This window comes from Nothobranchius furzeri, chromosome 19, assembly GCF_043380555.1.
Source record: "Nothobranchius furzeri strain GRZ-AD chromosome 19, NfurGRZ-RIMD1, whole genome shotgun sequence".
Classification (NCBI taxonomy): domain Eukaryota; kingdom Metazoa; phylum Chordata; class Actinopteri; order Cyprinodontiformes; family Nothobranchiidae; genus Nothobranchius; species Nothobranchius furzeri.
The window spans coordinates 6,272,310-6,344,398 of record NC_091759.1 but is presented as its reverse complement, the minus strand read 5'-3'; the positions used below and the strand labels follow the sequence as shown (position 1 = coordinate 6,344,398).

The 72,089-nt window shown below is 30.1% G+C and overlaps 1 protein-coding gene across 1 annotated transcript; it reads right to left on the bottom strand.

The window, feature by feature from the left end:
• Positions 1-36,286: 36,286 nt before the first annotated feature.
• Positions 36,287-39,248, bottom strand: LOC139064213 (uncharacterized). Its single transcript, XM_070547264.1, has 3 exons — positions 38,557-39,248; positions 36,806-36,928; positions 36,287-36,708 (listed from the first exon to the last, which is right to left on the bottom strand). Exons 1-3 carry the CDS (start codon positions 39,152-39,154, stop codon positions 36,287-36,289), a joined length of 1,143 nt encoding a protein of 380 aa, XP_070403365.1. The 5' UTR covers positions 39,155-39,248.
• Positions 39,249-72,089: the final 32,841 nt, after the last annotated feature.

The following is a 72,089-nucleotide window of genomic DNA, read 5'->3' as shown; positions in this document are numbered from 1 at the left end:
GTGTCCTGAAAATGTATTAAAAAACATACTGTAGTATGTGTCCTGAAAAAGTATAAAAAAACAACATACTGTAGTATGTGTCCTGAAAAAGTATAAAAAACAACATACTATAGTATGTGTCATGAAAATGTATAGAAAGCCAAGCTATAGTATGTTTCCTGAAAATGTATTAAAAAACAACATACTACAGTATGTATCTTGAAAATGTAGAGAAAAACATACTGTAGTATTTGCCCTGAAAAAGTATAAAAAACAACATACTTTAGGATGTGTCCTGAAAATGTGTAAAAAAACATACTTTAGTATGTGTCCTGAAAATGTATTAAAAAACATACTGTAGTATGTGTCCTGAAAAAGTATAAAAAACAACGTACTATAGTATGTGTCATGAAAATGTATAAAAAGCCAAGTTATAGTATGTTTCCTGAAAATCTATAAAAAAACAACATACTATAGTATGTATCTTGAAAATGTAGAGAAAAAACATACTGTAGTATTTGCCCTGAAAAAGTATAAAAAACAACATACTTTAGTATGTGTCCTGAAAATGTGTAAAAAACATACTTTAGTATGTGTCCTGAAAATGTATTTAAAAACAAACTGTAGTATGTGTCCTGAAAATTTATAAAAAACAACGTACTATAGTATGTGTCATGAAAATGTATAAAACGCCAAGCTATAGTATGTTTCCTGAAAATGTAGAAAAAAAACCAACATACTATAGTATGTATCTTGAAAATGTAGAGAAAAACATACTGTAGTATTTGCCCTGAAAAAGTATAAAACACAACATACTTTAGTATGTGTCCTGAAAATGTGTAAAAAAACATACTTTAGTATGTGTCCTGAAAATGTATTAAAAAACATACTGTAGTATGTGTCCTGAAAAAGTATAAAAAACAACATACTATAGTATGTGTCATGAAAATGTGTAAAAAAACATACTTTAATATGTGTCCTGAAAATGTATTAAAAAACATACTGTAGTATGTGTCCTGAAAATTTATAAAAAACAACGTACTATAGTATGTGTCATGAAAATGTATAAAAAGCCAAGCTATAGTATGTATCTTGAAAATGTAGAGAAAAAACATACTGTAGTATTTGCCCTGAAAAAGTATAAAACACAACATACTTTAGTATGTGTCCTGAAAAAGTATAAAAAAACAACATACTGTAGTATGTGTCCTGAAAAAGTATAAAAAACAACATACTATAGTATGTGTCATGAAAATGTATAAAAAGCCAAGCTATAGTATGTTTCCTGAAAATGTATAAAAAAACCAACATACTATAGTATGTATCTTGAAAATGTAGAGAAAAAATATACTGTAGTATTTGCCCTGAAAAAGTATAAAAAACAACATAATTTAGTATGTGTCCTGAAAATGTGTAAAAAAACATACTTTAGTATGTGTCCTGAAAATGTATTAAAAAACATACTGTAGTATGTGTCCTGAAAATTTATAAAAAAAATAACGTACTATAGTATGTGTCATGAAAATGTATAAAAAGCCAAGCTATAGTATGTTTCCTGAAAATGTAGAAAAAAACCAACATACTATAGTATGTATCCTGAAAATGTAGAGAAAAAACATACTGTAGTATTTGCCCTGAAAAAGTATAAAACACAACATACTTTAGTATGTGTCCTGAAAATGTGTAAAAAAACATACTTTAGTATGTGTCCAGAAAATGTATTAAAAAACATACTGTAGTATGTGTCCTGAAAAAGTATAAAAAAACAACATACTGTAGTATGTGTCCTGAAAAAGTATAAAAAACAACATACTATAGTATGTGTCATGAAAATGTATAAAAAGCCAAGCTATAGTATGTTTCCTGAAAATGTATAAAAAAAACAACATACTATAGTATGTATCTTGAAAATGTAGAGAAAAAACATACTGTAGTATTTGCCCTGAAAAAGTATAAAACACAACATACTTTAGTATGTGTCCTGAAAATGTGTAAAAATACTATAGTATGTGTCTTGAAAATGTATTAAGTAACATACTGTGGTATGTGTCCTGAAAAAGTATAAAACACAACTTACTTTAGTATGTGTCCTGAAAATGTGTAAAAAACATACTTTAGTATGTGTCCTGAAACAGTATTAAAAAAACATACTTTAGTATGTGTCCTGAAAATGTGTAAAAAAATACTTTAGTATTTGTCCTGAAAATGTATTAAAAAACATACTGTAGTATGTGTCCTGAAAAAGTATAAATAACAACGTACTATAGTATGTGTCATGAAAATGTATAAAAAGCCAAGCTATAGTATGTTTCCTGAAAATGTAGAAAAAAAACAACATACTATAGTATGTATCTTGAAAATGTGGAGAAAAAACATACTGTAGTATTTGCCCTGAAAAAGTATAAAACACAACATACTTTAGTATGTGTCCTGAAAAAGTATAAAAAAACAACATACTGTAGTATGTGTCCTGAAAAAGTATAAAAAACAACATACTATAGTATGTGTCATGAAAATGTATAAAAAGCCAAGCTATAGTATGTTTCCTGAAAATGTAGAAAAAAAACAACATACTATAGTATGTATCTTGAAAATGTAGAGAAAAAACATACTGTAGTATTTGCCCTGAAAAAGTATAAAACACAACATACTTTAGTATGTGTCATGAAAATGTGTAAAAAAACATACTTTAGTATGTGTCCTGAAAATGTATTAAAAAACATACTGTAGTATGTGTCCTGAAAAAGTATAAAAAAACAACATACTGTAGTATGTGTCCTGAAAAAGTATAAAAAACAACGTACTATAGTATGTGTCATGAAAATGTATAAAAAGCCAAGCTATAGTATGTTTCCTGAAAATGTATAAAAAAACAACATACTATAGTATGTATCTTGAAAATGTAGAGAAAAAACATACTGTAGTATTTGCCCTGAAAAAGTATAAAAAACAACATACTTTAGTATGTGTCCTGAAAATGTGTAAAAAATACTTTAGTATGTGTCCTGAAAATGTATTAAAAACATACTGTAGTATGTGTCCTGAAAAAGTATAAAAAACAACGTACTATAGTATGTGTCATGAAAATGTATAAAAAGCCAAGCTATAGTATGTTTCCTGAAAATGTATTAAAAAAACCAACATACTATAGTATGTATCTTGAAAATGTAGAGAAAAAACATAGTGTAGTATTTGCCCTGAAAAAGTATAAAAAACAACATACTTTAGTATGTGTCCTGAAAATGTGTAAAAAAACATACTTTAGTATGTGTCCTGAAAATGTATTAAAAAACATACTGTAGTATGTGTCCTGAAAATTTATAAAAAAACAACGTACTATAGTATGTGTCATGAAAATGTATGAAAAGCCAAGCTATAGTATGTTTCCTGAAAATGTATAAAAAAAACAACATACTATAGTATGTATCTTGAAAATGTAGAGAAAAAACATACTGTAGTATTTGCCCTGAAAAAGTATAAAAAACAACATACTTTAGTATGTGTCCTGAAAATGTGTAAAAAAACATACTTTAGTATGTGTCCTGAAAATGTATTAAAAAACGTACTGTAGTATGTGTCCTGAAAATTTATAAAAAACAACGAACTATAGTATGTGTCATGAAATTGTATAAAAAGCCAAGCTATAGTATGTTTCCTGAAAATGTAGAAAAAAAACCAACATACTATAGTATGTATCTTGAAAATGTTGAGAAAAAAACATACTGTAGTATTTGCCCTGAAAAAGTATAAAACACAACATACTTTAGTATGTGTCCTGAAAATGTGTAAAAAAACATACTTTAGTATGTGTCCTGAAAATGTATTAAAAAACATACTGTAGTATGTGTCCTGAAAATGTGTAAAAAAACATACTTTAGTATGTTTCCTGAAAATGTATAAAAAAACAACATACTATAGTATGTATCTTGAAAATATAGAGAAAAAACATACTGTAGTATTTGCCCTGAAAAAGTATAAAACACAACATACTTTAGTATGTGTCCTGAAAATGTGTAAAAATACTATAGTATGTGTCCTGAAAAAGTATATAAAATAAACATACTATAGTATGTGTCTTGAAAATGTATTAAGTAACATACTGTGTTATGTGTCCTGAAAAAGTATAAAACACAACTTACTTTAGTATGTGTCCTGAAAATGTGTAAAAAAACATACTTTAGTATGTGTCCTGAAAATGTATTAAAAAACATACTGTAGTATGTGTCCTGAAAAAGTATAAAAAAACAACATACTGTAGTATGTGTCCTGAAAAAGTATAAAAAACAACATACTATAGTATGTGTCATGAAAATGTATAAAAAGCCAAGCTATAGTATGTTTCCTGAAAATGTATAAAAAAAACAACATACTATAGTATGTATCTTGAAAATGTAGAGAAAAAACATACTGTAGTATTTGCCCTGAAAAAGTATAAAAAACAACATACTTTAGTATGTGTCCTGAAAATGTGTAAAAAAACATACTTTAGTATGTGTCCTGAAAATGTATTAAAAAACATACTGTAGTATGTGTCCTGAAAATTTATAAAAAAAATAACGTACTATAGTATGTGTCATGAAAATGTATAAAAAGCCAAGCTATAGTATGTTTCCTGAAAATGTAGAAAAAAACCAACATACTATAGTATGTATCCTGAAAATGTAGAGAAAAAACATACTGTAGTATTTGCCCTGAAAAAGTAAAAAACACAACATACTTTAGTATGTGTCCTGAAAATGTGTAAAAAAAACATACTTTAGTATGTGTCCAGAAAATGTATTAAAAAACATACTGTAGTATGTGTCCTGAAAAAGTATAAAAAAACAACATACTGTAGTATGTGTCCTGAAAAAGTATAAAAAACAACATACTATAGTATGTGTCATGAAAATGTATAAAAAGCCAAGCTATAGTATGTTTCCTGAAAATGTATAAAAAAAAAAACATACTATAGTATGTATCTTGAAAATGTAGAGAAAAAACATACTGTAGTATTTGCCCTGAAAAAGTATAAAAAACAACATACTTTAGTATGTGTCCTGAAAATGTTTAAAAAATACTTTAGTATGTGTCCTGAAAATGTATTAAAAACATACTGTAGTATGTGTCCTGAAAAAGTATAAAAAACAACGTACTATAGTATGTGTCATGAAAATGTATAAAAAGCCAAGCTATAGTATGTTTCCTGAAAATGTATAAAAAAACCAACATACTATAGTATGTATCTTGAAAATGTAGAGAAAAAACATAGTGTAGTGTTTGCCCTGAAAAAGTATAAAAAACAACATACTTTAGTATGTGTCCTGAAAATGTGTAAAAAAACATACTTTAGTATGTGTCCTGAAAATGTATTAAAAAACATACTGTAGTATGTGTCCTGAAAATTTATAAAAAAAACAACGTACTATAGTATGTGTCATGAAAATGTATAAAAAGCCAAGCTATAGTATGTTTCCTGAAAATGTATAAAAAAACCAACATACTATAGTATGTATCTTGAAAATGTAGAGAAAAAACATACTGTAGTATTTGCCCTGAAAAAGTATAAAAAACAACATACTTTAGTATGTGTCCTGAAAATGTGTAAAAAAAACATACTTTAGTATGTGTCCTGAAAATGTATTAAAAAACATACTGTAGTATGTGTCCTGAAAATTTATAAAAAACAACGAACTATAGTATGTGTCATGAAATTGTATAAAAAGCCAAGCTATAGTATGTTTCCTGAAAATGTAGAAAAAAAAACAACATACTATAGTATGTATCTTGAAAATGTTGAGAAAAAAACATACTGTAGTATTTGCCCTGAAAAAGTATAAAACACAACATACTTTAGTATGTGTCCTGAAAATGTGTAAAAAAACATACTTTAGTATGTGTCCTGAAAATGTATTAAAAAACATACTGTAGTATGTGTCCTGAAAATGTGTAAAAAAACATAATTTAGTATGTTTCCTGAAAATGTATAAAAAAACAACATACTATAGTATGTATCTTGAAAATGTAGAGAAAAAACATACTGTAGTATTTGCCCTGAAAAAGTATAAAACACAACATACTTTAGTATGTGTCCTGAAAATGTGTAAAAATACTATAGTATGTGTCTTGAAAATGTATTAAGTAACATACTGTGGTATGTGTCCTGAAAAAGTATAAAACACAACTTACTTTAGTATGTGTCCTGAAAATGTGTAAAAAACATACTTTAGTATGTGTCCTGAAACAGTATTAAAAAAACATACTTTAGTATGTGTCCTGAAAATGTGTAAAAAAATACTTTAGTATTTGTCCTGAAAATGTATTAAAAAACATACTGTAGTATGTGTCCTGAAAAAGTATAAATAACAACGTACTATAGTATGTGTCATGAAAATGTATAAAAAGCCAAGCTATAGTATGTTTCCTGAAAATGTATAAAAAAACCAACATACTATAGTATGTATCTTGAAAATGTAGAGAAAAAACATACTGTAGTATTTGCCCTGAAAAAGTATAAAAAACAACATACTTTAGTATGTGTCCTGAAAATGTGTAAAAAAAACATACTTTAGTATGTGTCCTGAAAATGTATTAAAAAACATACTGTAGTATGTGTCCTGAAAATTTATAAAAAACAACGTACTATAGTATGTGTCATGAAAATGTATAAAACGTCAAGCTATAGTATGTTTCCTGAAAATGTAGAAAAAAAACAACATACTATAGTATGTATCTTGAAAATTTGGAGAAAAAACATACTGTAGTATTTGCCCTGAAAAAGTATAAAACACAACATACTTTAGTATGTGTCCTGAAAAAGTATAAAAAAACAACATACTGTAGTATGTGTCCTGAAAAAGTATAAAAAACAACATACTATAGTATGTGTCATGAAAATGTATAAAAAGCCAAGCTATAGTATGTTTCCTGAAAATGTATAAAAAAACAACATACTATAGTATGTATCTTGAAAATGTTGAGAAAAAACATACTGTAGTATTTGCCCTGAAAAAGTATAAAAAACAACATACTTTTGTATGTGTCCTGAAAATGTGTAAAAAATACTTTAGTATGTGTCCTGAAAATGTATTAAAAACATACTGTAGTATGTGTCCTGAAAAAGTATAAAAAACAACGTACTATAGTATGTGTCATGAAAATGTATAAAAAGCCAAGCTATAGTATGTTTCCTGAAAATGTAGAAAAAAAACAACATACTATAGTATGTATCTTGAAAATGTAGAGAAAAAACATACTGTAGTATTTGCCCTGAAAAAGTATAAAACACAACATACTTTAGTATGTGTCATGAAAATGTGTAAAAAAACATACTTTAGTATGTGTCCTGAAAATGTATTAAAAAACATACTGTAGTATGTGTCCTGAAAAAGTATAAAAAAACAACATACTGTAGTATGTGTCCTGAAAAAGTATAAAAAACAACATACTATAGTATGTGTCATGAAAATGTATAAAAAGCCAAGCTATAGTATGTTTCCTGAAAATGTATAAAAAAACAACATACTATAGTATGTATCTTGAAAATGTAGAGAAAAAACATACTGTAGTATTTGCCCTGAAAAAGTATAAAAAACAACATACTTTAGTATGTGTCCTGAAAATGTGTAAAAAATACTTTAGTATGTGTCCTGAAAATGTATTAAAAACATACTGTAGTATGTGTCCTGAAAAAGTATAAAAAACAACGTACTATAGTATGTGTCATGAAAATGTATAAAAAGCCAAGCTATAGTATGTTTCCTGAAAATGTATAAAAAAAACCAACATACTATAGTATGTATCTTGAAAATGTAGAGAAAAAACATAGTGTAGTATTTGCCCTGAAAAAGTATAAAAAACAACATACTTTAGTATGTGTCCTGAAAATGTGTAAAAAAACATACTTTAGTATGTGTCCTGAAAATGTATTAAAAAACATACTGTAGTATGTGTCCTGAAAATTTATAAAAAACAACGAACTATAGTATGTGTCATGAAATTGTATAAAAAGCCAAGCTATAGTATGTTTCCTGAAAATGTAGAAAAAAAACCAACATACTATAGTATGTATCTTGAAAATGTTGAGAAAAAAACATACTGTAGTATTTGCCCTGAAAAAGTATAAAACACAACATACTTTAGTATGTGTCCTGAAAATGTGTAAAAAAACATACTTTAGTATGTGTCCTGAAAATGTATTAAAAAACATACTGTAGTATGTGTCCTGAAAATGTGTAAAAAAACATACTTTAGTATGTTTCCTGAAAATGTGTAAAAATACTATAGTATGTGTCCTGAAAAAGTATATAAAATAAACATACTATAGTATGTGTCTTGAAAATGTATTAAGTAACATCAAGAGTCAAGAGTCAAGAGTCAAGAGTCATTTATTGTCATATTCTCCACATGTGCGGGACATACAGAGAAATGAAATTCAGTTTCAGCACACACAATTCAAAGATCAGACATACGTGGGTAAGACACATAACAAGAATTGGTGACTGCGGTCATTCGCAACATGAGTCGCGCTACCTTAATAGTTAGATGAAAAGGGTGTTACATGAGGAAAGTTCAGGGAGGGGAAAAAAAGGCATTAACAGGGTTACACCAGCAGGGTTTAGCACTCCAATGCAAAAAAACACCCGACATGGAAGCACAGACAGCACGTGTACAACATCAGAGTCCAATGGGGAGGTGGGGGTGGGCGGGATCCTGAAGCCTCCAATGGGAGCTGCCACTGCGGCGCATCGACCAGCTGCAGAACAACAGGTGGGAGGGAGAGATAAGGAACAGAGAGCACATTGAGGTCCCTGCAGATATAGCCTGAAGGGAGAGGGTGAAGGTCGGGACACAGCATCTGTCGGCATTCCTCCTTTTGTGGGGGTGTGTTGAGGCAGCCTTGAGAGGCTGCTATGGCGTCAGATAAGGATAAACATAACTTTGTTTAGGGTAGACAGAGATAATCTTCCCCTCCGTCTTGTAGTCTCTAAGTGGTCATTCATGTCCACCAGTGAAGCCAATTTTACATTCCACATCCCCGCATCGTCCGGCGACCCTCTCCGAGATCAAATCCATCTTGCGCACTAACACAGGCAACGCCGCAAGGACATTGTCCAGCTTACGGTTCACCTCGAGTAACGTCCCAGTCTGTGAGGTCACCGCACGAGCGGCACATTCCGTGGGTACGGGTCGCACTCCAATCGTTCCCGTCTTCCCAAATTTCCAGAAAACCAGATATCCTCCCACTCCAATCAGAAGAAATCCAGTGATCATCAGGCCGAATATCCACAAATCTTCCACGTCCTCGATGGACAGCTGAGAGAGGCACACGATTCGCCAGACCTCCCAAGAATCGAGTGCATATCCCGATGCGAATGTCCCCTCGGGACAGGTGGGAGCCCCCTTCTCCGTTCTCATCGTAGAGAAAATTTTGTCAATCACGTTGAATGACCAATTAATTAAGTCCATATTTCCAAAAAGAGAGTAGTGGTTTCAGGAGAAATGCAGAGAAGTGCTCTGTAGGCAGACAGGACAAGAGCCTTGGGGAAGCCGATAAGGGAGCTGAGAAAAAAGCGTCTGTACTCTCTGAAGGCTGAAGTATACTGTGGTATGTGTCCTGAAAAAGTATAAAACACAACGTACTTTAGTATGTGTCCTGAAAATGTATAAAAAAATACTTTAGTATTTGTCCTGAAAATGTATTAAAAAACATACTGTAGTATGTGTCCTGAAAAAGTATAAATAACAACGTACTATAGTATGTGTCATGAAAATGTATAAAAAGCCAAGCTATAGTATGTTTCCTGAAAATGTATAAAAAAAACAACATACTATAGTATGTATCTTGAAAATGTAGAGAAAAAACATACTGTAGTATTTGCCCTGAAAAAGGATAAAACACAACATACTTTAGTATGTGTCCTGAAAATGTGTAAAAAAACATACTTTAGTATGTGTCCTGAAAATGTATTAAAAAACATACTGTAGTATGTGTCCTGAAAAAGTATAAAAAAACAACATACTGTAGTATGTGTCCTGAAAAAGTATAAAAAAACAACATACTATAGTATGTGTCATGAAAATGTATAAAAAGCCAAGCTATAGTATGTTTCCTGAAAATGTATAAAAAAAACAACATACTATAGTATGTATCTTGAAAATGTAGAGAAAAAACATACTGTAGTATTTGCCCTGAAAAAGTATAAAACACAACATACTTTAGTATGTGTCCTGAAAATGTGTAAAAATACTATAGTATGTGTCCTGAAAAAGTATATAAAATAAACATACTATAGTATGTGTCTTGAAAATGTATTAAGTAACATACTGTGGTATGTGTCCTGAAAAAGTATAAAACACAACTTACTTTAGTATGTGTCCTGAAAATGTGTAAAAAACATACTTTAGTATGTGTCCTGAAACAGTATAAAAAAACATACTTTAGTATGTGTCCTGAAAATGTGTAAAAAAATACTTTAGTATGTGTCCTGAAAATGTATTAAAAAACATACTGTAGTATGTGTCCTGAAAAAGTATAAATAACAACGTACTATAGTATGTGTCATGAAAATGTATAAAAAGCCAAGCTATAGTATGTTTCCTGAAAATGTATAAAAAAACCAACATACTATAGTATGTATCTTGAAAATGTAGAGAAAAAACATACTGTAGTATTTGCCCTGAAAAAGTATAAAAAACAACATACTTTAGTATGTGTCCTGAAAATGTGTAAAAAAACATACTTTAGTATGTGTCCTGAAAATGTATTAAAAAACATACTGTAGTATGTGTCCTGAAAATTTATAAAAAACAACGTACTATAGTATGTGTCATGAAAATGTATAAAACGCCAAGCTATAGTATGTTTCCTGAAAATGTAGAAAAAAAACAACATACTATAGTATGTATCTTGAAAATGTGGAGAAAAAACATACTGTAGTATTTGCCCTGAAAAAGTATAAAACACAACATACTTTAGTATGTGTCCTGAAAATGTGTAAAAAAACATACTTTAGTATGTGTCCTGAAAATGTATTAAAAAACATACTGTAGTATGTGTCCTGAAAAAGTATAAAAAAACAACATACTGTAGTATGTGTCCTGAAAAAGTATAAAAAACAACATACTATAGTATGTGTCATGAAAATGTATAGAAAGCCAAGCTATAGTATGTTTCCTGAAAATGTATTTAAAAACAACATACTACAGTATGTATCTTGAAAATGTAGAGAAAAAACATACTGTAGTATTTGCCCTGAAAAAGTATAAAAAACAACATACTTTAGGATGTGTCCTGAAAATGTGTAAAAAAACATACTTTAGTATGTGTCCTGAAAATGTATTAAAAAACATACTGTAGTATGTGTCCTGAAAAAGTATAAAAACAACGTACTATAGTATGTGTCATGAAAATGTATAAAAAGCCAAGCTATAGTATGTTTCCTGAAAATGTATAAAAAAACCAACATACTATAGTATGTATCTTGAAAATGTAGAGAAAAAACATACTGTAGTATTTGCCCTGAAAAAGTATAAAAAACAACATACTTTAGTATGTGTCCTGAAAATGTGTAAAAAACATACTTTAGTATGTGTCCTGAAAATGTATTTAAAAACATACTGTAGTATGTGTCCTGAAAATTTATAAAAAACAACGTACTATAGTATGTGTCATGAAAATTTATAAAACGCCAAGCTATAGTATGTTTCCTGAAAATGTAGAAAAAAAACCAACATACTATAGTATGTATCTTGAAAATGTAGAGAAAAAACATACTGTAGTATTTGCCCTGAAAAAGTATAAAACACAACATACTTTAGTATGTGTCCTGAAAATGTGTAAAAAAAACATACTTTAGTATGTGTCCTGAAAATGTATTAAAAAACATACTGTAGTATGTGTCCTGAAAAAGTATAAAAAACAACATACTATAGTATGTGTCATGAAAATGTGTAAAAAAAACATACTTTAATATGTGTCCTGAAAATGTATTAAAAAACATACTGTAGTATGTGTCCTGAAAATTTATAAAAAACAACGTACTATAGTATGTGTCATGAAAATGTATAAAAAGCCAAGCTATAGTATGTATCTTGAAAATGTAGAGAAAAAACATACTGTAGTATTTGCCCTGAAAAAGTATAAAACACAACATACTTTAGTATGTGTCCTGAAAAAGTATAAAAAAACAACATACTGTAGTATGTGTCCTGAAAAAGTATAAAAAAACAACATACTATAGTATGTGTCATGAAAATGTATAAAAAGCCAAGCTATAGTATGTTTCCTGAAAATGTATAAAAAACCAACATACTATAGTATGTATCTTGAAAATGTAGAGAAAAATTATACTGTAGTATTTGCCCTGAAAAAGTATAAAAAACAACATAATTTAGTATGTGTCCTGAAAATGTGTAAAAAAACATACTTTAGTATGTGTCCTGAAAATGTATTAAAAAACATACTGTAGTATGTGTCCTGAAAATTTATAAAAAAAATAACGTACTATAGTATGTGTCATGAAAATGTATAAAAAGCCAAGCTATAGTATGTTTCCTGAAAATGTAGAAAAAAACCAACATACTATAGTATGTATCCTGAAAATGTAGAGAAAAAACATACTGTAGTATTTGCCCTGAAAAAGTATAAAACACAACATACTTTAGTATGTGTCCTGAAAATGTGTAAAAAAACATACTTTAGTATGTGTCCTGAAAATGTATTAAAAAACATACTGTAGTATGTGTCCTGAAAAAGTATAAAAAAACAACATACTGTAGTATGTGTCCTGAAAAAGTATAAAAAACAACATACTATAGTATGTGTCATGAAAATGTATAAAAAGCCAAGCTATAGTATGTTTCCTGAAAATGTAGAAAAAAAACAACATACTATAGTATGTATCTTGAAAATGTAGAGAAAAAACATACTGTAGTATTTGCCCTGAAAAAGTATAAAACACAACATACTTTAGTATGTGTCCTGAAAATGTGTAAAAAACATACTTTAGTATGTGTCCTGAAAATGTATTAAAAAACATACTGTAGTATGTGTCCTGAAAAAGTATAAAAAAACAACATACTGTAGTATGTGTCCTGAAAAAGTATAAAAAACAACATACTATAGTATGTGTCATGAAAATGTATAAAAAGCCAAGCTATAGTATGTTTCCTGAAAATGTATAAAAAAAAACAACATACTATAGTATGTATCTTGAAAATGTAGAGAAAAAACATACTGTAGTATTTGCCCTGAAAAAGTATAAAACACAACATACTTTAGTATGTGTCCTGAAAATGTGTAAAAATACTATAGTATGTGTCCTGAAAAAGTATATAAAATAAACATACTATAGTATGTGTCTTGAAAATGTATTAAGTAACATACTGTGGTATGTGTCCTGAAAAAGTATAAAACACAACTTACTTTAGTATGTGTCCTGAAAATGTGTAAAAAACATACTTTAGTATGTGTCCTGAAACAGTATAAAAAAACATACTTTAGTATGTGTCCTGAAAATGTGTAAAAAAATACTTTAGTATGTGTCCTGAAAATGTATTAAAAAACATACTGTAGTATGTGTCCTGAAAAAGTATAAATAACAACGTACTATAGTATGTGTCATGAAAATGTATAAAAAGCCAAGCTATAGTATGTTTCCTGAAATGTATAAAAAAACCAACATACTATAGTATGTATCTTGAAAATGTAGAGAAAAAACATACTGTAGTATTTGCCCTGAAAAAGTATAAAAAACAACATACTTTAGTATGTGTCCTGAAAATGTGTAAAAAAACATACTTTAGTATGTGTCCTGAAAATTTATTAAAAAACATACTGTAGTATGTGTCCTGAAAATTTATAAAAAACAACGTACTATAGTATGTGTCATGAAAATGTATAAAACGCCAAGCTATAGTATGTTTCCTGAAAATGTAGAAAAAAAACAACATACTATAGTATGTATCTTGAAAATGTGGAGAAAAAACATACTGTAGTATTTGCCCTGAAAAAGTATAAAACACAACATACTTTAGTATGTGTCCTGAAAATGTGTAAAAAAACATACTTTAGTATGTGTCCTGAAAATGTATTAAAAAACATACTGTAGTATGTGTCCTGAAAAAGTATAAAAAAACAACATACTGTAGTATGTGTCCTGAAAAAGTATAAAAAACAACATACTATAGTATGTGTCATGAAAATGTATAGAAAGCCAAGCTATAGTATGTTTCCTGAAAATGTATTAAAAAACAACATACTACAGTATGTATCTTGAAAATGTAGAGGAAAAACATACTGTAGTATTTGCCCTGAAAAAGTATAAAACACAACATACTTTAGTATGTGTCCTGAAAAAGTATAAAAAAACAACATACTGTAGTATGTGTCCTGAAAAAGTATAAAAAACAACATACTATAGTATGTGTCATGAAAATGTATAAAAAGCCAAGCTATAGTATGTTTCCTGAAAATGTATAAAAAAACCAACATACTATAGTATGTATCTTGAAAATGTAGAGAAAAAACATACTGTAGTATTTGCCCTGAAAAAGTATAAAAAACAACATACTTTAGTATGTGTCCTGAAAATGTGTAAAAAAAACATACTTTAGTATGTGTCCTGAAAATGTATTAAAAAACATACTGTAGTATGTGTCCTGAAAATTTATAAAAAACAACGTACTATAGTATGTGTCATGAAAATGTATAAAACGTCAAGCTATAGTATGTTTCCTGAAAATGTAGAAAAAAAACAACATACTATAGTATGTATCTTGAAAATTTGGAGAAAAAACATACTGTAGTATTTGCCCTGAAAAAGTATAAAACACAACATACTTTAGTATGTGTCCTGAAAAAGTATAAAAAAACAACATACTGTAGTATGTGTCCTGAAAAAGTATAAAAAACAACATACTATAGTATGTGTCATGAAAATGTATAAAAAGCCAAGCTATAGTATGTTTCCTGAAAATGTATAAAAAAACAACATACTATAGTATGTATCTTGAAAATGTTGAGAAAAAACATACTGTAGTATTTGCCCTGAAAAAGTATAAAAAACAACATACTTTTGTATGTGTCCTGAAAATGTGTAAAAAATACTTTAGTATGTGTCCTGAAAATGTATTAAAAACATACTGTAGTATGTGTCCTGAAAAAGTATAAAAAACAACGTACTATAGTATGTGTCATGAAAATGTATAAAAAGCCAAGCTATAGTATGTTTCCTGAAAATGTAGAAAAAAAACAACATACTATAGTATGTATCTTGAAAATGTAGAGAAAAAACATACTGTAGTATTTGCCCTGAAAAAGTATAAAACACAACATACTTTAGTATGTGTCATGAAAATGTGTAAAAAAACATACTTTAGTATGTGTCCTGAAAATGTATTAAAAAACATACTGTAGTATGTGTCCTGAAAAAGTATAAAAAAACAACATACTGTAGTATGTGTCCTGAAAAAGTATAAAAAACAACATACTATAGTATGTGTCATGAAAATGTATAAAAAGCCAAGCTATAGTATGTTTCCTGAAAATGTATAAAAAAACAACATACTATAGTATGTATCTTGAAAATGTAGAGAAAAAACATACTGTAGTATTTGCCCTGAAAAAGTATAAAAAACAACATACTTTAGTATGTGTCCTGAAAATGTGTAAAAAATACTTTAGTATGTGTCCTGAAAATGTATTAAAAACATACTGTAGTATGTGTCCTGAAAAAGTATAAAAAACAACGTACTATAGTATGTGTCATGAAAATGTATAAAAAGCCAAGCTATAGTATGTTTCCTGAAAATGTATAAAAAAAACCAACATACTATAGTATGTATCTTGAAAATGTAGAGAAAAAACATAGTGTAGTATTTGCCCTGAAAAAGTATAAAAAACAACATACTTTAGTATGTGTCCTGAAAATGTGTAAAAAAACATACTTTAGTATGTGTCCTGAAAATGTATTAAAAAACATACTGTAGTATGTGTCCTGAAAATTTATAAAAAACAACGAACTATAGTATGTGTCATGAAATTGTATAAAAAGCCAAGCTATAGTATGTTTCCTGAAAATGTAGAAAAAAAACCAACATACTATAGTATGTATCTTGAAAATGTTGAGAAAAAAACATACTGTAGTATTTGCCCTGAAAAAGTATAAAACACAACATACTTTAGTATGTGTCCTGAAAATGTGTAAAAAAACATACTTTAGTATGTGTCCTGAAAATGTATTAAAAAACATACTGTAGTATGTGTCCTGAAAATGTGTAAAAAAACATACTTTAGTATGTTTCCTGAAAATGTGTAAAAATACTATAGTATGTGTCCTGAAAAAGTATATAAAATAAACATACTATAGTATGTGTCTTGAAAATGTATTAAGTAACATCAAGAGTCAAGAGTCAAGAGTCAAGAGTCATTTATTGTCATATTCTCCACATGTGCGGGACATACAGAGAAATGAAATTCAGTTTCAGCACACACAATTCAAAGATCAGACATACGTGGGTAAGACACATAACAAGAATTGGTGACTGCGGTCATTCGCAACATGAGTCGCGCTACCTTAATAGTTAGATGAAAAGGGTGTTACATGAGGAAAGTTCAGGGAGGGGAAAAAAAGGCATTAACAGGGTTACACCAGCAGGGTTTAGCACTCCAATGCAAAAAAACACCCGACATGGAAGCACAGACAGCACGTGTACAACATCAGAGTCCAATGGGGAGGTGGGGGTGGGCGGGATCCTGAAGCCTCCAATGGGAGCTGCCACTGCGGCGCATCGACCAGCTGCAGAACAACAGGTGGGAGGGAGAGATAAGGAACAGAGAGCACATTGAGGTCCCTGCAGATATAGCCTGAAGGGAGAGGGTGAAGGTCGGGACACAGCATCTGTCGGCATTCCTCCTTTTGTGGGGGTGTGTTGAGGCAGCCTTGAGAGGCTGCTATGGCGTCAGATAAGGATAAACATAACTTTGTTTAGGGTAGACAGAGATAATCTTCCCCTCCGTCTTGTAGTCTCTAAGTGGTCATTCATGTCCACCAGTGAAGCCAATTTTACATTCCACATCCCCGCATCGTCCGGCGACCCTCTCCGAGATCAAATCCATCTTGCGCACTAACACAGGCAACGCCGCAAGGACATTGTCCAGCTTACGGTTCACCTCGAGTAACGTCCCAGTCTGTGAGGTCACCGCACGAGCGGCACATTCCGTGGGTACGGGTCGCACTCCAATCGTTCCCGTCTTCCCAAATTTCCAGAAAACCAGATATCCTCCCACTCCAATCAGAAGAAATCCAGTGATCATCAGGCCGAATATCCACAAATCTTCCACGTCCTCGATGGACAGCTGAGAGAGGCACACGATTCGCCAGACCTCCCAAGAATCGAGTGCATATCCCGATGCGAATGTCCCCTCGGGACAGGTGGGAGCCCCCTTCTCCGTTCTCATCGTAGAGAAAATTTTGTCAATCACGTTGAATGACCAATTAATTAAGTCCATATTTCCAAAAAGAGAGTAGTGGTTTCAGGAGAAATGCAGAGAAGTGCTCTGTAGGCAGACAGGACAAGAGCCTTGGGGAAGCCGATAAGGGAGCTGAGAAAAAAGCGTCTGTACTCTCTGAAGGCTGAAGTATACTGTGGTATGTGTCCTGAAAAAGTATAAAACACAACGTACTTTAGTATGTGTCCTGAAAATGTATAAAAAAATACTTTAGTATTTGTCCTGAAAATGTATTAAAAAACATACTGTAGTATGTGTCCTGAAAAAGTATAAATAACAACGTACTATAGTATGTGTCATGAAAATGTATAAAAAGCCAAGCTATAGTATGTTTCCTGAAAATGTATAAAAAAACCAACATACTATAGTATGTATCTTGAAAATGTAGAGAAAAAACATACTGTAGTATTTGCCCTGAAAAAGTATAAAAAACAACATACTTTAGTATGTGTCCTGAAAATGTGTAAAAAAACATACTTTAGTATGTGTCCTGAAAATGTATTAAAAAACATACTGTAGTATGTGTCCTGAAAATTTATAAAAAACAACGTATTATAGTATGTGTCATGAAAATGTATAAAACGCCAAGCTATAGTATGTTTCCTGAAAATGTAGAAAAAAAACAACATACTATAGTATGTTTCTTGAAAATGTGGAGAAAAAACATACTGTAGTATTTGCCCTGAAAAAGTATAAAACACAACATACTTTAGTATGTGTCCTGAAAAAGTATAAAAAAACAACATACTGTAGTATGTGTCCTGAAAAAGTATAAAAAACAACATACTATAGTATGTGTCATGAAAATGTATAAAAAGCCAAGCTATAGTATGTTTCCTGAAAATGTATAAAAAACCAACATACTATAGTATGTATCTTGAAAATGTAGAGAAAAAATATACTGTAGTATTTGCCCTGAAAAAGTATAAAAAACAACATAATTTAGTATGTGTCCTGAAAATGTATTAAAAAACATACTGTAGTATGTGTCCTGAAAAAGTATAAAAAAACAACATACTGTAGTATGTGTCCTGAAAAAGTATAAAAAACAACATACTATAGTATGTGTCATGAAAATGTATAAAAAGCCAAGCTATAGTATGTTTCCTGAAAATGTATAAAAAAAACAACATACTATAGTATGTATCTTGAAAATGTAGAGAAAAAACATACTGTAGTATTTGCCCTGAAAAAGGATAAAACACAACATACTTTAGTATGTGTCCTGAAAATGTGTAAAAAAACATACTTTAGTATGTGTCCTGAAAATGTATTAAAAAACATACTGTAGTATGTGTCCTGAAAAAGTATAAAAAAACAACATACTGTAGTATGTGTCCTGAAAAAGTATAAAAAAACAACATACTATAGTATGTGTCATGAAAATGTATAAAAAGCCAAGCTATAGTATGTTTCCTGAAAATGTATAAAAAAAACAACATACTATAGTATGTATCTTGAAAATGTAGAGAAAAAACATACTGTAGTATTTGCCCTGAAAAAGTATAAAACACAACATACTTTAGTATGTGTCCTGAAAATGTGTAAAAATACTATAGTATGTGTCCTGAAAAAGTATATAAAATAAACATACTATAGTATGTGTCTTGAAAATGTATTAAGTAACATACTGTGGTATGTGTCCTGAAAAAGTATAAAACACAACTTACTTTAGTATGTGTCCTGAAAATGTGTAAAAAACATACTTTAGTATGTGTCCTGAAACAGTATAAAAAAACATACTTTAGTATGTGTCCTGAAAATGTGTAAAAAAATACTTTAGTATGTGTCCTGAAAATGTATTAAAAAACATACTGTAGTATGTGTCCTGAAAAAGTATAAATAACAACGTACTATAGTATGTGTCATGAAAATGTATAAAAAGCCAAGCTATAGTATGTTTCCTGAAAATGTATAAAAAAACCAACATACTATAGTATGTATCTTGAAAATGTAGAGAAAAAACATACTGTAGTATTTGCCCTGAAAAAGTATAAAAAACAACATACTTTAGTATGTGTCCTGAAAATGTGTAAAAAAACATACTTTAGTATGTGTCCTGAAAATGTATTAAAAAACATACTGTAGTATGTGTCCTGAAAATTTATAAAAAACAACGTACTATAGTATGTGTCATGAAAATGTATAAAACGCCAAGCTATAGTATGTTTCCTGAAAATGTAGAAAAAAAACAACATACTATAGTATGTATCTTGAAAATGTGGAGAAAAAACATACTGTAGTATTTGCCCTGAAAAAGTATAAAACACAACATACTTTAGTATGTGTCCTGAAAATGTGTAAAAAAACATACTTTAGTATGTGTCCTGAAAATGTATTAAAAAACATACTGTAGTATGTGTCCTGAAAAAGTATAAAAAAACAACATACTGTAGTATGTGTCCTGAAAAAGTATAAAAAACAACATACTATAGTATGTGTCATGAAAATGTATAGAAAGCCAAGCTATAGTATGTTTCCTGAAAATGTATTTAAAAACAACATACTACAGTATGTATCTTGAAAATGTAGAGAAAAAACATACTGTAGTATTTGCCCTGAAAAAGTATAAAAAACAACATACTTTAGGATGTGTCCTGAAAATGTGTAAAAAAACATACTTTAGTATGTGTCCTGAAAATGTATTAAAAAACATACTGTAGTATGTGTCCTGAAAAAGTATAAAAACAACGTACTATAGTATGTGTCATGAAAATGTATAAAAAGCCAAGCTATAGTATGTTTCCTGAAAATGTATAAAAAAACCAACATACTATAGTATGTATCTTGAAAATGTAGAGAAAAAACATACTGTAGTATTTGCCCTGAAAAAGTATAAAAAACAACATACTTTAGTATGTGTCCTGAAAATGTGTAAAAAACATACTTTAGTATGTGTCCTGAAAATGTATTTAAAAACATACTGTAGTATGTGTCCTGAAAATTTATAAAAAACAACGTACTATAGTATGTGTCATGAAAATTTATAAAACGCCAAGCTATAGTATGTTTCCTGAAAATGTAGAAAAAAAACCAACATACTATAGTATGTATCTTGAAAATGTAGAGAAAAAACATACTGTAGTATTTGCCCTGAAAAAGTATAAAACACAACATACTTTAGTATGTGTCCTGAAAATGTGTAAAAAAAACATACTTTAGTATGTGTCCTGAAAATGTATTAAAAAACATACTGTAGTATGTGTCCTGAAAAAGTATAAAAAACAACATACTATAGTATGTGTCATGAAAATGTGTAAAAAAAACATACTTTAATATGTGTCCTGAAAATGTATTAAAAAACATACTGTAGTATGTGTCCTGAAAATTTATAAAAAACAACGTACTATAGTATGTGTCATGAAAATGTATAAAAAGCCAAGCTATAGTATGTATCTTGAAAATGTAGAGAAAAAACATACTGTAGTATTTGCCCTGAAAAAGTATAAAACACAACATACTTTAGTATGTGTCCTGAAAAAGTATAAAAAAACAACATACTGTAGTATGTGTCCTGAAAAAGTATAAAAAAACAACATACTATAGTATGTGTCATGAAAATGTATAAAAAGCCAAGCTATAGTATGTTTCCTGAAAATGTATAAAAAACCAACATACTATAGTATGTATCTTGAAAATGTAGAGAAAAATTATACTGTAGTATTTGCCCTGAAAAAGTATAAAAAACAACATAATTTAGTATGTGTCCTGAAAATGTGTAAAAAAACATACTTTAGTATGTGTCCTGAAAATGTATTAAAAAACATACTGTAGTATGTGTCCTGAAAATTTATAAAAAAAATAACGTACTATAGTATGTGTCATGAAAATGTATAAAAAGCCAAGCTATAGTATGTTTCCTGAAAATGTAGAAAAAAACCAACATACTATAGTATGTATCCTGAAAATGTAGAGAAAAAACATACTGTAGTATTTGCCCTGAAAAAGTATAAAACACAACATACTTTAGTATGTGTCCTGAAAATGTGTAAAAAAACATACTTTAGTATGTGTCCTGAAAATGTATTAAAAAACATACTGTAGTATGTGTCCTGAAAAAGTATAAAAAAACAACATACTGTAGTATGTGTCCTGAAAAAGTATAAAAAACAACATACTATAGTATGTGTCATGAAAATGTATAAAAAGCCAAGCTATAGTATGTTTCCTGAAAATGTAGAAAAAAAACAACATACTATAGTATGTATCTTGAAAATGTAGAGAAAAAACATACTGTAGTATTTGCCCTGAAAAAGTATAAAACACAACATACTTTAGTATGTGTCCTGAAAATGTGTAAAAAACATACTTTAGTATGTGTCCTGAAAATGTATTAAAAAACATACTGTAGTATGTGTCCTGAAAAAGTATAAAAAAACAACATACTGTAGTATGTGTCCTGAAAAAGTATAAAAAACAACATACTATAGTATGTGTCATGAAAATGTATAAAAAGCCAAGCTATAGTATGTTTCCTGAAAATGTATAAAAAAAACAACATACTATAGTATGTATCTTGAAAATGTAGAGAAAAAACATACTGTAGTATTTGCCCTGAAAAAGTATAAAACACAACATACTTTAGTATGTGTCCTGAAAATGTGTAAAAATACTATAGTATGTGTCCTGAAAAAGTATATAAAATAAACATACTATAGTATGTGTCTTGAAAATGTATTAAGTAACATACTGTGGTATGTGTCCTGAAAAAGTATAAAACACAACTTACTTTAGTATGTGTCCTGAAAATGTGTAAAAAACATACTTTAGTATGTGTCCTGAAACAGTATAAAAAAACATACTTTAGTATGTGTCCTGAAAATGTGTAAAAAAATACTTTAGTATGTGTCCTGAAAATGTATTAAAAAACATACTGTAGTATGTGTCCTGAAAAAGTATAAATAACAACGTACTATAGTATGTGTCATGAAAATGTATAAAAAGCCAAGCTATAGTATGTTTCCTGAAATGTATAAAAAAACCAACATACTATAGTATGTATCTTGAAAATGTAGAGAAAAAACATACTGTAGTATTTGCCCTGAAAAAGTATAAAAAACAACATACTTTAGTATGTGTCCTGAAAATGTGTAAAAAAACATACTTTAGTATGTGTCCTGAAAATTTATTAAAAAACATACTGTAGTATGTGTCCTGAAAATTTATAAAAAACAACGTACTATAGTATGTGTCATGAAAATGTATAAAACGCCAAGCTATAGTATGTTTCCTGAAAATGTAGAAAAAAAACAACATACTATAGTATGTATCTTGAAAATGTGGAGAAAAAACATACTGTAGTATTTGCCCTGAAAAAGTATAAAACACAACATACTTTAGTATGTGTCCTGAAAATGTGTAAAAAAACATACTTTAGTATGTGTCCTGAAAATGTATTAAAAAACATACTGTAGTATGTGTCCTGAAAAAGTATAAAAAAACAACATACTGTAGTATGTGTCCTGAAAAAGTATAAAAAACAACATACTATAGTATGTGTCATGAAAATGTATAGAAAGCCAAGCTATAGTATGTTTCCTGAAAATGTATTAAAAAACAACATACTACAGTATGTATCTTGAAAATGTAGAGGAAAAACATACTGTAGTATTTGCCCTGAAAAAGTATAAAACACAACATACTTTAGTATGTGTCCTGAAAAAGTATAAAAAAACAACATACTGTAGTATGTGTCCTGAAAAAGTATAAAAAACAACATACTATAGTATGTGTCATGAAAATGTATAAAAAGCCAAGCTATAGTATGTTTCCTGAAAATGTATAAAAAACCAACATACTATAGTATGTATCTTGAAAATGTAGAGAAAAAATATACTGTAGTATTTGCCCTGAAAAAGTATAAAAAACAACATAATTTAGTATGTGTCCTGAAAATGTATTAAAAAACATACTGTAGTATGTGTCCTGAAAAAGTATAAAAAAACAACATACTGTAGTATGTGTCCTGAAAAAGTATAAAAAACAACATACTATAGTATGTGTCATGAAAATGTATAAAAAGCCAAGCTATAGTATGTTTCCTGAAAATGTATAAAAAAAACAACATACTATAGTATGTATCTTGAAAATGTAGAGAAAAAACATACTGTAGTATTTGCCCTGAAAAAGGATAAAACACAACATACTTTAGTATGTGTCCTGAAAATGTGTAAAAAAACATACTTTAGTATGTGTCCTGAAAATGTATTAAAAAACATACTGTAGTATGTGTCCTGAAAAAGTATAAAAAAACAACATACTGTAGTATGTGTCCTGAAAAAGTATAAAAAAAACAACATACTATAGTATGTGTCATGAAAATGTATAAAAAGCCAAGCTATAGTATGTTTCCTGAAAATGTATAAAAAAAACAACATACTATAGTATGTATCTTGAAAATGTAGAGAAAAAACATACTGTAGTATTTGCCCTGAAAAAGTATAAAACACAACATACTTTAGTATGTGTCCTGAAAATGTGTAAAAATACTATAGTATGTGTCCTGAAAAAGTATATAAAATAAACATACTATAGTATGTGTCTTGAAAATGTATTAAGTAACATACTGTGGTATGTGTCCTGAAAAAGTATAAAACACAACTTACTTTAGTATGTGTCCTGAAAATGTGTAAAAAACATACTTTAGTATGTGTCCTGAAACAGTATAAAAAAACATACTTTAGTATGTGTCCTGAAAATGTGTAAAAAAATACTTTAGTATGTGTCCTGAAAATGTATTAAAAAACATACTGTAGTATGTGTCCTGAAAAAGTATAAATAACAACGTACTATAGTATGTGTCATGAAAATGTATAAAAAGCCAAGCTATAGTATGTTTCCTGAAAATGTATAAAAAAACCAACATACTATAGTATGTATCTTGAAAATGTAGAGAAAAAACATACTGTAGTATTTGCCCTGAAAAAGTATAAAAAACAACATACTTTAGTATGTGTCCTGAAAATGTGTAAAAAAACATACTTTAGTATGTGTCCTGAAAATGTATTAAAAAACATACTGTAGTATGTGTCCTGAAAATTTATAAAAAACAACGTACTATAGTATGTGTCATGAAAATGTATAAAACGCCAAGCTATAGTATGTTTCCTGAAAATGTAGAAAAAAAACAACATACTATAGTATGTATCTTGAAAATGTGGAGAAAAAACATACTGTAGTATTTGCCCTGAAAAAGTATAAAACACAACATACTTTAGTATGTGTCCTGAAAATGTGTAAAAAAACATACTTTAGTATGTGTCCTGAAAATGTATTAAAAAACATACTGTAGTATGTGTCCTGAAAAAGTATAAAAAAACAACATACTGTAGTATGTGTCCTGAAAAAGTATAAAAAACAACATACTATAGTATGTGTCATGAAAATGTATAGAAAGCCAAGCTATAGTATGTTTCCTGAAAATGTATTTAAAAACAACATACTACAGTATGTATCTTGAACATGTAGAGAAAAAACATACTGTAGTATTTGCCCTGAAAAAGTATAAAAAACAACATACTTTAGGATGTGTCCTGAAAATGTGTAAAAAAACATACTTTAGTATGTGTCCTGAAAATGTATTAAAAAACATACTGTAGTATGTGTCCTGAAAAAGTATAAAAACAACGTACTATAGTATGTGTCATGAAAATGTATAAAAAGCCAAGCTATAGTATGTTTCCTGAAAATGTATAAAAAAACCAACATACTATAGTATGTATCTTGAAAATGTAGAGAAAAAACATACTGTAGTATTTGCCCTGAAAAAGTATAAAAAACAACATACTTTAGTATGTGTCCTGAAAATGTGTAAAAAACATACTTTAGTATGTGTCCTGAAAATGTATTTAAAAACATACTGTAGTATGTGTCCTGAAAATTTATAAAAAACAACGTACTATAGTATGTGTCATGAAAATTTATAAAACGCCAAGCTATAGTATGTTTCCTGAAAATGTAGAAAAAAAACCAACATACTATAGTATGTATCTTGAAAATGTAGAGAAAAAACATACTGTAGTATTTGCCCTGAAAAAGTATAAAACACAACATACTTTAGTATGTGTCCTGAAAATGTGTAAAAAAACATACTTTAGTATGTGTCCTGAAAATGTATTAAAAAACATACTGTAGTATGTGTCCTGAAAAAGTATAAAAAACAACATACTATAGTATGTGTCATGAAAATGTGTAAAAAAAACATACTTTAATATGTGTCCTGAAAATGTATTAAAAAACATACTGTAGTATGTGTCCTGAAAATTTATAAAAAACAACGTACTATAGTATGTGTCATGAAAATGTATAAAAAGCCAAGCTATAGTATGTATCTTGAAAATGTAGAGAAAAAACATACTGTAGTATTTGCCCTGAAAAAGTATAAAACACAACATACTTTAGTATGTGTCCTGAAAAAGTATAAAAAAACAACATACTGTAGTATGTGTCCTGAAAAAGTATAAAAAAACAACATACTATAGTATGTGTCATGAAAATGTATAAAAAGCCAAGCTATAGTATGTTTCCTGAAAATGTATAAAAAACCAACATACTATAGTATGTATCTTGAAAATGTAGAGAAAAATTATACTGTAGTATTTGCCCTGAAAAAGTATAAAAAACAACATAATTTAGTATGTGTCCTGAAAATGTGTAAAAAAACATACTTTAGTATGTGTCCTGAAAATGTATTAAAAAACATACTGTAGTATGTGTCCTGAAAATTTATAAAAAAAATAACGTACTATAGTATGTGTCATGAAAATGTATAAAAAGCCAAGCTATAGTATGTTTCCTGAAAATGTAGAAAAAAACCAACATACTATAGTATGTATCCTGAAAATGTAGAGAAAAAACATACTGTAGTATTTGCCCTGAAAAAGTATAAAACACAACATACTTTAGTATGTGTCCTGAAAATGTGTAAAAAAACATACTTTAGTATGTGTCCTGAAAATGTATTAAAAAACATACTGTAGTATGTGTCCTGAAAAAGTATAAAAAAACAACATACTGTAGTATGTGTCCTGAAAAAGTATAAAAAACAACATACTATAGTATGTGTCATGAAAATGTATAAAAAGCCAAGCTATAGTATGTTTCCTGAAAATGTAGAAAAAAAACAACATACTATAGTATGTATCTTGAAAATGTAGAGAAAAAACATACTGTAGTATTTGCCCTGAAAAAGTATAAAACACAACATACTTTAGTATGTGTCCTGAAAATGTGTAAAAAACATACTTTAGTATGTGTCCTGAAAATGTATTAAAAAACATACTGTAGTATGTGTCCTGAAAAAGTATAAAAAAACAACATACTGTAGTATGTGTCCTGAAAAAGTATAAAAAACAACATACTATAGTATGTGTCATGAAAATGTATAAAAAGCCAAGCTATAGTATGTTTCCTGAAAATGTATAAAAAAAAACAACATACTATAGTATGTATCTTGAAAATGTAGAGAAAAAACATACTGTAGTATTTGCCCTGAAAAAGTATAAAACACAACATACTTTAGTATGTGTCCTGAAAATGTGTAAAAATACTATAGTATGTGTCCTGAAAAAGTATATAAAATAAACATACTATAGTATGTGTCTTGAAAATGTATTAAGTAACATACTGTGGTATGTGTCCTGAAAAAGTATAAAACACAACTTACTTTAGTATGTGTCCTGAAAATGTGTAAAAAACATACTTTAGTATGTGTCCTGAAACAGTATAAAAAAACATACTTTAGTATGTGTCCTGAAAATGTGTAAAAAAATACTTTAGTATGTGTCCTGAAAATGTATTAAAAAACATACTGTAGTATGTGTCCTGAAAAAGTATAAATAACAACGTACTATAGTATGTGTCATGAAAATGTATAAAAAGCCAAGCTATAGTATGTTTCCTGAAATGTATAAAAAAACCAACATACTATAGTATGTATCTTGAAAATGTAGAGAAAAAACATACTGTAGTATTTGCCCTGAAAAAGTATAAAAAACAACATACTTTAGTATGTGTCCTGAAAATGTGTAAAAAAACATACTTTAGTATGTGTCCTGAAAATTTATTAAAAAACATACTGTAGTATGTGTCCTGAAAATTTATAAAAAACAACGTACTATAGTATGTGTCATGAAAATGTATAAAACGCCAAGCTATAGTATGTTTCCTGAAAATGTAGAAAAAAAACAACATACTATAGTATGTATCTTGAAAATGTGGAGAAAAAACATACTGTAGTATTTGCCCTGAAAAAGTATAAAACACAACATACTTTAGTATGTGTCCTGAAAATGTGTAAAAAAACATACTTTAGTATGTGTCCTGAAAATGTATTAAAAAACATACTGTAGTATGTGTCCTGAAAAAGTATAAAAAAACAACATACTATAGTATGTGTCATGAAAATGTATAGAAAGCCAAGCTATAGTATGTTTCCTGAAAATGTATTAAAAAACAACATACTACAGTATGTATCTTGAAAATGTAGAGGAAAAACATACTGTAGTATTTGCCCTGAAAAAGTATAAAAAACAACATACTTTAGGATGTGTCCTGAAAATGTGTAAAAAAACATACTTTAGTATGTGTCCTGAAAATGTATTAAAAAACATACTGTAGTATGTGTCCTGAAAAAGTATAAAAAACAACGTACTATAGTATGTGTCATGAAAATGTATAAAAAGCCAAGCTATAGTATGTTTCCTGAAAATGTATAAAAAAACAACATACTATAGTATGTATCTTGAAAATGTAGAGAAAAAACATACTGTAGTATTTGCCCTGAAAAAGTATAAAAAACAACATAATTTAGTATGTGTCCTGAAAATGTGTAAAAAAACATACTTTAGTATGTGTCCTGAAAATTTATTAAAAAACATACTGTAGTATGTGTCCTGAAAATTTATAAAAAACAACGTACTATAGTATGTGTCATGAAAATGTATAAAACGCCAAGCTATAGTATGTTTCCTGAAAATGTAGAAAAAAAACAACATACTATAGTATGTATCTTGAAAATGTGGAGAAAAAACATACTGTAGTATTTGCCCTGAAAAAGTATAAAACACAACATACTTTAGTATGTGTCCTGAAAATGTGTAAAAAAACATACTTTAGTATGTGTCCTGAAAATGTATTAAAAAACATACTGTAGTATGTGTCCTGAAAAAGTATAAAAAAACAACATACTGTAGTATGTGTCCTGAAAAAGTATAAAAAACAACATACTATAGTATGTGTCATGAAAATGTATAGAAAGCCAAGCTATAGTATGTTTCCTGAAAATGTATTAAAAAACAACATACTACAGTATGTATCTTGAAAATGTAGAGGAAAAACATACTGTAGTATTTGCCCTGAAAAAGTATAAAAAACAACATACTTTAGGATGTGTCCTGAAAATGTGTAAAAAAACATACTTTAGTATGTGTCCTGAAAATGTATTAAAAAACATACTGTAGTATGTGTCCTGAAAAAGTATAAAAAACAACGTACTATAGTATGTGTCATGAAAATGTATAAAAAGCCAAGCTATAGTATGTTTCCTGAAAATGTATAAAAAAAACAACATACTATAGTATGTATCTTGAAAATGTAGAGAAAAAACATACTGTAGTATTTGCCCTGAAAAAGTATAAAAAACAACATAATTTAGTATGTGTCCTGAAAATGTGTAAAAACATACTTTAGTATGTGTCCTGAAAATGTATTTAAAAACATACTGTAGTATGTGTCCTGAAAATTTATAAAAAACAACGTACTATAGTATGTGTCATGAAAATGTATAAAACGCCAAGCTATAGTATGTTTCCTGAAAATGTAGAAAAAAAAACAACATACTATAGTATGTATCTTGAAAATGTAGAGAAAAAACATACTGTAGTATTTGCCCTGAAAAAGTATAAAACACAATATACTTTAGTATGTGTCCTGAAAATGTGTAAAAAAACATACTTTAGTATGTGTCCTGAAAATGTATTAAAAAACATACTGTAGTATGTGTCCTGAAAAAGTATAAAAAACAACATACTATAGTATGTGTTATGAAAATGTGTAAAAAAACATACTTTAATATGTGTCCTGAAAATGTATTAAAAAACATACTGTAGTATGTGTCCTGAAAATTTATAAAAAACAACGTACTATAGTATGTGTCATGAAAATGTATAAAAAGCCAAGCTATAGTATGTATCTTGAAAATGTAGAGAAAAAACATACTGTAGTATTTGCCCTGAAAAAGTATAAAACACAACATACTTTAGTATGTGTCCTGAAAAAGTATAAAAAAACAACATACTGTAGTATGTGTCCTGAAAAAGTATAAAAAACAACATACTATAGTATGTGTCATGAAAATGTATAAAAAGCCAAGCTATAGTATGTTTCCTGAAAATGTATAAAAAACCAACATACTATAGTATGTATCTTAAAAATGTAGAGAAAAAATATACTGTAGTATTTGCCCTGAAAAAGTATAAAAAACAACATAATTTAGTATGTGTCCTGAAAATGTGTAAAAAAACATACTTTAGTATGTGTCCTGAAAATGTATTAAAAAACATATTGTAGTATGTGTCCTGAAAATTTATAAAAAAAAACGTACTATAGTATGTGTCATGAAAATGTATAAAAAGCCAAGCTATAGTATGTTTCCTGAAAATGTAGAAAAAAACCAACATACTATAGTATGTATCCTGAAAATGTAGAGAAAAAACATACTGTAGTATTTGCCCTGAAAAAGTATAAAAACACAACATACTTTAGTATGTGTCCTGAAAATGTGTAAAAAAACATACTTTAGTATGTGCCCAGAAAATGTATTAAAAAACATACTGTAGTATGTGTCCTGAAAATTATAAAAAAACAACATACTGTAGTATGTGTCCTGAAAAAGTATAAAAAACAACATACTATAGTATGTGTCATGAAAATGTATAAAAAGCCAAGCTATAGTATGTTTCCTGAAAATGTAGAAAAAAAACAACATACTATAGTATGTATCTTGAAAATGTAGAGAAAAAACATACTGTAGTATTTGCCCTGAAAAAGTATAAAACACAACATACTTTAGTATGTGTCATAAAAATGTGTAAAAAAACATACTTTAGTATGTGTCCTGAAAATGTATTAAAAAACATACTGTAGTATGTGTCCTGAAAAAGTATAAAAAAACAACATACTGTAGTATGTGTCCTGAAAAAGTATAAAAAACAACATACTATAGTATGTGTCATGAAAATGTATAAAAAGCCAAGCTATAGTATGTTTCCTGAAAATGTATAAAAAAAACAACATACTATAGTATGTATCTTGAAAATGTAGAGAAAAAACATACTGTAGTATTTGCCCTGAAAAAGTATAAAAAACAACATACTTTAGTATGTGTCCTGAAAATGTGTAAAAAATACTTTAGTATGTGTCCTGAAAATGTATTAAAAACATACTGTAGTATGTGTCCTGAAAAAGTATAAAAAACAACGTACTATAGTATGTGTCATGAAAATGTATAAAAAGCCAAGCTATAGTATGTTTCCTGAAAATGTATAAAAAAAACCAACATACTATAGTATGTATCTTGAAAATGTAGAGAAAAAACACAGTGTAGTATTTGCCCTGAAAAAGTATAAAAAACAACATACTTTAGTATGTGTCCTGAAAATGTGTAAAAAAACATACTTTAGTATGTGTCCTGAAAATGTATTAAAAAACATACTGTAGTATGTGTCCTGAAAATTTATAAAAAACAACGTACTATAGTATGTGTCATGAAAATGTATAAAAGCCAAGCTATAGTATGTTTCCTGAAAATGTATAAAAAAAACCAACATACTATAGTATGTATCTTGAAAATGTAGAGAAAAAACATACTGTAGTATTTGCCCTGAAAAAGTATAAAAAACAACATACTTAAGTATGTGTCCTGAAAATGTGTAAAAAAACATACTTTAGTATGTGTCCTGAAAATGTATTAAAAAACATACTGTAGTATGTGTCCTGAAAATTTATAAAAAACAACGAACTATAGTATGTGTCATGAAATTGTATAAAAAGCCAAGCTATAGTATGTTTCCTGAAAATGTAGAAAAAAACCAACATACTATAGTATGTATCTTGAAAATGTTGAGAAAAAAACATACTGTAGTATTTGCCCTGAAAAAGTATATAACACAACATACTTTAGTATGTGTCCTGAAAATGTGTAAAAAAACATACTTTAGTATGTGTCCTGAAAATGTATTAAAAAACATACTGTAGTATGTGTCCTGAAAATGTGTAAAAAAACATACTTTAGTATGTTTCCTGAAAATGTAGAAAAAAAACAACATACTATAGTATGTATCTTGAAAATGTAGAGAAAAAACATACTGTAGTATTTGCCCTGAAAAAATATAAAAAACAATATACTTTAGTATGTGTCCTGAAAATGTGTAAAAAAACATACTTTAGTATGTGTCCTGAAAATGTATTAAAAAACATACTGTAGTATGTGTCCAGAAAAAGTATAAAAAAAACAACATACTGTAGTATGTGTCCTGAAAAAGTATAAAAAACAACATACTATAGTATGTGTCATGAAAATGTATAAAAAGCCAAGCTATAGTATGTTTCCTGAAAATGTATAAAAAAACAACATACAATAGTATGTATCTTGAAAATGTAGAGAAAAAACATACTGTAGTATTTGCCCTGAAAAAGTATAAAAAACAACATACTTTAGTATGTGTCCTGAAAATGTGTAAAAAAACATACTGTAGTATGTGTCCTGAAAAAGTATAAAAAACAACATACTATAGTATGTGTCATGAAAATTTATAAAAAGCCAAGCTATAGTATGTTTCCTGAAAATGTATTAAAAAAACAACATACTATAGTATGTATCTAGAAAATGTAGAGAAAAACATACTGTAGTATTTGCCCTGAAAAAGTATAAAAAACAACATACTTTAGTATGTGTCCTGAAAATGTGTAAAAAAACATACTTTAGTATGTGTCCTGAAAATGTATTAAGAAACATACTGTAGTATGTGTCCTGAAAATTTATAAAAAACAACGTACTATAGTATGTGTCATGAAAATGTATAAAAAGCCAAGCTATAGTATGTTTCCTGAAAATGTAGAAAAAAGCCAACATACTATAGTATGTATCTTGAAAATGTAGAGAAAAAACATACTGTAGTATTTGCCCTGAAAAAGTATAAAACAAAACATACTTTAGTATGTGTCCTGAAAATGTGTAAAAAAACATACTTTAGTATGTGTCCTGAAAATGTGTAAAAAAAATACTTTAGTATGTGTCCTGAAAATGTATTAAAAAACATACTGTAGTATGTGTCCTGAAAAAGTATAAAAAACAACGTACTATAGTATGTGTCATGAAAATGTATAAAAAGCCAAGATATAGTATGTTTCCTGAAAATGTATAAAAAAACAACATACTATAGTATGTATCTTGAAAATGTAGAGAAAAAACATACTGTAGTATTTGCCCTGAAAAAGTATAAAAAACAACATACTTTAGTATGTGTCCTGATAATGTGTAAAAAAACATACTTTAGTATGTGTCCTGAAAATGTATTAAAAAACATACTGTAGTATGTGTCCTGAAAATTTATAAAAAACAACGTACTATAGTATGTGTCATGAAAATGTATAAAAAGCCAAGCTATAGTATGTTTCCTGAAAATGTAGAAAAAAAACCAACATACTATAGTATGTGTCATGAAAATGTATAAAAAGCCAAGCTATAGTATGTTTCCTGAAAATGTATAAAAAAAACAACATACTATAGTATTTATCTAGAAAATGTAGAGAAAAATCATACTGTAGTATTTGCCCTGAAAAAGTATAAAAAACAACATACTTTAGTATGTGTCCTGAAAATGTGTAAAAAAATACTTTAGTATGTGTCCTGAAAATGTATTAAAAAACATACTGTAGTATGTGTCCTGAAAAAGTATAAAAAACAACGTACTATAGTATGTGTCATGAAAATGTATAAAAAGCCAAGCTATAGTATGTTTCCTGAAAATGTATAAAAAAACAACATACTATAGTATGTATCTTGAAAATGTAGAGAAAAAACATACTGTAGTATTTGCCCTGAAAAAGTATAAAAACAACATACTTTAGTATGTGTCCTGAAAATGTATTAAAAAACATACTGTAGTATGTGTCCTGAAAATTTATAAAAAACAACGTACTATAGTATGTGTCATGAAAATGTATAAAAAGCCAAGCTATAGTATGTTTCCTGAAAATGTAGAAAAAAAACCAACATACTATAGTATGTATCTTGAAAATGTAGATAAAAAACATACTGTAGTATTTGCCCTGAAAAAGTATAAAACACAACATACTTTAGTATGTGTCCTGAAAATGTGTAAAAAAACATACTTTAGTATGTGTCCTGAAAATGTATTAAAAACATACTGTAGTATGTGTCCTGAAAAAGTATAAAAAACAACATACTAAGGTATGTGTCCTGAAAAAGTATAAAAAACAACATACTATAGTATGTGTCATGAAAATGTATAAAAAGCCAAACTATAGTATGTTTCCTGAAAATGTATAAAAAAACAACATACTATAGTATGTATCTTGAAAATGTAGAGAAAAAACATACTGTAGTATTTGCCCTGAAAAAGTATAAAAAACAACATACTTTAGTATGTGTCCTGAAAATGTGTAAAAAAACATACTTTAGTATGTGTAATGAAAATGTATCAAAAAACATACTGTAGTATGTGTCCTGAAAAAGTATAAAAAACAACATACTATAGTATGTGTCATGAAAATGTATAAAAAAACAAGCTATAGTATGTTTCCTGAAAATGTATAAAAAAACACTATACTATAGTATGTATCTAGAAAATGTAGAGAAAAATCATACTGTAGTATTTGCCCTGAAAAAGTATAAAAAACAACATACTTTAGTATGTTTCCTGAAAATGTGTAAAAAAATACTTTAGTATGTGTCCTGAAAATGCATTAAAAAACATACTGTAGTATGTGTCCTGAAAAAGTATAAAAAACAACGTACTATAGTATGTGTCATGAAAATGTATAAAAAGCCAAGCTATAGTATGTTTCCTGAAAATGTATAAAAAGCCAAGCTATAGTATGTTTCCTGAAAATGTATAAAAAAAACAACATGCTATAGTATGTATCTAGAAAATGTAGAGAAAAATCATACTGTAGTATTTGCCCTGAAAAAGTATAAAAAACAACATACTTTAGTATGTGTCCTGAAAATGTGTAAAAAAATACTTTAGTATGTTTCCTGAAAATGTATTAAAAAACATACTGTAGTATGTGTCCTGAAAAAGTATAAAAAACAACGTACTATAGTTTGTGTCTGTTACACCCCTCTATGGGCTCAGCTAGGAAGGTGAGGGGAATAAACATAAGATGGACCAGTCTAAACAAAAGTGACCCTCGTTGGGGAGAAAAAGGCTTGTCCAAGCAAGACCAAACTCAAAGTTTCCTTTCAAGGATTTTATTACAAAAAGAAAGTACCAAAAGAAGGGCCAAAACCCTTACCAAACTTAGTTTAAACGAATAACTGAAAATGTCCAGAGGACCAACCACTCTTAAAATTAATCTCCTTTATTTAAAAAGGGAATGAAACGCAAAAGGGGAAAATCCCACCCTTAAATTAACCAAGGTTTGTCTAAAAGACAAAACCAAATGCTGAATTAACTTAGGTTACCCAAACAACAAAAATAGCTCAGGAAACTGAGACTTCAAAAGGGGAATAATCCCCACCTGGTAATTTAAACCACAAGATGGTCTAGCAGACACACCAAAACCAAAACTACCGCTTAACTGCAAATATCCCAAAACACAAAAGGTTCTAAAGCTGCTTCTTTACCAAAAGCCAACAACAACCTGGTATTAACCACACAGTCTCTGGTAACTGCCAACGGGGAGAGAACAAACGTTGCCTCTGCAACTCCAAACATTTCTCTCCCCTGATGAGCTCCAGCTGGCCGCTTTTGAAGGGCCGGCTGATGAGATAAAAAGTCCCAGCTGCTTGTGCCTGCCGCTCCGGCGCTCTCCATGGTGCTGGAGTAAGGACAACATCCCAGAGCGTAGCTGTCCGTGGTGCTGCGCTGCTGCACAGGGAACGGCGCGGAGCACACCTCTGGGCTTCAAAACGGCTGCGGCCGTAACATCCCCACCCTTAAAAGAAAAAAGGAGGGGGTGAGATAAAGAATCTAAAACCATACCTAAGACACCACCATCTTTTTTCTTAAAACGCAAGATACATTTAAAACTCACCAGTATCCTCCATTTACACACAACCAGGGCATCCCGCTAACTGCCTATGGGGGAGCTTCTCTAACTCAACCCTTGCTCTTCATGCGGGTTAAGGCGGGCAGATTAAGCACATGTGTGGGTGTACACATACAAACCAGCGACGACGAGGGGTGGCCCATTGGCAAGCCCGTCCCCCATCACCCTGGGGTGCTGCCGAGATGTCTGCAGGACACAGACAACACTAGCCTCTTGCCGCAACCCTAGAGAAAACAACAAACGGCAACACCCTAAAGAGGGTGAAGCCCTTGCGCCTACAAGGGGCCCTGGAAGGAGGAGTTAAAACAAATTGTATGCATCTGTGATATGTAGTGGTTATTGGACGCTACAGGTTACCATAACTTCGGGACAACTGAGCGGTTCCATCCGGCTTCCTCTCCACCAGACAGGGTGAACTCCAGGGGCTCCTCAACATGATACGCTAACATCTGAGTGGGCACATCATCAAACAGACTTTTCTGGAAAAGGCAGATATACTCCTGTACTTTTCTGTCAGGCGGATCAGAACAAAGAAATCTCTTTTAGAGCTTTCAGGGGACCACGAGGAGTGTGTCCAAACACAAGCTGGGCAGGACTAAAACCAAGAGAATCCTGCACAGCCTCACAAGCAGCAAACAACACAAAAGGCAATCCTTCTTCCCACGTTTTGCTTTTACTTAAGCAATACTTTGTCAGCATTGCCTTTAAAGTTTGGTGCCATCTTTCGAAAGCGCCCTGACTCTGAGGATGATACGCGGATGACATGACATGTGTGATTCCTAAGGTTTTTGTTACCTGTTTGAACAGTTTAGATTTGAAGTTTGTCCCTTGGTCGGTCTGTATTACCTTTGGTAACCCAAAGATGGAGAAGAAATGGGTTAGAGCTCTGATTATAGACCTGGTGGTGATGGAGTTCAGCGGTATGGCCTCCGGAAACCTTGTAGCTGAACACATAAGGGTTAACAAAAATCGCTTTCCTGTTCTAGAAGGAGGTAAAGGTCCCACTCAGTCTAAGATGCCATGGTCAAAAGGCGTACTCACTACAGGAATGGGCTGTAACGGGGCAGGAGGAATGGGCTGGTTCGGCTTTCCTGTCATCTGACAGACATGGCAACGCCGACAGAAGAGAGACACCTCTTTCTTCATCCCTGGCCAAAAGAAATGCTGCAACAACAGTTTATAAGTTTTGTTGACGCCCAAATGGCCAGACCAGTCACTCTCGTGCGCCAAGGAGACCACATGTTCTCTGTAAGAGGATGGAACAATTATTTGTTTCACCAACCCCCATTCCATGCCCTCAGCCGCGGGCTGAGGCCAACAACGCACCAGCACATCATTATCTAATAAATAATGTGTTGTAGTTTTGTCTGTTTTATCTGAAGTGTCCACCTGTTCAAAATAAGGTTTCAGAGTAATATCACTCTTCTGTGCAGCAGAAAGGGTTTCTGCCGTAAGTGGAAAAGGTTCTCCTTGCTGAGGATCAGCATCAGCCTTTTCTCTCTGCTCTTCTGCGTCTGATGACGGAACAAATCCAAGTCCATCATGGGCTGTCTGTTCGGAGTCATCACTGAGGAGTCTCATCAGCATTGAGTCACTTAACTGGATGTCCGCATTATTCCGCGTCTGCGAACGGGTGACAGCACAAGCTGGGTAAAAATGTGAATCAGCAGCACAATTTACATGTTCGGCTTGAGGTTGAGGAACTACTTCTAGAAGAGGTAGCACTTTACCTCCAGCAACATCATTCCCCAACAACACATCAACCCCGTTTACCGGTAAATGGTCACAAATGGCAACATCAAAGCAGCCGCTAACGAGCTGGCATTCCAGGTGAACGCGGTGCACCTGGGCAGGCAGGGATTTCATTTCAATTCCCTGTAACAAAACAGCGTACCCGCGTGAACTACTGGCTGAAAATGGGAGTGCGCTGCTCAGTATTAACGTTTGAGACGCACCTGTGTCTCTCAAAATGCGAAGGTTTTGCTTGTCTGCATCACCAGGAGTCAACGAGATCTCCCCCGAAAAAATAAAGGGTGCAAAACAAGCATCAGGCTCCCTGGCGGCGCACAAGGGTTTAACCACAGGCGACTTTTTAAGGAATGCAACTTCCTTAGGAGCTGCAGTGGGCTTCCCGTTCTTTTTCTGCAACATAAACCAATCCTTAAGAACGTGTCCCGTTCTGTGACAATAGTAACAGGTACGGGTTTCAGGATTTCCGTTTTGAGAGCTTCTTTTTAAGGATTTCTTCATCAAAACGGGCTGAACGTCTTGTCTCTCATCTCTCCTCACAATCTCTCTGTGAGTGAGTGTGAATTCGTCCGCTAAAAGGGACGCAGCTGATAAAGTGCTGACTTTTTGTTCGTTTAAGTAGGTTACCAGTCTCTCAGGCAGCTTACGTTTAAAATCCTCCAAAAGGATAAGCTCTCGGAGGTCACTCAAAGTTTTAATTTTTGTGGACGAACACCATTTATCAAACAGCATGCTTATTTCACGTGCAAATTCCACATGTGTTTGTCCAGCACTTTTCTTAGCTTGTCTGAATTTTTGACGATAAGCTTCTGGGATTAACTCATACGCTTGTAGTATAACAGTTTTCACTCGGTCATAGTCCAAACTATCTGTGACAAGGAGCGCAGACAGAACTTCTAAAGCTCTGCCGCTCAGCTTGCACTGGAGCAGCAGAGACCACACCCCGCGCGGCCACTGCAACGTCTCCGCAATTCTTTCAAAAGCTACAAAATAGCTGTCAACCTCGGTCTCTCTAAATGTAGGCATTAAGGAAATGCACTTACTAATGTCAAAGGCCGGGGTTGTGGCGGGTTGCGGAGCTTTGGTGGGCGTGATATGAAGTCCAGGGTTGGAAAGCTGGGCTTCCAGTTCCAATTTCCTTATTCTCACAGCTGTGTCAGCTTCAATCTCCATCCTCCGAACCTCCAGTTCCATCTGGAGTCTTTTAGCCTGGGCTCTCTCCTCTCTTTCCATGTCCAGACGTGCCAGCCGCACCTGTAATCGTGCGTCTCGAGATCCTTCCGTCGGCGAACCTGGGGAGGTCGGAACAGACTTTCGTACTGTTAGAGGAGTTTTTCCTGTCTCCATCGTCTCACCCTCATGATCCTCCGCAGCAGCAGGGACTTCAGGATCGTCACATTCATCAGGATCTGCAGGAGATCCTTCTGGTTCAGTCTTTGCACCAGACTCATTCTCAGTCTTTAAAATCCCCATGTCCTCCAAATGCTCCACAATGAGCAATTTCAAGTCTTTTTTCAGCACAGGGTTTGGGATGTCAAGAGCAAGGTTGACAGCTATCTGCAGAAGGTCAGCCTTGCGGCAACGCTCCAGCACCCCACGGGATGGAGCCTCCATAAATGTCTCCACACAAAACTGAGCCATGTTTAAGCACAAAACAAAATGACACAACACAAAACAGCGTGGGTTTTGTGTCTTCACAAAACCAACAAAGAGCAAATGTTAAAACTAGGCCAAACGTTTGGCACGGGCTTAACTGATCTAAAACAGGCTATAAACGTGTAATAAAACAGCTATAAATCAGTTAAAATACCGGACGAGCCCCCATTTATGTTACACTCCTCTATGGGCTCAGCTAGGAAGGTGAGGGGAATAAACATAAGATGGACCAGTCTAAACAAAAGTGACCCTCGTTGGGGAGAAAAAGGCTTGTCCAAGCAAGACCAAAATCAAAGTTTCCTTTCAAGGATTTTATTACAAAAAGAAAGTACCAAAAGAAGGGCCAAAACCCTTACCAAACTTAGTTTAAACGAATAACTGAAAATGTCCAGAGGACCAACCACTCTTAAAATTAATCTCCTTTATTTAAAAAGGGAATGAAACGCAAAAGGGGAAAATCCCACCCTTAAATTAACCAAGGTTTGTCTAAAAGACAAAACCAAATGCTGAATTAACTTAGGTTACCCAAACAACAAAAATAGCTCAGGAAACTGAGACTTCAAAAGGGGAATAATCCCCACCTGGTAATTTAAACCACAAGATGGTCTAGCAGACACACCAAAACCAAAACTACCGCTTAACTGCAAATATCCCAAAACACAAAAGGTTCTAAAGCTGCTTCTTTACCAAAAGCCAACAACAACCTGGTATTAACCACACAGTCTCTGGTAACTGCCAACGGGGAGAGAACAAACGTTGCCTCTGCAACTCCAAACATTTCTCTCCCCTGATGAGCTCCAGCTGGCCGCTTTTGAAGGGCCGGCTGATGAGATAAAAAGTCCCAGCTGCTTGTGCCTGCCGCTCCGGCGCTCTCCATGGTGCTGGAGTAAGGACAACATCCCAGAGCGTAGCTGTCCGTGGTGCTGCGCTGCTGCACAGGGAACGGCGCGGAGCACACCTCTGGGCTTCAAAACGGCTGCGGCCGTAACAGTGTCATGAAAATGTATAAAAAGCCAAGCTATAGTATGTTTCCTGAAAATGTATAAAAAAAACCAACATACTATAGTATGTATCTTGAAAATGTAGAGAAAAAACATACTGTAGTATTTGCCCTGAAAAAGTATAAAAAAAACAACAGACTTTAGTATGTGTCCTGAAAATGTATTAAAAAACATACTGTAGTATGTGTCCTGAAAATTTATAAAAAAACAACGTACTATAACTAGTTTTCTTGTCCGGGGAGGTTCGTCCTGGGTATCTCAAGGCTATGGATGTTGTAGGGCTGTCAAGGTTGACACGTCTCTACAACATTGCGTGGTCATCGGGGGCAGTTCCTAGGGAGTGGCAGACCGGGGTGGTGGTCCCCATCTTTAAGAAGGGTGACCTGAGGGTGTGTTCCAACTATAGGGGGATCACACTCCTCAGCCTCCCTGGAAAGGTCTACTCCAAGGTACTGGAGAGGAGGGTCCGATCGATAGTTGAATCTCAGATAGAGGAGGAGCAATGTGGTTTTCGTCCTGGCCGTGGAACTGTGGACCAGCTCTATACCCTTGCAAGGGTGATGGAGGGGGCATGGGAGTTTGCCCAACCAATCCACATGTGCTTTGTGGATTTGGAGAAGGCTTATGACCGTGTCCCCAGGGGCACCCTGTGGGGGACACTCCAGGAGTATGGGGTGGGTGGCTTTCTGTTAAGGGCCATTCAGTCCCTTTACCAGAGGAGCGTGAGTTTGGTCCGCATAGCCGGTAGTAAGTCGGACCTGTTCCCAGTGAGGGTTGGACTCCGCCAGGGCTGCCCTTTGTCACCGGTTCTGTTCATCACTTTTATGGACAGAATTTCTAGACGCAGCCGTGGTGTGGAGTGTGTCGAGTTTGGTGGCAGGAGAATCTCGTCTCTGCTTTTTGCGGATGATGTGGTCCTCCTAGCTTCATCCAGCTCTGACCTTCAGCTCTTGCTGGGTAGGTTCGCGGCCGAATGTGAAGCGGCTGGGATGAGGATCAGCACCTCCAAATCTGAGACCATGGTTCTCGACCGGAAAAGGGTGGCTTGCCACCTCCGGGTCGGGGGAGAGGTCCTACCTCAAGTGGAGGAGTTTAAGTATCTCGGGGTCTTGTTCACGAGTGAGGGTAGGAGGGATCGGGAGATCGACAGGCGGATTGGTTCGGCGTCTGCAGTGATGCGGACGCTGAGCCGATCTGTCGTGGGGAAGAGGGAGCTGAGCCAGAAAGCCAGGCTCTCGATTTACCGGTCGATCTACGTCCCAATCCTCACCTATGGTCATGAGCTTTGGGTAATGACCGAAAGAACGAGATCGCGGATACAAGCGGCCGAAATGAGTTTCCTCCGTAGGGTGGCCGGGCTCAGCCTTAGAGATAGGGTGAGGAGCTCAGACATTCGGGAGGGACTCGGAGTAGAACCGCTGCTCCTCCGGATCGAAAGGAGCCAGTTGAGGTGGTTTGGGCATCTGGTCAGGATGCCTCCTGGACGCCTCCCCGGGGAGGTGTTTCGGGCATGTCCTGCCGGCAGAAGGCCCCCGGGTCGACCCAGGACACGTTGGAGAAGTTATATCTCCAATCTGGTCCGGGAACGCCTTGGGGTCCTGCCGGAGGAGCTGGTGGACAAGGCCGGGGAGAGGACGGCCTGGAGCTCCCTAGTTGGGATGCTGCCCCCGCGACCCGGACCCGGATAAGCGGAGGAAGACGACGACGACGACAACGTACTATAGTATGTGTCATGAAAATGTATAAAAAGCCAAGCTATAGTATGTTTCCTGAAAATTTAGAAAAAAACCAACATACTATAGTATGTATCTTGATAATGTAGAGAAAAAACATACTGTAGTATTTGCCCTGAAAAAGTATAAAACACAACATACTTTAGTATGTGTCCTGAAAATGTATTAAAAAACATACTGTAGTATGTGTCCTGAAAAAGTATAAAAAAACAACATACTGTAGTATGTGTCCTGAAAAAGTATAAAAAACAACATACTATAGTATCTGTCATGAAAATGTATAAAAAGCCAAGCTATAGTATGTTTCCAGAAAATGTATAAAAAAACAACATACTATAGTATGTATCTTGAAAATGTAGAGAAAAAACATACTGTAGTATTTGCCCTGAAAAAGTATAAAAAACAACATACTTTAGTATGTGTCCTGAAAATGTGTAAAAAACATACTTTAGTATGTGTCCTGAAAATGTATTAAAAACATACTGTAGTATGTGTCCAGAAAAAGTATAAAAAACAACATACTGTAGTATGTGTCCTGAAAAAGTATAAAAAACAACATACTATAGTATGTGTCATGAAAATGTATAAAAAGCCAAGCTATAGTATGTTTCCTGAAAATGTATAAAAAAAACAACATACTATAGTATGTGTCTTGAAAATGTAGAGAAAAAACATACTGTAGTATTTGCCCTGAAAAAGTATAAAAAACAACATACTTTAGTATGTGTCCTGAAAATGTGTAAAAAAACATACTGTAGTATGTGTCCTGAAAAAGTATAAAAAACAACATACTATAGTATGTGTCATGAAAATTTATAAAAAGCCAAGCTATAGTATGTTTCCTGAAAATGTATAAAAAAACCAACATACTATAGTATGTATCTTGATAATGTAGAGAAAAAACATACTGTAGTATTTGCCCTGAAAAAGTATAAAAAACAACATACTTTAGTATGTGTCCTGAAAATGTGTAAAAAAACATACTGTAGTATGTGTCCTGAAAAAGTATAAAAAACAACATACTATAGTATGTGTCATGAAAATTTATAAAAAGCCAAGCTATAGTATGTTTCCTGAAAATGTATTAAAAAAACAACATACTATAGTATGTATCTAGAAAATGTAGAGAAAAATCATACTGTAGTATTTGCCCTGAAAAAGTATAAAAAACAATATACTTTAGTATGTGTCCTGAAAATGTGTAAAAAAAACATACTTTAGTATGTGTCCTGAAAATGTATTAAGAAACATACTGTAGTATGTGTCCTGAAAATTTATAAAAAACAACGTACTATAGTATGTGTCATGAAAATGTATAAAAAGCCAAGCTATAGTATGTTTCCTGAAAATGTAGAAAAAAAACCAACATACTATAGTATGTATCTTGAAAATGTAGAGAAAAAACATACTGTAGTATTTGCCCTGAAAAAGTATAAAACAAAACATACTTTAGTATGTGTCCTGAAAATGTGTAAAAAAACATACTTTAGTATGTGTCCTGAAAATGTATTATAAAACATACTGTAGTATGTGTCCTGAAAAAGTATAAAAAAACAACATACTGTAGTATGTGTCCTGAAAAAGTATAAAAAACAACATACTATAGTATGTGTCATGAAAATGTATAAAAAGCCAAGCTATAGTATGTTTCCTGAAAATGTATAAAACAACAACATACTATAGTATGTATCTTGAAAATGTAGAGAAAAAACATACTGTAGTATTTGCCCTGAAAAAGTATAAAAAACAACATACTTTAGTATGTGTCCTGAAAATGTATTAAAAAACATACTGTAGTATGTGTCCTGAAAATTTATAAAAAACAACGTACTTTAGTATGTGTCATGAAAATGTATAAAAAGCCAAGCTATAGTATGTTTCCTGAAAATGTATAAAAAAAACCAACATACTATAGTATGTATCTTGAAAATGTAGAGAAAAAACATACTGTAGTATTTGCCCTGAAAAAGTATAAAAAAAACAACAGACTTTAGTATGTGTCCTGAAAATGTATTAAAAAACATACTGTAGTATGTGTCCTGAAAATTTATAAAAAAACAACGTACTATAACTAGTTTTCTTGTCCGGGGAGGTTCGTCCTGGGTATCTCAAGGCTATGGATGTTGTAGGGCTGTCAAGGTTGACACGTCTCTACAACATTGCGTGGTCATCGGGGGCAGTTCCTAGGGAGTGGCAGACCGGGGTGGTGGTCCCCATCTTTAAGAAGGGTGACCTGAGGGTGTGTTCCAACTATAGGGGGATCACACTCCTCAGCCTCCCTGGAAAGGTCTACTCCAAGGTACTGGAGAGGAGGGTCCGATCGATAGTTGAATCTCAGATAGAGGAGGAGCAATGTGGTTTTCGTCCTGGCCGTGGAACTGTGGACCAGCTCTATACCCTTGCAAGGGTGATGGAGGGGGCATGGGAGTTTGCCCAACCAATCCACATGTGCTTTGTGGATTTGGAGAAGGCTTATGACCGTGTCCCCAGGGGCACCCTGTGGGGGACGCTCCAGGAGTATGGGGTGGGTGGCTTTCTGTTAAGGGCCATTCAGTCCCTTTACCAGAGGAGCGTGAGTTTGGTCCGCATAGCCGGTAGTAAGTCGGACCTGTTCCCAGTGAGGGTTGGACTCCGCCAGGGCTGCCCTTTGTCACCGGTTCTGTTCATCACTTTTATGGACAGAATTTCTAGACGCAGCCGTGGTGTGGAGTGTGTCGAGTTTGGTGGCAGGAGAATCTCGTCTCTGCTTTTTGCGGATGATGTGGTCCTCCTAGCTTCATCCAGCTCTGACCTTCAGCTCTTGCTGGGTAGGTTCGCGGCCGAATGTGAAGCGGCTGGGATGAGGATCAGCACCTCCAAATCTGAGACCATGGTTCTCGACCGGAAAAGGGTGGCTTGCCACCTCCGGGTCGGGGGAGAGGTCCTACCTCAAGTGGAGGAGTTTAAGTATCTCGGGGTCTTGTTCACGAGTGAGGGTAGGAGGGATCGGGAGATCGACAGGCGGATTGGTTCGGCGTCTGCAGTGATGCGGACGCTGAGCCGATCTGTCGTGGGGAAGAGGGAGCTGAGCCAGAAAGCCAGGCTCTCGATTTACCGGTCGATCTACGTCCCAATCCTCACCTATGGTCATGAGCTTTGGGTAATGACCGAAAGAACGAGATCGCGGATACAAGCGGCCGAAATGAGTTTCCTCCGTAGGGTGGCCGGGCTCAGCCTTAGAGATAGGGTGAGGAGCTCAGACATTCGGGAGGGACTCGGAGTAGAACCGCTGCTCCTCCGGATCGAAAGGAGCCAGTTGAGGTGGTTTGGGCATCTGGTCAGGATGCCTCCTGGACGCCTCCCCGGGGAGGTGTTTCGGGCATGTCCTGCCGGCAGAAGGCCCCCGGGTCGACCCAGGACACGTTGGAGAAGTTATATCTCCAATCTGGTCCGGGAACGCCTTGGGGTCCTGCAGGAGGAGCTGGTGGACAAGGCCGGGGAGAGGACGGCCTGGAGCTCCCTAGTTGGGATGCTGCCCCCGCGACCCGGACCCGGATAAGCGGAGGAAGACGACGACGACGACAACGTACTATAGTATGTGTCATGAAAATGTATAAAAAGCCAAGCTATAGTATGTTTCCTGAAAATTTAGAAAAAAACCAACATACTATAGTATGTATCTTGATAATGTAGAGAAAAAACATACTGTAGTATTTGCCCTGAAAAAGTATAAAACACAACATACTTTAGTATGTGTCCTGAAAATGTATTAAAAAACATACTGTAGTATGTGTCCTGAAAAAGTATAAAAAAACAACATACTGTAGTATGTGTCCTGAAAAAGTATAAAAAACAACATACTATAGTATCTGTCATGAAAATGTATAAAAAGCCAAGCTATAGTATGTTTCCAGAAAATGTATAAAAAAACAACATACTATAGTATGTATCTTGAAAATGTAGAGAAAAAACATACTGTAGTATTTGCCCTGAAAAAGTATAAAAAACAACATACTTTAGTATGTGTCCTGAAAATGTGTAAAAAACATACTTTAGTATGTGTCCTGAAAATGTATTAAAAACATACTGTAGTATGTGTCCAGAAAAAGTATAAAAAACAACATACTGTAGTATGTGTCCTGAAAAAGTATAAAAAACAACATACTATAGTATGTGTCATGAAAATGTATAAAAAGCCAAGCTATAGTATGTTTCCTGAAAATGTATAAAAAAAACAACATACTATAGTATGTGTCTTGAAAATGTAGAGAAAAAACATACTGTAGTATTTGCCCTGAAAAAGTATAAAAAACAACATACTTTAGTATGTGTCCTGAAAATGTGTAAAAAAACATACTGTAGTATGTGTCCTGAAAAAGTATAAAAAACAACATACTATAGTATGTGTCATGAAAATTTATAAAAAGCCAAGCTATAGTATGTTTCCTGAAAATGTATAAAAAAACCAACATACTATAGTATGTATCTTGATAATGTAGAGAAAAAACATACTGTAGTATTTGCCCTGAAAAAGTATAAAAAACAACATACTTTAGTATGTGTCCTGAAAATGTGTAAAAAAACATACTGTAGTATGTGTCCTGAAAAAGTATAAAAAACAACATACTATAGTATTTGTCATGAAAATTTATAAAAAGCCAAGCTATAGTATGTTTCCTGAAAATGTATTAAAAAAACAACATACTATAGTATGTATCTAGAAAATGTAGAGAAAAATCATACTGTAGTATTTGCCCTGAAAAAGTATAAAAAACAACATACTTTAGTATGTGTCCTGAAAATGTGTAAAAAAAACATACTTTAGTATGTGTCCTGAAAATGTATTAAGAAACATACTGTAGTATGTGTCCTGAAAATTTATAAAAAACAACGTACTATAGTATGTGTCATGAAAATGTATAAAAAGCCAAGCTATAGTATGTTTCCTGAAAATGTAGAAAAAAAACCAACATACTATAGTATGTATCTTGAAAATGTAGAGAAAAAACATACTGTAGTATTTGCCCTGAAAAAGTATAAAACAAAACATACTTTAGTATGTGTCCTGAAAATGTGTAAAAAAACATACTTTAGTATGTGTCCTGAAAATGTATTATAAAACATACTGTAGTATGTGTCCTGAAAAAGTATAAAAAAACAACATACTGTAGTATGTGTCCTGAAAAAGTATAAAAAACAACATACTATAGTATGTGTCATGAAAATGTATAAAAAGCCAAGCTATAGTATGTTTCCTGAAAATGTATAAAACAACAACATACTATAGTATGTATCTTGAAAATGTAGAGAAAAAACATACTGTAGTATTTGCCCTGAAAAAGTATAAAAAACAACATACTTTAGTATGTGTCCTGAAAATGTATTAAAAAACATACTGTAGTATGTGTCCTGAAAAAGTATAAAAAACAACATACTATAGTATGTGTCATGAAAATGTATAAAAAGCCAAGCTATAGTATGTTTCCTGAAAATGTATAAAAAAAACAACATACTATAGTATGTATCTAGAAAATGTAGAGAAAAATCATACTGTAGTATTTGCCCTGAAAAAGTATAAAAAACAACATACTTTAGTATGTGTCCTGAAAATGTGTAAAAAAATACTTTAGTATGTGTCCTGAAAATGTATTAAAAAACATACTGTAGTATGTGTCCTGAAAAAGTATAAAAAACAATTTACTATAGTATGTGTCATGAAAATGTATAAAAAGCCAAGCTATAGTATGTTTCCTGAAAATGTATAAAAAAACAACATACTATAGTATGTATCTTGAAAATGTAGAGAAAAAACATACTGTAGTATTTGCCCTGAAAAAGTATAAAAAACAACATACTTTAGTATGTGTCCTGATAATGTGTAAAAAAACATACTTTAGTATGTGTCATGAAAATGTATAAAAAAACAAGCTATAGTATGTTTCCTGAAAATGTATAAAAAAACACTATACTATAGTATGTATCTAGAAAATGTAGCGAAAAATCATACTGTAGTATTTGCCCTGAAAAAGTATAAAAAACAACATACTTTAGTATGTGTCCTGAAAATGTGTAAAAAAATACTTTAGTATGTGTCCTGAAAATGTATTAAAAAACATACTGTAGTATGTGTCCTGAAAAAGTATAAAAAACAACGTACTATAGTATGTGTCATGAAAATGTATAAAAAGCCAAGCTATAGTATGTTTCCTGAAAATGTATAAAAAGCCAAGCTATAGTATGTTTCCTGAAAATGTATAAAAAAAACAACATGCTATAGTATGTATCTAGAAAATGTAGAGAAAAATCATACTGTAGTATTTGCCCTGAAAAAGTATAAAAAACAACATACTTTAGTATGTGTCCTGAAAATGTGTAAAAAAATACTTTAGTATGTGTCCTGAAAATGTATTAAAAAACATACTGTAGTATGTGTCCTGAAAAAGTATAAAAAACAACGTACTATAACTTGTGTCATGAAAATGTATAAAAAGCCAAGCTATAGTATGTTTCCTGAAAATGTATAAAAAAACCAACATACTATAGTATGTATCTTGAAAATGTAGAGAAAAAACATAACATGTAGTATTTGCCCTGAAAAAGTATAAAAAAAACAACAGACTTTAGTATGTGTCCTGAAAATGTGTAAAAAAACATACTTTAGTATGTGTCCTGAAAATGTATTAAAAAACATACTGTAGTATGTGTCCTGAAAATTTATAAAAAACAACGTACTATAGTATGTGTCATGAAAATGTATAAAAAGCCAAGCTATAGTATGTTTCCTGAAAATGTAGAAAAAAAAACCAACAAACTATAGTATGTATCTTGATAATGTAGAGAAAAAACATACTGTAGTATTTGCCCTGAAAAAGTATAAAACACAACATACTTTAGTATGTGTCCTGAAAATGTATTAAAAAACATACTGTAGTATGTGTCCTGAAAAAGTATAAAAAAACAACATACTGTAGTATGTGTCCTGAAAAAGTATAAAAAACAACATACTATAGTATCTGTCATGAAAATGTATAAAAAGCCAAGCTATAGTATGTTTCCAGAAAATGTATAAAAAAACAACATACTATAGTATGTATCTTGAAAATGTAGAGAAAAAACATACTGTAGTATTTGCCCTGAAAAAGTATAAAAAACAACATACTTTAGTATGTGTCCTGAAAATGTGTAAAAAACATACTTTAGTATGTGTCCTGAAAATGTATTAAAAAACATACTGTATTATGTGTCCTGAAAAAGTATAAAAAACAACAAACTATAGTATGTGTCATGAAAATGTATAAAAAGCCAAGCTATAGTATGTTTCCTGAAAATGTATAAAAACACCAACATACTATAGTATGTATCTAGAAAATGTAGAGAAAAATCATACTGTAGTATTTGCCCTGAAAAAGTATAAAAAACAACATACTTTAGCATGTGTCCTGAAAATGTGTAAAAAAATACTTTAGTATGTGTCCTGAAAATGTATTAAAAAACATACTGTATTATGTGTCCTGAAAAAGTATAAAAAACAACGTACTATAGTATGTGTCATGAAAATGTATAAAAAGCCAAGCTATAGTATGTTTCCTGAAAATGTATTAAAAAACCCAACATACTATAGTATGTATCTAGAAAATGTAGAGAAAAAACATACTGTAGTATTTGCCCTGAAAAAGTATAAAAAACAACAGACTTTAGTATGTGTCCTGAAAATGTGTAAAAAAACATACTTTAGTATGTGTCCTGAAAATGTATTAAAAAACATACTGTAGTATGTGTCCTGAAAATTTATAAAAAACAACGTACTATAGTATGTGTCATGAAATTGTATAAAAAGCCAGGCTATAGTATGTTTCCTGAAAATGTAGAAAAAAAAACAACATACTATAGTATGTATCTTCAAAATGTAGAAAAAACATACTGTAGTATTTGCCCTGAAAAAGTATAAAACACAACATACTTTAGTATGTGTCCTGAAAATGTGTAAAAAAACATACTTTAGTATGTGTCCTGAAAATGTATTAAAAAACATACTGTAGTATGTGTCCTGAAAAAGTATAAAAAAAACAACATACTGTAGTATGTGTCCTGAAAAAGTATAAAAAACAACATACTATAGTATGTGTCATGAAAATGTATAGAAAGCCAAGCTATAGTATGTTTCCTGAAAATGTATTTAAAAAACAACATACTATAGTATGTATCTTGAAAATGTAGAGAAAAAACATACTGTAGTATTTGCCCTGAAAAAGTATAAAAAACAACATACTTTAGTGTGTGTCCTGAAAATGTATTAAAAAACATACTGTAGTATGTGTCCTGAAAAAGTATAAAAAAAACAACATACTATAGTATGTGTCATGAAAATGTATAAAAAGCCAAGCTATAGTATGTTTCCTGAAAATGTATAAAAAAAACAACATACTATAGTATGTATCTAGAAAATGTAGAGAAAAATCATACTGTAGTATTTGCCATGAAAAAGTATAAAAAACAACATACTTTAGTATGTGTCCTGAAAATGTGTAAAAAAAATACTTTAGTATGTGTCCTGAAAATGTATTAAAAAACATACTGTAGTATGTGTCCTGAAAAAGTATAAAAAACAACGTACTATAGTATGTGTCATGAAAATGTATAAAAAGCCAAGCTATAGTATGTTTCCTGAAAATGTATAAAAAAAACAACATACTATAGTATGTATCTTGAAAATGTAGAGGAAAAAACATACTGTAGTATTTGCCCTGAAAAAGTATAAAACACAACATACTTTAGTAAAACATGTATGTGTCCTGAAAATGTGTAAAAAAACATACTTTAGTATATGTCCTGAAAATGTATTAAAAAACATACTGTAGTATGTGTCCTGAAAATTTATAAAAAACAACGTACTATAGTATGTGTCATGAAAATGTATAAAAAGCCAAGCTTTAGTATGTTTCCTGAAAATGTAGAAAAAAAACCAACATACTATAGTATGTATCTTGAAAATGTAGACAAAAAACATACTGTAGTATTTGCCCTGAAAAAGTATAAAACACAACATACTTTAGTATGTGTCCTGAAAATGTGTAAAAAAAACATACTTTAGTATGTGTCCTGAAAATGTATTAAAAAACATACTGTAGTATGTGTCCTGAAAAAGTATAAAAAACAACATACTGTAGTATGTGTCCTGAAAAAGTATAAAAAACAACATACTATAGTATGTGTCATGAAAATGTATAAAAAGCCAAGCTATAGTATGTTTCCTGAAAATGTATAAAAAAACAACATACTATAGTATGTATCTTGAAAATGTAGAGAAAAAACATACTGTAGTATTTGCCCTGAACAAGTATAAAAAACAACATACTTTAGTATGTGTCCTGAAAATGTGTAAAAAAACATACTTTAGTATGTGTCCTGAAAATGTATTAAAAAACATACTGTAGTATGTGTCCTGAAAATTTATAAAAAACAACGTACTATAGTATGTGTCATGAAAATGTATAAAAAGCCAAGCTATAGTATGTTTCCTGAAAATGTAGAAAAAAACCAACATACTATAGTATGTATCTTGAAAATGTAGATAAAAAACATACTGTAGTATTTTCCCTGAAAAAGTATAAAACACAACATACTTTAGTATGTGTCCTGAAAATGTGTAAAAAAACATACTTTAGTATGTGTCCTGAAAATGTATTAAAAAACATACTTTAGTATGTGTCCTGAAAAAGTATAAAAAAACAACATACTGTAGTATGTGTCCTGAAAAAGTATAAAAAACAACATACTATAGTATGTGTCATGAAAATGTATAAAAAGCCAAGCTATAGTATGTTTCCTGAAAATGTATAAAAAAAAACACATATTATAGTATGTATCTTGAAAATGTAGAGAAAAAACATACTGTAGTATTTGCCCTGAAAAAGTATAAAAAACAACATACTTTAGTATGTGTCCTGAAAATGTGTAAAAAAACATACTTTAGTATGTGTCCTGAAAATGTATCAAAAAACATACTGTAGTATGTGTCCTGAAAAAGTATAAAAAACAACATACTATAGTATGTGTCATGAAAATGTATAAAAAGCCAAGCTATAGTATGTTTCCTGAAAATGTATAAAAAAACAACATACTATAGTATGTATCTAGAAAATGTAGAGAAAAATCATACTGTAGTATTTGCCCTGAAAAAGTATAAAAAACAACATACTTTAGTATGTGTCCTGAAAATGTGTAAAAATACTTTAGTATGTGTCCTGAAAATGTATTAAAAAACATACTGTAGTATGTATCCTGAAAAAGTATAAAAAACAACGTACTATAGTATGTGTCATGAAAATGTATAAAAAGCCAAGCTATAGTATGTTTCCTGAAAATGTATAAAAAGCCAAGCTATAGTATGTTTCCTGAAAATGTATAAAAAAAACAACATACTATAGTATGTATCTAGAAAATGTAGAGAAAAATCATACTGTAGTATTTGCCCTGAAAAAGTATAAAAAACAACATACTTTAGTATGTGTCCTGAAAATGTGTAAAAAAATACTTTAGTATGTGTCCTGAAAATGTATTAAAAAACATACTGTAGTATGTGTCCTGAAAAAGTATAAAAAACAACGTACTATAGTTTGTGTCATGAAAATGTATAAAAAGCCAAGCTATAGTATGTTTCCTGAAAATGTATAAAAAAAAACAACATACTATAGTATGTATCTTGAAAATGTAGAGAAAAAACATACTGTAGTATTTGCCCTGAAAAAGTATAAAAAACAACATACTTTAGTATGTGTCCTGAAAATGTGTAAAAAAACATACTTTAGTATGTGTCCTGAAAATGTATTAAAAAACATACTGTAGTATGTCTCCTGAAAATTTATAAAAAACAACGTACTATAGTATGTGTCATGAAAATGTATAAAAAGCCAAGCTATAGTATGTTTCCTGAAAATGTAGAAAAAAACCCAACATAATATAGTATGTATCTTGAAAATGTAGAGAAAAAACATACTGTAGTATTTGCCCTGAAAAAGTATAAAACACAACATACTTTAGTATGTGTCCTGAAAATGTGTATAAAAACATACTTTAGTATGTGTCCTGAAAATGTATTAAAAAACATACTGTAGTATGTGTCCTGAAAAAGTATAAAAAAACAACATACTGTAGTATGTGTCCTGAAAAAGTATAAAAAACAACATACTATAGTATGTGTCATGAAAATGTATAAAAAGCCAAGCTATAGTATGTTTCCTGAAAATGTATAAAAAAACAACATACTATAGTATGTATCTTGAAAATGTAGAGAAAAAACATACTGTAGTATTTGCCCTGAAAAAGTATAAAAAACAACATACTTTAGTATGTGTCCTGAAAATGTGCAAAAAACATACTTTAGTATGTGTCCTGAAAATGTATTAAAAAACATACTGTAATATGTGTCCTGAAAAAGTTTAAAAAACAACATACTATAGTATGTGTCATGAAAATGTATAAAAAGCCAAGCTATAGTATATTTCCTGAAAATGTATAAAAAAACAACATACTATAGTATGTATCTAGAAAATGTAGAGAAAAATCATACTGTAGTATTTGCCCTAAAAAAGTATAAAAAACAACATACTTTAGTATGTGTCCTGAAAATGTGTAAAAAAAATACTTTAGTATGTGTCCTGAAAATGTATTAAAAAACATACTGTATTATGTGTCCTGAAAAAGTATAAAAAACAACGTACTATAGTATGTGTCATGAAAATGTATAAAAAGCCAAGCTATAGTATGTTTCCTGAAAATGTATTAAAAAACCCAACATACTATAGTATGTATCTAGAAAATGTAGAGAAAAAACATACTGTAGTATTTGCCCTGAAAAAGTATAAAAAACAACATACTTTAGTATGTGTCCTGAAAATGTGTAAAAAACATACTTTAGTATGTGTCCTGAAAATGTATTAAAAAACATACTGTAGTATGTGTCCTGAAAATTTATAAAAAACAATGTACTATAGTATGTGTCATGAAAATGTATAAAAAGCCAAGCTATAGTATGTTTCCTGAAAATGTAGAAAAAGAACCAACATACTATAGTATGTATCTTGAAAATGTAGAGAAAAAACATACTGTAGTATTTGCCCTGAAAAAGTATAAAACACAACATACTTAAGTATGTGTCCTGAAAATGTGTAAAAAAACATACTTTAGTATGTGTCCTGAAAATGTATTAAAAAACATACTGTAGTATGTGTCCTGAAAAAGTATAAAAAAACATACTGTAGTATGTGTCCTGAAAAAGTATATAAAACAACATACTATAGTATGTGTCATGAAAATGTATTAAAAGCCAAGCTATAGTATGTTTCCTGAAAATGTATAAAAAAAACAACATACTATAGTATGTATCTTGAAAATGTAGAGAAAAAACATACTGAAGTATTTGCCCTCAAAAAGTATAAAAAACAACATACTTTAGTATGTGTCCTGAAAATGTGTAAAAAAACATACTTTAGTATGTGTCCTGAAAATGTATTAAAAAACATACTATAGTATGTGTCCTGAAAATTTATAAAAAACAACGTAATATAGTATGTGTCATGAAAATGTATAAAAAGCCAAGCTACAGTATGTTTCCTGAAAATGTAGAAAAAAAAACCAACATACTATAGTATGTATCTTGAAAATGTAGAGAAAAATTATACTGTAGTATTTGCCCTGAAAAAGTATAAAACACAACATACTTTAGTATGTGTCCTGAAAATGTGTAAAAAAACATACTTTAGTATGTGTCCTGAAAATGTATTAAAAAACATACTGTAGTATGTGTCCTGAAAAAGTATAAAAAAACAACATACTGTAGTATGTGTCCTGAAAAAGTATAAAAAACAACATACTATAGTATGTGTCATGAAAATGTATAAAAAGCCAAGCTATAGTATGTTTCCTGAAAATGTATAAAAAAACAACATACTATAGTATGTATCTAGAAAATGTAGAGAAAAATCATACTCTAGTATTTGCCCTGAAAAAGTATAAAAAACAACATACTTTAGTATGTGTCCTGAAAATGTGTAAAAAAAATACTTTAGTATGTGTCCTGAAAATGTATTAAAAAACATACTGTAGTATGTGTCCTGAAAAAGTATAAAATCAACGTACTATATACGTCATGAAAATGTATAAAAAGCCAAGCTAAAGTATGTTTCCTGAAAATGTATAAAAAAACCAACATACTATAGTATGTATCTTGAAAATGTAGAGAAAAAACATACTGTAGTATTTGCCCTGAAAAAGTATAAAAAACAACATACTTTAGTATTTGTCCTGAAAATGTGTAAAAAAACATACTTTAGTATGTGTCCTGAAAATGTATTAAAAAACATACTGTAGTATGTGTCCTGAAAATTTATAAAAAAACAACGTACTATAGTATGTGTCATGAAAATGTATAAAAAGCCAAGCTATAGTATGTTTCCTGAAAAAAGTAGAAAAAAATCAACATACTATAGTATGTATCTTGAAAATGTAGAGAAAAAAAATACTGTAGTATTTGCCCTGAAAAAGTATAAAAAACAACATACTTTAGTATGTGTCCTGAAAATGTGTAAAAAACATAATTTAGTATGTGTCCTGAAATAGTATAAAAAACTAAATACTTTAGTATGTGTCCTCAAAATGTATAAAAATACTATAGTATGTGTCCAGAAAAAGTATAAAAATAAACATACTATAGTATGTGTCTTGAAAATGTATTAAGTAATATACTGTAGTATGTGTCCTGAAAAAGTATAAAAAACAACATACTATAGTATGTGTCCTGAAAATGTATAAAAAGCCAAGTTATAATATGTTTCCTGAAAATGTGTAAAAAAAACAACATACTATAGAATGTATCTTGAAAATTAGAGAAAAAACATTCTATAGTATTTGCCCTGAAAAAGTATAAAAAACAACATACTTTAGTATGTATCTTGAAAATGTAGAGAAAAAACATACTGTAGTATTTCCCTGAAAAAGTATAAAAAAACAACATACTTTAGTATGTGTCCTGAAAATGTGTAAAAAAACATACTTTAGTATGTGTCCTGAAAATGTATAAAAATACTATAGTATGTGTCCTGAAAAAGTATAAAAATAAACATACTATAGTATGTGTCTTGAAAATGTATTAAGTAACATACTGTGGTAGGTGTCCTAAAAAAGTATAAAACACAACTTACTTTAGTATGTGTCCTGAAAATGTGTAAAAAACATACTTTAGTATGTTTCCTGAAACAGTATAAAAATTTAAATACTTTAGTATGTGTCCTGAAAAAGAATAAAAAACAACATACTTTAGTATGTGTCCTGAAAATCTGTAAAAAAACATACTTTAGTATATGTCCTGAAAATGTATTAAAAAACATACTGTAGTATGTGTCCTGAAAATTTATAAAAAACAACGTACTATAGTATGTGTCATGAAAATGTATAAAAAGCCAAGCTTTAGTATGTTTCCTGAAAATGTAGAAAAAAAACCAACATACTATAGTATGTATCTTGAAAATGTAGACAAAAAACATACTGTAGTATTTGCCCTGAAAAAGTATAAAACACAACATACTTTAGTATGTGTCCTGAAAATGTGTAAAAAAACATACTTTAGTATGTGTCCTGAAAATGTATTAAAAAACATACTGTAGTATGTGTCCTGAAAAAGTATAAAAAACAACATACTGTAGTATGTGTCCTGAAAAAGTATAAAAAACAACATACTATAGTATGTGTCATGAAAATGTAGAAAAAGCCAAGCTATAGTATGTTTCCTGAAAATGTATAAAAAAACAACATACTATAGTATGTATCTTGAAAATGTAGAGAAAAAACATACTGTAGTATTTGCCCTGAACAAGTATAAAAAACAACATACTTTAGTATGTGTCCTGAAAATGTGTAAAAAAACATACTTTAGTATGTGTCCTGAAAATGTATTAAAAAACATACTGTAGTATGTGTCCTGAAAATTTATAAAAAAAACAACGTACTATAGTATGTGTCATGAAAATGTATAAAAAGCCAAGCTATAGTATGTTTCCTGAAAATGTAGAAAAAAAAACAACATACTATAGTATGTATCTTGAAAATGTAGATAAAAAACATACTGTAGTATTTGCCCTGAAAAAGTATAAAACACAACATACTTTAGTATGTGTCCTGAAAATGTGTAAAAAAACATACTTTAGTATGTGTCCTGAAAATGTATTAAAAAACATACTGTAGTATGTGTCCTGAAAAAGTATAAAAAAACAACATACTGTAGTATGTGTCCTGAAAATGTATAAAAAACAACATACTATAGTATGTGTCATGAAAATGTATAAAAAGCCAAGCTATAGTATGTTTCCTGAAAATGTATAAAAAAAAACACATACTATAGTATGTATCTTGAAAATGTAGAGAAAAAACATACTGTAGTATTTGCCCTGAAAAAGTATAAAAAACAACATACTTTAGTATGTGTCCTGAAAATGTGTAAAAAAAACATACTTTAGTATGTGTCCTGAAAATGTATCAAAAAACATACTGTAGTATGTGTCCTGAAAAAGTATAAAAAACAACATACTATAGTATGTGTCATGAAAATGTATAAAAAGCCAAGCTATAGTATGTTTCCTGAAAATGTATAAAAAGCCAAGCTATAGTATGTTTCCTGAAAATGTATAAAAAAAACAACATACTATAGTATGTATCTAGAAAATGTAGAGAAAAATCATACTGTAGTATTTGCCCTGAAAAAGTATAAAAAACAACATACTTTAGTATGTGTCCTGAAAATGTGTAAAAAAATACTTTAGTATGTGTCCTGAAAATGTATTAAAAAACATACTGTAGTATGTGTCCTGAAAAAGTATAAAAAACAACGTACTATAGTTTGTGTCATGAAAATGTATAAAAAGCCAAGCTATAGTATGTTTCCTGAAAATGTATAAAAAAAACCAACATACTATAGTATGTATCTTGAAAATGTAGAGAAAAAACATACTGTAGTATTTGCCCTGAAAAAGTATAAAAAAACAACATACTTTAGTATGTGTCCTGAAAATGTGTAAAAAAACATACTTTAGTATGTGTCCTGAAAATGTATTAAAAAACATACTGTAGTATGTCTCCTGAAAATTTATAAAAAACAACGTACTATAGTATGTGTCATGAAAATGTATAAAAAGCCAAGCTATAGTATGTTTCCTGAAAATGTAGAAAAAAAAACAACATAATATAGTATGTATCTTGAAAATGTAGAGAAAAAACATACTGTAGTATTTGCCCTGAAAAAGTATAAAACACAACATACTTTAGTATGTGTCCTGAAAATGTGTATAAAAACATACTTTAGTATGTGTCCTGAAAATGTATTAAAAAACATACTGTAGTATGTGTCCTGAAAAAGTATAAAAAAACAACATACTGTAGTATGTGTCCTGAAAAAGTATAAAAAACAACATACTATAGTATGTGTCATGAAAATGTATTAAAAGCCAAGCTATAGTATGTTTCCTGAAAATGTATTAAAAAAACAACATACTATAGTATGTATCTAGAAAATGTAGAGAAAAATCATACTGTAGTATTTGCCCTGAAAAAGTATAAAAAACAACATACTTTAGTATGTGTCCTGAAAATGTGTAAAAAAAATACTTTAGTATGTGTCCTGAAAATGTATTAAAAAACATACTGTATTATGTGTCCTGAAAAAGTATAAAAAACAACGTACTATAGTATGTGTCATGAAAATGTATAAAAAGCCAAGCTATAGTATGTTTCCTGAAAATGTATTAAAAAACCCAACATACTATAGTATGTATCTAGAAAATGTAGAGAAAAAACATACTGTAGTATTTGCCCTGAAAAAGTATAAAAAACAACATACTTTAGTATGTGTCCTGAAAATGTGTAAAAAACATACTTTAGTATGTGTCCTGAAAATGTATTAAAAAACATACTGTAGTATGTGTCCTGAAAATTTATAAAAAACAATGTACTATAGTATGTGTCATGAAAATGTATAAAAAGCCAAGCTATAGTATGTTTCCTGAAAATGTAGAAAAAGAACCAACATACTATAGTATGTATCTTGAAAATGTAGAGAAAAAACATACTGTAGTATTTGCCCTGAAAAAGTATAAAACACAACATACTTTAGTATGTGTCCTGAAAATGTGTAAAAAAACATACTTTAGTATGTGTCCTGAAAATGTATTAAAAAACATACTGTAGTATGTGTCCTGAAAAAGTATAAAAAAACATACTGTAGTATGTGTCCTGAAAAAGTATATAAAACAACATACTATATTATGTGTCATGAAAATGTATAAAAAGCCAAGCTATAGTATGTTTCCTGAAAATGTATAAAAAAACAACATACTATAGTATGTATCTTGAAAATGTAGAGAAAAAACATACTGAAGTATTTGCCCTCAAAAAGTATAAAAAACAACATACTTTAGTATGTGTCCTGAAAATGTGTAAAAAAACATACTTTAGTATGTGTCCTGAAAATGTATTAAAAAACATACTGTAGTATGTGTCCTGAAAATTTATAAAAAACAACGTACTATAGTATGTGTCATGAAAATGTATAAAAAGCCAAGCTATAGTATGTTTCCTGAAAATGTAGAAAAAAAACCCAACATACTATAGTATGTATCTTGAAAATGTAGAGAACAATTATACTGTAGTATTTGCCCTGAAAAAGTATAAAACACAACATACTTTAGTATGTGTCCTGAAAATGTGTAAAAAAACATACTTTAGTATGTGTCCTGAAAATGTATTAAAAAACATACTGTAGTATGTGTCCTGAAAAAGTATAAAAAAACAACATACTGTAGTATGTGTCCTGAAAATGTATTAAAAAACATACTGTAGTATGTGTCCTGAAAATTTATAAAAAACAACGTACTATAGTATGTGTCATGAAAATGTATAAAAAGCCAAGCTTTAGTATGTTTCCTGAAAATGTAGAAAAAAAACCAACATACTATAGTATGTATCTTGAAAATGTAGACAAAAAACATACTGTAGTATTTGCCCTGAAAAAGTATAAAACACAACATACTTTAGTATGTGTCCTGAAAATGTGTAAAAAAAACATACTTTAGTATGTGTCCTGAAAATGTATTAAAAAACATACTGTAGTATGTGTCCTGAAAAAGTATAAAAAACAACATACTGTAGTATGTGTCCTGAAAAAGTATAAAAAACAACATACTATAGTATGTGTCATGAAAATGTATAAAAAGCCAAGCTATAGTATGTTTCCTGAAAATGTATAAAAAAACAACATACTATAGTATGTATCTTGAAAATGTAGAGAAAAAACATACTGTAGTATTTGCCCTGAACAAGTATAAAAAACAACATACTTTAGTATGTGTCCTGAAAATGTGTAAAAAAACATACTTTAGTATGTGTCCTGAAAATGTATTAAAAAACATACTGTAGTATGTGTCCTGAAAATTTATAAAAAACAACGTACTATAGTATGTGTCATGAAAATGTATAAAAAGCCAAGCTATAGTATGTTTCCTGAAAATGTAGAAAAAAACCAACATACTATAGTATGTATCTTGAAAATGTAGATAAAAAACATACTGTAGTATTTTCCCTGAAAAAGTATAAAACACAACATACTTTAGTATGTGTCCTGAAAATGTGTAAAAAAACATACTTTAGTATGTGTCCTGAAAATGTATTAAAAAACATACTTTAGTATGTGTCCTGAAAAAGTATAAAAAAACAACATACTGTAGTATGTGTCCTGAAAAAGTATAAAAAACAACATACTATAGTATGTGTCATGAAAATGTATAAAAAGCCAAGCTATAGTATGTTTCCTGAAAATGTATAAAAAAAAACACATATTATAGTATGTATCTTGAAAATGTAGAGAAAAAACATACTGTAGTATTTGCCCTGAAAAAGTATAAAAAACAACATACTTTAGTATGTGTCCTGAAAATGTGTAAAAAAACATACTTTAGTATGTGTCCTGAAAATGTATCAAAAAACATACTGTAGTATGTGTCCTGAAAAAGTATAAAAAACAACATACTATAGTATGTGTCATGAAAATGTATAAAAAGCCAAGCTATAGTATGTTTCCTGAAAATGTATAAAAAAACAACATACTATAGTATGTATCTAGAAAATGTAGAGAAAAATCATACTGTAGTATTTGCCCTGAAAAAGTATAAAAAACAACATACTTTAGTATGTGTCCTGAAAATGTGTAAAAAATACTTTAGTATGTGTCCTGAAAATGTATTAAAAAACATACTGTAGTATGTATCCTGAAAAAGTATAAAAAACAACGTACTATAGTATGTGTCATGAAAATGTATAAAAAGCCAAGCTATAGTGTGTTTCCTGAAAATGTATAAAAAGCCAAGCTATAGTATGTTTCCTGAAAATGTATAAAAAAAACAACATACTATAGTATGTATCTAGAAAATGTAGAGAAAAATCATACTGTAGTATTTGCCCTGAAAAAGTATAAAAAACAACATACTTTAGTATGTGTCCTGAAAATGTGTAAAAAAATACTTTAGTATGTGTCCTGAAAATGTATTAAAAAACATACTGTAGTATGTGTCCTGAAAAAGTATAAAAAACAACGTACTATAGTTTGTGTCATGAAAATGTATAAAAAGCCAAGCTATAGTATGTTTCCTGAAAATGTATAAAAAAAACAACATACTATAGTATGTATCTTGAAAATGTAGAGAAAAAACATACTGTAGTATTTGCCCTGAAAAAGTATAAAAAACAACATACTTTAGTATGTGTCCTGAAAATGTGTAAAAAAACATACTTTAGTATGTGTCCTGAAAATGTATTAAAAAACATACTGTAGTATGTCTCCTGAAAATTTATAAAAAACAACGTACTATAGTATGTGTCATGAAAATGTATAAAAAGCCAAGCTATAGTATGTTTCCTGAAAATGTAGAAAAAAACCCAACATAATATAGTATGTATCTTGAAAATGTAGAGAAAAAACATACTGTAGTATTTGCCCTGAAAAAGTATAAAACACAACATACTTTAGTATGTGTCCTGAAAATGTGTATAAAAACATACTTTAGTATGTGTCCTGAAAATGTATTAAAAAACATACTGTAGTATGTGTCCTGAAAAAGTATAAAAAAACAACATACTGTAGTATGTGTCCTGAAAAAGTATAAAAAACAACATACTATAGTATGTGTCATGAAAATGTATAAAAAGCCAAGCTATAGTATGTTTCCTGAAAATGTATAAAAAAACAACATACTATAGTATGTATCTTGAAAATGTAGAGAAAAAACATACTGTAGTATTTGCCCTGAAAAAGTATAAAAAACAACATACTTTAGTATGTGTCCTGAAAATGTGCAAAAAACATACTTTAGTATGTGTCCTGAAAATGTATTAAAAAACATACTGTAATATGTGTCCTGAAAAAGTTTAAAAAACAACATACTATAGTATGTGTCATGAAAATGTATAAAAAGCCAAGCTATAGTATATTTCCTGAAAATGTATAAAAAAACAACATACTATAGTATGTATCTAGAAAATGTAGAGAAAAATCATACTGTAGTATTTGCCCTAAAAAAGTATAAAAAACAACATACTTTAGTATGTGTCCTGAAAATGTGTAAAAAAAATACTTTAGTATGTGTCCTGAAAATGTATTAAAAAACATACTGTATTATGTGTCCTGAAAAAGTATAAAAAACAACGTACTATAGTATGTGTCATGAAAATGTATAAAAAGCCAAGCTATAGTATGTTTCCTGAAAATGTATTAAAAAACCCAACATACTATAGTATGTATCTAGAAAATGTAGAGAAAAAACATACTGTAGTATTTGCCCTGAAAAAGTATAAAAAACAACATACTTTAGTATGTGTCCTGAAAATGTGTAAAAAACATACTTTAGTATGTGTCCTGAAAATGTATTAAAAAACATACTGTAGTATGTGTCCTGAAAATTTATAAAAAACAATGTACTATAGTATGTGTCATGAAAATGTATAAAAAGCCAAGCTATAGTATGTTTCCTGAAAATGTAGAAAAAGAACCAACATACTATAGTATGTATCTTGAAAATGTAGAGAAAAAACATACTGTAGTATTTGCCCTGAAAAAGTATAAAACACAACATACTTAAGTATGTGTCCTGAAAATGTGTAAAAAAACATACTTTAGTATGTGTCCTGAAAATGTATTAAAAAACATACTGTAGTATGTGTCCTGAAAAAGTATAAAAAAACATACTGTAGTATGTGTCCTGAAAAAGTATATAAAACAACATACTATAGTATGTGTCATGAAAATGTATTAAAAGCCAAGCTATAGTATGTTTCCTGAAAATGTATAAAAAAAACAACATACTATAGTATGTATCTTGAAAATGTAGAGAAAAAACATACTGAAGTATTTGCCCTCAAAAAGTATAAAAAACAACATACTTTAGTATGTGTCCTGAAAATGTGTAAAAAAACATACTTTAGTATGTGTCCTGAAAATGTATTAAAAAACATACTGTAGTATGTGTCCTGAAAATTTATAAAAAACAACGTAATATAGTATGTGTCATGAAAATGTATAAAAAGCCAAGCTATAGTATGTTTCCTGAAAATGTAGAAAAAAAAACCAACATACTATAGTATGTATCTTGAAAATGTAGAGAAAAATTATACTGTAGTATTTGCCCTGAAAAAGTATAAAACACAACATACTTTAGTATGTGTCCTGAAAATGTGTAAAAAAACATACTTTAGTATGTGTCCTGAAAATGTATTAAAAAACATACTGTAGTATGTGTCCTGAAAAAGTATAAAAAAACAACATACTGTAGTATGTGTCCTGAAAAAGTATAAAAAACAACATACTATAGTATGTGTCATGAAAATGTATAAAAAGCCAAGCTATAGTATGTTTCCTGAAAATGTATAAAAAAACAACATACTATAGTATGTATCTAGAAAATGTAGAGAAAAATCATACTCTAGTATTTGCCCTGAAAAAGTATAAAAAACAACATACTTTAGTATGTGTCCTGAAAATGTGTAAAAAAAATACTTTAGTATGTGTCCTGAAAATGTATTAAAAAACATACTGTAGTATGTGTCCTGAAAAAGTATAAAATCAACGTACTATATACGTCATGAAAATGTATAAAAAGCCAAGCTAAAGTATGTTTCCTGAAAATGTATAAAAAAACCAACATACTATAGTATGTATCTTGAAAATGTAGAGAAAAAACATACTGTAGTATTTGCCCTGAAAAAGTATAAAAAACAACATACTTTAGTATTTGTCCTGAAAATGTGTAAAAAAACATACTTTAGTATGTGTCCTGAAAATGTATTAAAAAACATACTGTAGTATGTGTCCTGAAAATTTATAAAAAAACAACGTACTATAGTATGTGTCATGAAAATGTATAAAAAGCCAAGCTATAGTATGTTTCCTGAAAAAAGTAGAAAAAAATCAACATACTATAGTATGTATCTTGAAAATGTAGAGAAAAAAAATACTGTAGTATTTGCCCTGAAAAAGTATAAAAAACAACATACTTTAGTATGTGTCCTGAAAATGTGTAAAAAACATAATTTAGTATGTGTCCTGAAATAGTATAAAAAACTAAATACTTTAGTATGTGTCCTCAAAATGTATAAAAATACTATAGTATGTGTCCAGAAAAAGTATAAAAATAAACATACTATAGTATGTGTCTTGAAAATGTATTAAGTAATATACTGTAGTATGTGTCCTGAAAAAGTATAAAAAACAACATACTATAGTATGTGTCCTGAAAATGTATAAAAAGCCAAGTTATAATATGTTTCCTGAAAATGTGTAAAAAAAACAACATACTATAGAATGTATCTTGAAAATTAGAGAAAAAACATTCTATAGTATTTGCCCTGAAAAAGTATAAAAAACAACATACTTTAGTATGTATCTTGAAAATGTAGAGAAAAAACATACTGTAGTATTTCCCTGAAAAAGTATAAAAAAACAACATACTTTAGTATGTGTCCTGAAAATGTGTAAAAAAACATACTTTAGTATGTGTCCTGAAAATGTATAAAAATACTATAGTATGTGTCCTGAAAAAGTATAAAAATAAACATACTATAGTATGTGTCTTGAAAATGTATTAAGTAACATACTGTGGTAGGTGTCCTAAAAAAGTATAAAACACAACTTACTTTAGTATGTGTCCTGAAAATGTGTAAAAAACATACTTTAGTATGTTTCCTGAAACAGTATAAAAATTTAAATACTTTAGTATGTGTCCTGAAAAAGAATAAAAAACAACATACTTTAGTATGTGTCCTGAAAATCTGTAAAAAAACATACTTTAGTATATGTCCTGAAAATGTATTAAAAAACATACTGTAGTATGTGTCCTGAAAATTTATAAAAAACAACGTACTATAGTATGTGTCATGAAAATGTATAAAAAGCCAAGCTTTAGTATGTTTCCTGAAAATGTAGAAAAAAAACCAACATACTATAGTATGTATCTTGAAAATGTAGACAAAAAACATACTGTAGTATTTGCCCTGAAAAAGTATAAAACACAACATACTTTAGTATGTGTCCTGAAAATGTGTAAAAAAACATACTTTAGTATGTGTCCTGAAAATGTATTAAAAAACATACTGTAGTATGTGTCCTGAAAAAGTATAAAAAACAACATACTGTAGTATGTGTCCTGAAAAAGTATAAAAAACAACATACTATAGTATGTGTCATGAAAATGTAGAAAAAGCCAAGCTATAGTATGTTTCCTGAAAATGTATAAAAAAACAACATACTATAGTATGTATCTTGAAAATGTAGAGAAAAAACATACTGTAGTATTTGCCCTGAACAAGTATAAAAAACAACATACTTTAGTATGTGTCCTGAAAATGTGTAAAAAAACATACTTTAGTATGTGTCCTGAAAATGTATTAAAAAACATACTGTAGTATGTGTCCTGAAAATTTATAAAAAAAACAACGTACTATAGTATGTGTCATGAAAATGTATAAAAAGCCAAGCTATAGTATGTTTCCTGAAAATGTAGAAAAAAAAACAACATACTATAGTATGTATCTTGAAAATGTAGATAAAAAACATACTGTAGTATTTGCCCTGAAAAAGTATAAAACACAACATACTTTAGTATGTGTCCTGAAAATGTGTAAAAAAACATACTTTAGTATGTGTCCTGAAAATGTATTAAAAAACATACTGTAGTATGTGTCCTGAAAAAGTATAAAAAAACAACATACTGTAGTATGTGTCCTGAAAAAGTATAAAAAACAACATACTATAGTATGTGTCATGAAAATGTATAAAAAGCCAAGCTATAGTATGTTTCCTGAAAATGTATAAAAAAAAACACATACTATAGTATGTATCTTGAAAATGTAGAGAAAAAACATACTGTAGTATTTGCCCTGAAAAAGTATAAAAAACAACATACTTTAGTATGTGTCCTGAAAATGTGTAAAAAAAACATACTTTAGTATGTGTCCTGAAAATGTATCAAAAAACATACTGTAGTATGTGTCCTGAAAAAGTATAAAAAACAACATACTATAGTATGTGTCATGAAAATGTATAAAAAGCCAAGCTATAGTATGTTTCCTGAAAATGTATAAAAAGCCAAGCTATAGTATGTTTCCTGAAAATGTATAAAAAAAACAACATACTATAGTATGTATCTAGAAAATGTAGAGAAAAATCATACTGTAGTATTTGCCCTGAAAAAGTATAAAAAACAACATACTTTAGTATGTGTCCTGAAAATGTGTAAAAAAATACTTTAGTATGTGTCCTGAAAATGTATTAAAAAACATACTGTAGTATGTGTCCTGAAAAAGTATAAAAAACAACGTACTATAGTTTGTGTCATGAAAATGTATAAAAAGCCAAGCTATAGTATGTTTCCTGAAAATGTATAAAAAAAACCAACATACTATAGTATGTATCTTGAAAATGTAGAGAAAAAACATACTGTAGTATTTGCCCTGAAAAAGTATAAAAAAACAACATACTTTAGTATGTGTCCTGAAAATGTGTAAAAAAACATACTTTAGTATGTGTCCTGAAAATGTATTAAAAAACATACTGTAGTATGTCTCCTGAAAATTTATAAAAAACAACGTACTATAGTATGTGTCATGAAAATGTATAAAAAGCCAAGCTATAGTATGTTTCCTGAAAATGTAGAAAAAAAAACAACATAATATAGTATGTATCTTGAAAATGTAGAGAAAAAACATACTGTAGTATTTGCCCTGAAAAAGTATAAAACACAACATACTTTAGTATGTGTCCTGAAAATGTGTATAAAAACATACTTTAGTATGTGTCCTGAAAATGTATTAAAAAACATACTGTAGTATGTGTCCTGAAAAAGTATAAAAAAACAACATACTGTAGTATGTGTCCTGAAAAAGTATAAAAAACAACATACTATAGTATGTGTCATGAAAATGTATTAAAAGCCAAGCTATAGTATGTTTCCTGAAAATGTATTAAAAAAACAACATACTATAGTATGTATCTAGAAAATGTAGAGAAAAATCATACTGTAGTATTTGCCCTGAAAAAGTATAAAAAACAACATACTTTAGTATGTGTCCTGAAAATGTGTAAAAAAAATACTTTAGTATGTGTCCTGAAAATGTATTAAAAAACATACTGTATTATGTGTCCTGAAAAAGTATAAAAAACAACGTACTATAGTATGTGTCATGAAAATGTATAAAAAGCCAAGCTATAGTATGTTTCCTGAAAATGTATTAAAAAACCCAACATACTATAGTATGTATCTAGAAAATGTAGAGAAAAAACATACTGTAGTATTTGCCCTGAAAAAGTATAAAAAACAACATACTTTAGTATGTGTCCTGAAAATGTGTAAAAAACATACTTTAGTATGTGTCCTGAAAATGTATTAAAAAACATACTGTAGTATGTGTCCTGAAAATTTATAAAAAACAATGTACTATAGTATGTGTCATGAAAATGTATAAAAAGCCAAGCTATAGTATGTTTCCTGAAAATGTAGAAAAAGAACCAACATACTATAGTATGTATCTTGAAAATGTAGAGAAAAAACATACTGTAGTATTTGCCCTGAAAAAGTATAAAACACAACATACTTTAGTATGTGTCCTGAAAATGTGTAAAAAAACATACTTTAGTATGTGTCCTGAAAATGTATTAAAAAACATACTGTAGTATGTGTCCTGAAAAAGTATAAAAAAACATACTGTAGTATGTGTCCTGAAAAAGTATATAAAACAACATACTATAGTATGTGTCATGAAAATGTATAAAAAGCCAAGCTATAGTATGTTTCCTGAAAATGTATAAAAAAACAACATACTATAGTATGTATCTTGAAAATGTAGAGAAAAAACATACTGAAGTATTTGCCCTCAAAAAGTATAAAAAACAACATACTTTAGTATGTGTCCTGAAAATGTGTAAAAAAACATACTTTAGTATGTGTCCTGAAAATGTATTAAAAAACATACTGTAGTATGTGTCCTGAAAATTTATAAAAAACAACGTACTATAGTATGTGTCATGAAAATGTATAAAAAGCCAAGCTATAATATGTTTCCTGAAAATGTAGAAAAAAAACCCAACATACTATAGTATGTATCTTGAAAATGTAGAGAAAAATTATACTGTAGTATTTGCCCTGAAAAAGTATAAAACACAACATACTTTAGTATGTGTCCTGAAAATGTGTAAAAAAACATACTTTAGTATGTGTCCTGAAAATGTATTAAAAAACATACTGTAGTATGTGTCCTGAAAAAGTATAAAAAAACAACATACTGTAGTATGTGTCCTGAAAAAGTATAAAAAACAACATACTATAGTATGTGTCATGAAAATGTATAAAAAGCCAAGCTATAGTATGTTTCCTGAAAATGTATAAAAAAACAACATACTATAGTATGTATCTAGAAAATGTAGAGAAAAATCATACTCTAGTATTTGCCCTGAAAAAGTATAAAAAACAACATACTTTAGTATGTGTCCTGAAAATGTGTAAAAAAAAATACTTTAGTATGTGTCCTGAAAATGTATTAAAAAACATACTGTAGTATGTGTCCTGAAAAAGTATAAAATCAACGTACTATATATGTCATGAAAATGTATAAAAAGCCAAACTAAAGTATGTTTCCTGAAAATGTATAAAAAAACCAACATACTATAGTATGTATCTTGAAAATGTAGAGAAAAAACATACTGTAGTATTTGCCCTGAAAAAGTATAAAAAACAACATACTTTAGTATTTGTCCTGAAAATGTGTAAAAAAACATACTTTAGTATGTGTCCTGAAAATGTATTAAAAAACATACTGTAGTATGTGTCCTGAAAATTTATAAAAAAACAACGTACTATAGTATGTGTCATGAAAATGTATAAAAAGCCAAGCTATAGTATGTTTCCTGAAAAAAGTAGAAAAAAATCAACATACTATAGTATGTATCTTGAAAATGTAGAGAAAAAAAATACTGTAGTATTTGCCCTGAAAAAGTATAAAAAACAACATACTTTAGTATGTGTCCTGAAAATGTGTAAAAAACATAATTTAGTATGTGTCCTGAAAAAGTATAAAAAACAACATACTTTAGTATGTGTCCTCAAAATGTATAAAAATACTATAGTATGTGTCCAGAAAAAGTATAAAAATAAACATACTATAGTATGTGTCTTGAAAATGTATTAAGTAATATACTGTAGTATGTGTCCTGAAAAAGTATAAAAAACAACATACTATAGTATGTGTCCTGAAAATGTATAAAAAGCCAAGTTATAATATGTTTCCTGAAAATGTGTAAAAAAACAACATACTATAGAATGTATCTTGAAAATTAGAGAAAAAACATTCTATAGTATTTGCCCTGAAAAAGTATAAAAAACAACATACTTTAGTATGTATCTTGAAAATGTAGAGAAAAAACATACTGTAGTATTTCCCTGAAAAAGTATAAAAAAACAACATACTTTAGTATGTGTCCTGAAAATGTGTAAAAAAACATACTTTAGTATGTGTCCTGAAAATGTATAAAAATACTATAGTATGTGTCCTGAAAAAGTATAAAAATAAACATACTATAGTATGTGTCTTGAAAATGTATTAAGTAACATACTGTGGTAGGTGTCCTAAAAAAGTATAAAACACAACTTACTTTAGTATGTGTCCTGAAAATGTGTAAAAAACATACTTTAGTATGTTTCCTGAAACAGTATAAAAATTTAAATACTTTAGTATGTGTCCTGAAAAAGAATAAAAAACAACATACTTTAGTATGTGTCCTGAAAATCTGTAAAAAAAACATACTTTAGTATATGTCCTGAAAATGTATTAAAAAACATACTGTAGTATGTGTCCTGAAAATTTATAAAAAACAACGTACTATAGTATGTGTCATGAAAATGTATAAAAAGCCAAGCTTTAGTATGTTTCCTGAAAATGTAGAAAAAAACCAACATACTATAGTATGTATCTTGAAAATCTAGACAAAAAACATACTGTAGTATTTGCCCTGAAAAAGTATAAAACACAACATACTTTAGTATGTGTCCTGAAAATGTGTAAAAAAACATACTTTAGTATGTGTCCTGAAAATGTATTAAAAAACATACTGTAGTATGTGTCCTGAAAAAGTATAAAAAACAACATACTGTAGTATGTGTCCTGAAAAAGTATAAAAAACAACATACTATAGTATGTGTCATGAAAATGTATAAAAAGCCAAGCTATAGTATGTTTCCTGAAAATGTATAAAAAACAACATACTATAGTATGTATCTTGAAAATGTAGAGAAAAAACATACTGTAGTTTTTGCCCTGAACAAGTATAAAAAACAACATACTTTAGTATGTGTCCTGAAAATGTGTAAAAAAACATACTTTAGTATGTGTCCTGAAAATGTATTAAAAAACATACTGTAGTATGTGTCCTGAAAATTTATAAAAAAACAACGTACTATAGTATGTGTCATGAAAATGTATAAAAAGCCAAGCTATAGTATGTTTCCTGAAAATGTAGAAAAAAAAACAACATACTATAGTATGTATCTTGAAAATGTAGATAAAAAACATACTGTAGTATTTGCCCTGAAAAAGTATAAAACACAACATACTTTAGTATGTGTCCTGAAAATGTGTAAAAAAACATACTTTAGTATGTGTCCTGAAAATGTATTAAAAACATACTGTAGTATGTGTCCTGAAAAAGTATAAAAAAACAACATACTGTAGTATGTGTCCTGAAAAAGTATAAAAAACAACATACTATAGTATGTGTCATGAAAATGTATAAAAAGCCAAGCTATAGTATGTTTCCTGAAAATGTATAAAAAAAAACACATACTATAGTATGTATCTTGAAAATGTAGAGAAAAAACATACTGTAGTATTTGCCCTGAAAAAGTATAAAAAACAACATACTTTAGTATGTGTCCTGAAAATGTGTAAAAAAAACATACTTTAGTATGTGTCCTGAAAATGTATCAAAAAACATACTGTAGTATGTGTCCTGAAAAAGTATAAAAAACAACATACTATAGTATGTGTCATGAAAATGTATAAAAAGCCAAGCTATAGTATGTTTCCTGAAAATGTATAAAAAAACAACATACTATAGTATGTATCTAGAAAATGTAGAGAAAAATCATACTGTAGTATTTGCCCTGAAAAAGTATAAAAAACAACATACTTTAGTATGTGTCCTGAAAATGTGTAAAAAAATACTTTAGTATGTGTCCTGAAAATGTATTAAAAAACATACTGTAGTATGTATCCTGAAAAAGTATAAAAAACAACGTACTATAGTATGTGTCATGAAAATGTATAAAAAGCCAAGCTATAGTATGTTTCCTGAAAATGTATAAAAAGCCAAGCTATAGTATGTTTCCTGAAAATGTATAAAAAAAAAACAACATACTATAGTATGTATCTAGAAAATGTAGAGAAAAATCATACTGTAGTATTTGCCCTGAAAAAGTATAAAAAACAACATACTTTAGTATGTGTCCTGAAAATGTGTAAAAAAATACTTTAGTATGTGTCCTGAAAATGTATTAAAAAACATACTGTAGTATGTGTCCTGAAAAAGTATAAAAAACAACGTACTATAATTTGTGTCATGAAAATGTATAA

Bases quoted from the DNA above. Each gene is read 5' to 3' on its own strand.
- LOC139064213 (XM_070547264.1), bottom strand. From the start codon at position 39,154: ATGGCTCAGTTTTGTGTGGAGACATTTATGGAGGCTCCATCCCGTGGG. The intron at 36,929-38,556 runs GTAAGTGCATTT...CTGTTGTTGCAG, and splicing joins AACCCCGGCCTTTGACATTA to CATTTCTTTTGGCCAGGGAT. The intron at 36,709-36,805 runs GTGAGTACGCCT...TTATGTGTTCAG, and splicing joins CGTTACAGCCCATTCCTGTA to CTACAAGGTTTCCGGAGGCC.